General features: G+C 37.9%; 1 protein-coding gene across 4 annotated transcripts; it reads left to right on the top strand.

The window, feature by feature from the left end:
* The first annotated feature begins 451 nt into the window (after nucleotides 1-451).
* Uchl3 (ubiquitin C-terminal hydrolase L3) lies at nucleotides 452-43,636 on the top strand. Of its 4 annotated transcripts, XM_021646988.2 has the most exons (10): nucleotides 462-582; nucleotides 683-694; nucleotides 9,970-10,098; nucleotides 13,930-14,086; nucleotides 14,403-14,488; nucleotides 16,014-16,061; nucleotides 32,313-32,504; nucleotides 37,236-37,311; nucleotides 42,479-42,537; nucleotides 43,421-43,636. In XM_021646988.2, exons 1-10 carry the CDS (start codon nucleotides 541-543, stop codon nucleotides 43,502-43,504), a joined length of 885 nt encoding a protein of 294 aa, XP_021502663.1. In that variant the 5' UTR covers nucleotides 462-540; the 3' UTR covers nucleotides 43,505-43,636. The 4 variants fall into 4 exon arrangements, with proteins under 4 accessions (XP_021502664.1, XP_021502663.1, XP_060247522.1 ...); XM_021646989.2 differs by lacking the exon at nucleotides 32,313-32,504 and having other exon boundaries at nucleotides 452-582; XM_060391539.1 differs by lacking the exon at nucleotides 683-694 and having other exon boundaries at nucleotides 463-582.
* The last annotated feature ends 11,953 nt before the right edge of the window (nucleotides 43,637-55,589 follow it).

Raw genomic sequence — 55,589 nt, forward strand, 5'->3', positions numbered from 1 at the left:
TAACAGAGGAGGCCAACAAATCATTTCAGTCTCCTCACAAAGAAGCCGGAGGACCAAGGAGTTAACCTCCAGCTTGGCTGCCTTCTCTTGGCCAGCAAAGCCCGCCCACCCTCACAGAGTAGGAATCCGGGACGCGCACCCTAGAGCTTCTGCTGGGCATTGCAACAAGGTGACGGAGCCTGCAAGCACGCGGCCCAGGCCAGCGCGGGGCGCGTGCGTAGAACTCCGGTGCTCGCTTCACTCGGGCGAGCCCAAGTTGGAGAGGGGGGGCTCCCTGTTGGATCCTGGCTCTGTTTTCCTCGTGACATAGGACGTGGCTCCGGTTTATCACGGTTCGTCTGTCTCCAGTGTGGACACTTGTCTTCTTGGCTTCCCCGCCGCGGGGCGAGGCTCAGAGCCTCGGGAGTCGCGCGCTCCGTGTGCTGGTCCTCCCCGCGGGGCGGCGTTTGGCCGGGGCGGGCCGGAGCGCGCGGGGGCGGAAGCGGCGGCGGCGGCGGCAGCGGCGGCTGTCAGAGCTGGAGCGCGGCTGGCGGAGCAGTCATGGAGGGTCAACGCTGGCTGCCGCTGGAGGCCAATCCCGAGGTGAGCGCGGCCGGGGGCCGCAGCCGGGGGCCGAGCGAGCCGGGAGGCCGGCGCCAGCCCGCACGCGCGCGTCTCTAAACCCTCTTCTGTCTCGTTTCAGGTCACCAACCAGGTGAGTGCGGTGCTCGTCACCCCGGACCCCGGAGCCCTTTCCGCCTTCCCCGCCAGCCTTCCCCTCCCCGCTGGCCTTCAACCTCTGCATCCCCTCAAGGATTCAGGGATCTCATCGGGGAGGCCCCCTGTCTGCGGCTGCGGGCGGCTCCGCCCCTTTCGGGCCACCACCTGGCTCTGGGAGATGCCGGTGCGGCTTCCTCGGTCCCTCCGCCGGACCCCGGGTCACCTGTGCTGCCCGGGGCCTCAGGGTCTGAGGTTTGCTCGCCCCTCACCTGCCGTCCCCTCTCCTCTTCCCCCTTCATTTGTCTCCTTGCTGCTCTGTGGGTGCCATCATGATCCCTGCCCCTGTCCCTTCTAGGTGACTGAATTTGCCAACACCTCCTGACTCCCGGCATTGTAAACTTGCCCACCCAGTTTTGGTAATTCCATCCACCTCCCGTACAATGAAAACACCTTGCAGTAATCTTCTCTTGCCCATCAAGTAGCTTCTCTTCCCTGCCACGCCCCCTTTCTCTTCCAGTCTTTAAAAAGTGGACCTTGTCTTTGCCTTTTGTACCACACAAAGCCCGGTTTAATGGTTATCATGTCATTCTTGGCCACCTGATACTCTTAAAGTTTCTTTTTTAACATTGAGGATTGGGACTGGGGATGGCAAATGGGGATACCTTTCAGCCCTCGAATTAGGAGAAAAGGCTTATATATTATATATTTTTAAAATTTGCACCGGTATGTATTGTCTTAACCTATTTTTTTCTGCTTTCAACATTTAGTTCATCTATGACCGTGCCCTTAGTTTGTTATATAGTTTTCTTTCTTTTCTTTCTTCTTCCTTCCCGTCACCAAAAGATAAAGATTTATCATCTACCTTTAAAAATGCCCGGAATGTCAGCATTCGGGAGGCTGAAGATAGGATTTTGAGTTCCAGCCCAACCCTGACTGAGACGCTGTCTAAAACCTGCTCCCCACCTCCAGCTATTGTTTTTGTAAATGGTTTTTGATTTTCAAAGTTTTTTAGCAAATTGTACACAGGCTTTATGTTAGAGGTGACATTCTTTGTTTCTTAAAAATTTCTAATACCTTTATTTTGTGGGTGACGTACTTTTGGAGATCAGATGACAACTTTCTAGACTCAGTTCTTGCCTTCCTTCGGGTAGGTCCTCATATTTGGTGATGGCAAGAGCCTTTACTCACTGGCCTGACTCCCTGCATCGTATTTGGGTTGGTTATGTATTGTTGTTACTATCTCAACTCTTATCTTCTTAGTAAGGTGAACTGTGCAAAGTTTAAAACCCTTACCGGTTATGTTACTGTTCACTGCCCCTTTTCCTGAGGACAACTTTCTTTTGTTCTCACCCCTTTGAAATTTTCTCATCTCTTTTCCTAACCCATTTTATTTTCGTTGTCGAGAGTAAAAATCTTAAGTTCGAAGAAATCACAATTTGCATCTTCTGTGCATAGAAAGAAGTGTTTATTTTAGCTGCAATCCAGTTATGTTTTACACACTTACCTATAGCAACTTACCAATTATGTAAATAGCTTTTGTTCCATTTTATCATCCTAATTATTGTAGCTTTATAAGTCCTCAAATATGAATCCTACATTGTACCTTTTCAAAATGGTCTAAGCTTTTCTAATTACTTTCCCCCCTAGATAAATTTTAAAATCCTTGTCAGTTTCTACAAAAAGTTGATGGTGAATGTGTCAAGTGGATAGATGTATTTTGAGGAATGTGTCTTTATTACGTTGGATCTTGTAATCTCTGAAAGAGGTATATCCCATCATTTAATTAGGCCTTTTATTTCTTTCATAAGTGTTTGATAGTTTGAGCACATAGCTCCTGGAAAATTTTGTTACATACCTATAAATTTGATGATTTAGGGTGCTGCTTTAAATTTTTATTTTTGAGTTTTTTGCTGTGTATAGAAATATAATTTTAAAAATGCCCACATCCTACCCTTGCTAAATTCAAATATTTGTGTTGTGCCTCTCCCTTTTTTGAATGTTCTTCGGGGATTTTCTATATTGACAGTTGTGATCTTTGCAGTCAGATGCTTATTCCTAGTCTAAATACCTTTATTTTCTTTTCTTGTCATATTGCACTTGGTAATATCTTTTAAAAATGATTTAGCTATTATTTTATGTGCATGTATGTCTGTGTGGGGTGTCAGATCCACTGGAACTGGAGTTACAGACAGTTGTGAGCTGCCGTGTGGGTCCTAGGAATTGAACCTGGGTCCTCTGGAAGAACAGCCAATGCTCTTAACCGCTGAGCCATCTCTCTAGCCCCACACTTTGTAATATCTTAAATATGAATTTGAGGTGTCTTATTTCTGATCTTAGTTGGGGAAGCATGTACACTTTCATTCTAAAGTGTTATAGGTATTTTGTAGAGGTTTTTTTCTTGGGCTAAAGAAAGATAAAGATAAAGAAACACATATATGGCCAGTTTTATTTACACTGGTGTACAAACTAGGTAAACCATGAGAAGAAAAACGGTGGGCCCATGTCTCTTGCGAATATGGCTATAAAAGCCTTCAACAATAGATGTGTTTTAAAATCATAAGAACATAACGGAGAGCAACTTCTTATATTGAAGAGCTGATTTATCATTCAAAACCAATCAGTGTCATTAGCCTTATCAAATGATTAAAATAAACTTTAAAATGATACTGTTTATGGTTTTAAGGAAACAAAAAGTTTATATAACTGGACATTTATAAAGTCTGTGGTTCAGCTGATACAGAACCTAATTCCTGGATAACTTTGATAAATTATAAAATGCATTAATTAAATACTATTTTGAGGTCACCTTTTGCATTACCAACTGCTGGACAGGAACTAGCTATACTTTGGTGATTAGACTATTCTTGTTTTTCAATGCAGTGAGAAGGCAGAAAGTAAAACCAGGCAAATAAACCATTAGCCATTGTTAAAAGTGCAATGAAAAACTGGATCAGGTGCTGAGGTCAGAACCAAGTAGGCTGGATAGTGACAAGAGGCCTTTGTGAAGTGACTTAGACAGAGACAACTGTGTGCTGTCTTTGCTGTGCTGTGCCCTGGCTTGGTTAACTTTTTTTCCCCCTAGCTGTATATGGTAGCACACACTTACAGTTCTAGCACCTGGGAGACTGGCACATGAGAATCAAGAGTTTGAGACAACCTGCTCTACAGAGTGAGACTGCCTCAGTTTTCGTTTGTTGTTGTTATTAAATAATGTGTTTTTATATAGAGAATGGGCAAGCATGTTAGAAATAGAAATAGCTTTAACCAGAATTTTTATATTTCTTTAGTGTTCATGTTCTGTACCAGACTGAGGATAGAAAATGAGTAGACGTTTGATTAACTGACTTGGGATTGGAGAATTATCCCAGCAGGCCTTGAATGCCTTAGCCTGCATCATGTAGGTTATAGGCCCCACAGCTGGTCCTCCCTTGGTTTTTCTTGTTTCTTTCACCTAATGGGATCACAAGAAGAGCCTGATCTTGATTTCACTGTGTCACCATCTGGCAGTTACAGGTCTTATTAACTCTTAGTTTGAGCAAGTAGTGTTTTAAGCAGTGATGAAGCCTGGTGTTATGTAAGAATATTCTGCAGCCTGAAGGTTAGTGTTGACTGCTGGCATCATCTAGTAGCCGTGGGTCATATGTGTCATATGTATGTATATATATACACATTTGGTAAACAGTGTCAGCCACTTTAAAGATGTTTCATTATGCTACAGATAGGACTTAAAATCATTTAAAAAATAATTTAAGCTCTACTGTATTTACATATATATATTTAAATGGTAAAAGTAGCTGATGGAAAGCTGCAAATAACTGAACATTAAAAATTAAAACTTTTTAAAAGAAATATAGTTAATAATCTGGGTAACCATATCACCTGTGAGTATACTAGACTTGCCATGCAAATTTTTTTGTGATTTGGGTATGGTCTGTCTGTCTGTCTATCCATCCATCTATCCATCTACCCACCCACCCATCCATCCATTCATCCATCTCCATTTATCGATCCATTGATCGAATATATATATATTATATAATATATACTGATGAGATGTTATATATATTTATTATATGATATATGATGGTATATATTGTATATATTATTATATGATATATATTACACAATTATATATAACATGTTCGTGTTATATAAAATACATGTTACATATAACATATAATTATATAATATACATAATATATATGCCACCTTACTACACATACACACACACACACATATATATGGAGAGGGGGGGATAGAGTTATAACTTAGAAAAATTATGAGTTTTTAAATAGGGAACCTCCTTAAAATTATTCTTAGTTGTGATGTTATTGAGAAAGTAGTATTTTCTTGTTTCATACCTAAAGGAAACATGCATACCTTGACATAGTTTTACTATTTAATGTAAGTGCTTAAAGTTGGAGGCCATCTGCTAGATTATTACCAAATATAATGTAGTAATTTTCTTGTACAGGATTCTACTTTTGGAAACAAACAAACAAACAAACAAACAAACAGACCTTGATTCCCTGTCTCCTACAGCCTCTGCCACGCTTGTGTTTCCCTGCTCTGTAAACTTTCACCAAACAATCATCTGTCAAGACTGTTGCTACCCCTCATCCCCTTCATCTTTATTCTTAACTTGCTTCCCTTTCCCCATATCCTAGTAATAACTTTTATCAGTTTATTAGGGATCACTTCCCTGACACCTACGGCCACTCTTCTGTCATTATATCTCTTGGCCTTTTAGTGGCAGCCTGCTGCAGCCTTCTTGAAATATAATGCTTTTTTAATTCTTATTTTTCTGATAATTCTGATGTTTCTAATTCCCAATTACTTCATAGGTCATCCACCTTCTACCTTCTGAGGAGAGCCTCAGAACTGCCTCTGTGAGGTTAACCTTGATTGTCAACTTGGCAGGTCTATCTGTGATAAGGGACTTCAAGGATTAGGTTTATTTTGGTGGGGAGACCCCCCTAAAATGTGAGTACCATTCCATGACCTGCAGTTTAGGCCTGAATAAAAAGTGAAATGGTGAGTGAGGTGGTGCAGCAGGTAAACGTGCTTGCCATCAAGCCTGATGCTTTGAGACTGCTCCACGGGACCCACAGACAGAAGGAGAGCATCAACTTTCACAAACTCTCCTCCAGAGATTGCTGTGGCACGCGTGTGTGCATACACAGTACATATTTTAAAGTTTAGAGAAAAAGATGGCCTGCATTCTTCTGCTTCCTGCCGGTACCCAGAGTGAGCAGCTGCCTTATGCCCCTGCTGCCATGTCTTGCCCGCCACAAAGGACCGCAGCCTCAGACTGTGAGCCAAAAGTAAACCCTTCTTTCTCTAAGTCGTTTTTTGGTCATATGTTTGATCACAGCATCAAGAAAGGAGCTCCTTCTAGATTAGTACTCTTTTCCGCACACAGTTGCCTAATGATGCTTCTAGTTACGTTGCTTTTATACTACTTGTCATCACGCAGATGACCCCACTATCCCCCTAAGCTCTTCCTTCTCCTTCATAGTGACAATGTGTGTATTTAACTGCTTTGATAGTTCCACCTGGATACTTATAATACCTCAAACTTAATATAGCTGAAAAAGAAATGTGACTTTCCATCCTCATAGTTCTCTGAACCACTTTCCTCCTGTCTTCCAAAGGCACTGCCCTTTATCCTTTGCTCAGGTCGATGCTAGTGCTCCTGCCTTCCTGTGTCATCTTGGAGATGCTATTGGGTACGGCTTTTGATTCTCGAGGAAACCTGCACTGTGGCTCCTTTTGATAATTCTTCTTAGTCCATAATGAGCCTGCAGTGAAGTAACTGTCTTTTTTAACTTCTACATAAGATATTTTCAGTGATTCCCTATTCTGATGTTTAAGGAAATGTAATCTTGCCTTAGTTTTAGTCAGTCTGTTAAAATCATTTTGCTTGTTTCTAAGATAGAATTTCTTATTTAACTTCTTTCCCTGGGTCCATGCAGAGCAGTTACTGCTAGTGTGCTCTCACTGGCAGGGATATGAAGCAGTTGCTGGACAAGTGTAATTATGTCATAGCTCCAGTCATTAATGAACCAGTAACTAGCAGGAACAATGGCTGTCCTGAGTAGATCTTTGCACCAGAGACAGCTGTGTTGTCACTTGGGTGGAGCCTGCCTGCTGGTTCAGTCCCTAACCCCACTGCCCCCTGGTCAAGCTTGGGAAAAGACCAGAGAAAGCAGTTTTAGTTTAAAAGTGCTGGCCTTGCCCTGTTGATCTTCCTGCCTCAGCCTCCTCCTGAGTGCCGGGATCATACTTGGGTGCCACCGTGCCTGGATTTGAATGTGCGTTATCTGGTAGCGATTTTGTGGCTGGACCATACGGCATTTTAAGGGTGTGCCACCACGCCCATCTTTTTACATGGATTCTGGAGGATTGAAAAGTTCTCAAACTACATGGGAAGCACATGCTTTACCACCTGAGCTCCCCACTGTCCCGACTTTAGATTTTAAGACTGTGATTTTGAGTTTCCTCTTAGTTTTGCAAATTTAAGTAAAAACTGTGTTCTAGAGCTATAGATTTTTTTAACTTACCTACTAAACTTGACCATAGTAAAATACCACATTTTTAACAATTAAGAAAATAAAACTAAAAGGCTGGGTTTACACTATTGAACAAATTATAGTTGACCTGTTACAAAATACATCTTTAAGTTTTTTCAGGTATTTTAAATCAGCATTGGTGTTTGTTTTGTACAGAAAGAGGGCATTTTCATGATTACTTTTTTGTGTTGTTTTTGAGACAGGGTCTTGCTGTGTATCCATGTTGTCCTGGAACTCACTACATAGAACAGCTGGGCCTTGAACTCAGAGAGATCCTCCTGCCTCTGCCTTTGAAGTGCTGGGATTAATGGCGTCTGCCACCAGGCCCAGCTGTAACTACTCTTTAACTGTTTATTCCTTGTATTATGTGATGGCTTCCAATGAGTGACTCCTGGAAACCTGGAGCCAGAGAATATAACAAATATACTTATAATATATTAATTGAATTTTTATGGTATAACATTTAGTGATAGGATTAAAGAGTTAAGGTAAATTGTGACACTTGTTAAGGTTTAATAAAATTTTTTTACTACATAATTTATATAATTTTTACTATATAATTTATTTACTATAATTAATGAATTTAATCATTCATTGTGTTCTTACCTTGGTCTTATTCAGTCTCATTACACCTTTAGATCTTGAATCTTCTTGGTGCTTATTTTCATTAGCTTTGCTGACATAAAATATATTGAATAATCTTAGCAGTTTTGTCCAGGTTGCTTTCTTGCTACAGCGTGTCTCTGTTTTGTTGTACATACACGGAATTACTGGGTCATATGTGCCATTTTTGTGTAAGTTTATAATAACAGTATGGTTTTATGAGTATCAAAATTAACAAATATAAGTCCTCTGATCAGGGCTTACAGTTGGAAATGTTACTTGCTGGGGTACAGCCTGGTGTTTCCAGATTCTTGGAATCTTATTCAAAGCACTGAATAAGTGCACAGGGATTTGCAACGCAGCAGGAATATATTTTTATTTAAAGTGAAATGTTGGAATAGGTCGGGTGCACTGTTGAGGGTGACAGCGAGCCATATGATTGAAGCCCTTCAATGACCCTTGTTGTTTGTGATTTCCTTTTATAACTTAGAAAGAAGGCAAAGTTTGGTTACTAGGGCTGTAGCGTGGGTGGTTCTCTGTTTTGATTGACAGATATTAAGTTACATGATTATTTCTGTACTATACTTATCTCTTCCCATAATGCATCTGATTTTAACTATATCCATGCCCAATTATGCGTGGACATATAGTAAATAGAGCATTCTCCAGGGAAGTTCACTTTAAGTACACCGTGGGCTTTACTGCACGTGTACCCCAAATCAGTTCAGACTGGGCTTTTCTTTGTTTGGAGTTGGCTGTGTGTGCTAACAGGTTGCAGGGTATGTTGTTCAGATAAAGGGGTCTGTGCGTAGTACATGTAGGTAAGGGTCTCAGGCTGCCAACTTTACTATCAGAAGACGGCTGTGTGAATAGCCCACACATACCAAGTAGAGTAGTCCCAGGTTTGCTAACTCTCTATGCTTGCCTGCCTCAGAGATGTCAGTTCTATCATGGTAATATGCAGAATTGATTTAATGGGCATCAGATTGTAGATAAGGAGCTAAATGTCCCAATCTTCTTTAACTGGCAGAAAAAAGGAGTATACAGTGAGTGTTCATCATAAACAAGCTTAAGAAACATGGACATGTAGATGACAAGGTTATTGAAGCGTATTCATGTTAGTTCAAGCAATATAACTTGAGTGCCTGTGGTTTGGCCAGGTGTAGTCCTTAGCAAAAAGGACTGCAGTCCCAGGTGTAGCAATAGGAAAAAGATCAGTAAGAATTCCTTTCTGTAACACTGAGCTTAAAAAAAAAAAAATCCTATTTTGGTTTCTAGGTAGAATTGAGTATTGACTATTCTAGAACAGTGAATTTGGAGGAAGTGAAGAAGGGAAAGGGGGATATCTTCAAGTGTGCTTGTGAGCTCTACTAAACCCTGAAACGATGACAATAACACGGTGAAGGGTGGATGGTGAGGGGTCTTGCTTTCTGTAGTCCCAGGCCATGCAGCCTGGTGAAAGGCAGCTGCATTCATGTGTGCTTTTCCCAACAGAGAGTCTTATCTGCCTGTCTGTCTGTCTGTCTGTCTGTCTATTAAGTTTTTGCCTGCATGTGTTACTTTTTTGCTTATTGACAAAATGCTTAGCTATCTTGTCTTTAAACTCCAGTTGTTATTTTGGATATCAGGATAAACTGTTAATGTACCAAAATAGTAATTCATTGCCTAATTGATGCATTAAAGGCTGGAAATAAGTTCGTAAGGTGACTTGTATTTGGTGAAGTCCTGGCTAACATATTCAGTACCAAAATTATATTTTTTGAAACCAGATTTGTTTCATGTGTTATGAGTTTTACCTGTTTGTTAATGTGATATAAGTTGTTCTCTTCCTACCCTATTCATTGTAGTTTTGCTTTGCTGTGTTTTTTCGCCTCTCAGGCTATGGTATATTGTCAAATAAGGATTATATGTATTTATAGGTGCATTCTATGCCTTGATGGTATTACTTTCTGCATTCTCACTGAACATTAGTAATATTTGGTCACAGTCCTTTTTATATACTAGATTTATGGTAAAGGCATTGTTGATCATTTTTCTGTTAACACTCTGGGTTTTCCCTTACCAGTTAACGTTTTACTGCTTTTTCTTTTACTAGTTTCTCAAACAGTTAGGCCTGCATCCCAACTGGCAGTTTGTTGATGTGTACGGGATGGATCCTGAACTTCTTAGCATGGTACCAAGACCAGTGTGCGCAGTGTTACTCCTCTTCCCCATTACAGAAAAGGTAATTAGAAAGCAAGGTATGCAGTTTATGATAAATGCAGGGTTTTGATGTTGAATCAAAGAATACTTTTTTAAAACAAATAATGCCTTTGTGGCATCTAATCAGCAAACTAAGAAGTAAGGAAATCTTAATGTCTTACTAATATAAAAGATATTTAGGTTATAGATTGCCAATAAAGCTCTCTGTTGGTCTCTTACCTTCAGTGTTCTCTTAAAAGATACGGTTGGCTTGCCTCAGCCTTGTTTTCATGTAACATTTCATCACATTATCATGAATATTAGTTAAAATTTTAAGTAGAACCACCTTAAACATTTGGTATAAAACACAAATAAAGAATAATCAGGTTTTCAACTTATAAGGCATATAAGCTATTTCGATTACATTTATAAGAACAGGCCTTCTTTGTTTATTTTAAGGAAGTAGGGAAACCGATAGAATGGATTCTATTATTTCCAATACAGATTTGGGGAACATTGCTAAACTTAGATACAGTTTAATTGACAGAATGCATTGGATGTGGTAAATAGCTAATCTTAGGTCTGTTTTGAAATCCAGGTCTGCATTTCCGTGGAGGTGGAACGTTAAGTGCATTTTAAAACTTCTTGTGGCCTCATCCTCTGACTTTCTTTTTGAACTTAGAACAGTAGGGTGAACTCAGCCCTTGTGAAAATGGAGAAGTGCTGTGGCAGTGTGGGAGAATGAGATGCGAATGTTCTGACAGGAGCAGCTCTGGGGCCCATCGCTGCCTATGTCACCGAATGCAGCTGCCAAGTGGTAGAAATTCCTGAGTCACTGCTTAGCACCACGAATCAATTAGTTGTCCTAGAGAAAAAATAACATTGCCACTTTTCTACAAAACAAACTATTCAGTAAACTATTACCCCCATATTTGTAACAGTCATAGAAATTTAGTTAGGAATTTTTCTTCTTTCTTTGTTTCCTTCTTTCTTTCTTTTTCTGAAACAGGGTCTCAGTGTGTAGCCCTGGCTGACTTAGAATTCAATGTGTAGGCCAGACTAGCCTTAAACTCACAGAGATTCCCTGCCTCTGCCTCCAGAGTAGTGGGATAAAAGTGTATTCTATATACCTGGCCTCCTAGGAATCTCTTAAATCATCTAGTATTAGATCAAACAAATTTAGGGACGAGGCTTTGCTTAATATGAAATTTGTAGGAGTGTTAAGACAAAAATCTTAAAATTTACTGGCTTAGCCCAATGTTATTTTCACCTTTTTACATGACTAAATAAGCCAATAGGGATCTGTCTTCAGACTCTAAAAGTAAGGAGCTGTTAAGATAACAGAAAGAGAGAGAGAGAAAAGTCACTTGTTTACAGCTTGGACTTTTAAAAGTTTGTATTTTAGGCTTTTTGTTGTTGTTTCCAAATAGGTTCCAGTATGTAGTCCCAGGTTGGCCTCTATTTTGTAATCCTGACTTGGCCTTTTGATGCCCTGTGACAGGGTTACCAAGCATGACTCAAATGATGCCATTATAGGCATGTGTCAGCGTTCCTGACAGAGTTGGCCTTTCTTTGCTGACACAATATGAGCTCAAGATGCACTGACATCATGTGAGTCCAGATTAGCTGTTGTTTAGAGTTGGAAATTTCTAAAACTAGTGATTTTCAAGATTTGCATTTTTTTGGCAAAAAATAAATTAGATCATGATATATATGTATATATTATAGTATATATAAAAATAAATTAGGTATGTTATCTTCTTCCTTTAGTGAGTCATCAGCATTTTAAAAGAATATAATCCTAGTCAAAACCAGTGACTTATTGCTAGCAAGAAAGCAATTTTATCTGCCCACACCACAAAAAGAAAGCAGAAAACTGAAAACAAAAACCAAATAACCAGCCAGCAAACACCAACCTGTTCCACACACAATTTTAAAGTATTTATATTTATAAAAGTTATTTACATTAACACATGTGCACTGTATAAGTGGTACTTGTCCTTTTTCTGGTATCTTTTAATTTAGTAGATCCAATTTCAGCTCAAAAGTGATGTATTACAGATACTTAGAGCTCTTCTGGTATACAGTATGTTTAGTCTTGTGACTCTTAATTTAGAAATTTAACATGGAGCTGAAAATACTTAAGTTTACTAACACCAATGGAACTATCTTGGGTATTTTATTTCCTTATATAAAGTCAGTAATGTTGTTTCTCTGTGACATTTTTGTTTTTGTACTTGGTCATTTAGTGTCTTTCCCCTTTGCTTGGTAGTTGTTTGTTTGTTCTTATACCTTGTATCACTTTAGGCTTCTCCTTACTCTAACATTGACTCTTCAGAAGTTATCAGGTCCTTTTTGCTTTTCAGCATTAATGCTAAACAACAAAACTAAATGGTAGAACTATATCAGCACTTTAATGTTGAGACCTTTAAATACTGAACTTTTCTTATCAGTCATTTTACTTTATTTTATTTTTTAAATTTATTTATTTTATGTATATGAGTACTCTATCTGCATTTACACCTGCCAGAAGAGGGAATTAGTTCACATTATAAATGGTTGTGAGCCGCCATGTGGTTGCTGGGAATTGAACTCATGACCTTTGGAAGAGCAGACAGTGCTCTTAACCACTGAGGCATCTCTCCAGCCCCCTTATCAGTCATTTTAAATGAATGAATCAATATTGGCATATTCTGAAGATACTGCTTAACATTCATAGAATTATTTTTAAGCATAGATTTGTTCTTATAGGTACTTTTTTATTATCTTTTGATTTTTTTATAAGTGCTTTGCCTATATGCATGTGTGTGCAGTGCCCAAGGAAGAAGGCCTTCAAACCTCTGCAACTGGAGTTACAGCCACTTGTAAGCCACCATGTGGGCCTTGAAGTGCTCTTAACCCCTGAGCCATCTTTGCAGGCCCTAGACGCACCTTTTAAATTCTGGGTTTTCTATAGGTATCATTTGTAGTCTTCATTATGGGGATCAGAAGTTTTTCTGTAAAGGACCAAATGGTTAAAAAAAAATGGTTTTAGTATAGCCATCAAAGCACTATTCAACTTTTTAACTATAGACAAACAGCTACATCAGTATATCAATAACATTTTATTTAATGAAAACAGGAGTGGTCAGGTTTAGCTGTGGTCTGTCATTGGCTTACCTCTACTCTCTAGACTCTCAAAATTATAGAAGCTCAGTTAACAGAAAGACTCATATTTCTACTTCCCTTTCTCCTCACTTAGTTTGTAACAAAATATATAGATATACTGAACTTATTTTTTGTTGTATTCAGTGTGTGTGTGTTTGTATGTATGTGTTGCTAGAGATTGAGCCTATGCCTTCATACATGCTAGGCCAACACTACTATGGAATTATACTCCCATCCCTGTGTGTACATATAAAGATTATATTTTAGACAAAGCCGTTGTAAAAATAATTGTTTGTTAGAATTGCAAACATCAAAAGTGTTAACACAGATTACTGTATCTTGCCTAGTGTAGTTGTGTCAATGGCTACTTTTAACAGTGGTGTGTGAAGCTAAGTGCAGTGGAATATGCCTGCAATCCATGCTACTTGAAAGGTTGAGGCAGGAGAATTATTTGAGTTCAGGAGTTCCAGACCAACCTGAGAAATAGTGAGACCCTTGTCTTTCAAAAATAAGCAGTGACTAAAATAAGTAATTCAAGAATGCCCTTCTCATATCTTTCCCAGCAGTTGCTCTTTGCAGTCTTCTGTCAGCCTGGTAGATTATACCTTTAAATCTTTTCTTATGTTAATCTAAATCTCAGCGGTTCATACCCTTTCTTTTACAAACTTGAGTGTCTTTTTTAGTATGTGGTTTTTGCATATGGACTATTGACTTTTTGTCTTAATAGTATGAAGTGTTCAGAACAGAAGAGGAAGAAAAAATAAAATCTCAAGGACAAGATGTTACATCATCAGTATATTTTATGAAGCAGACTATCAGCAATGCCTGTGGGACGATTGGACTAATCCATGCCATTGCAAATAACAAAGACAAAATGCACTTTGGTAAATCATTTTCTCTTCCAGCTTTTCCCTTCAAATGTGCTAACTTCATTGAACAGTAGGGGGTACTCTAACTCTCGCTATGAAGTAGTGGTTATGGGACTGTGTATGCTTGAGATACTAATCCTTCCCGTTTTTTCATATTGTTGATGCATATGCTTAGCAAAAGAACATTTGACTTAATTATTTATCTCAAGAGTTTTAGATTCTTACCAGTTAAAAGATTTCAACCTAAAGAGATACTGTGCTACTTTTACTGTTAGGTTTTTTTTTTGTAATTAAACATAAATTTTTAATCTTTTTTTTTTGACGTTCTCAGAATCTGGATCAACATTGAAAAAATTCCTGGAGGAGTCTGTGTCAATGAGCCCTGAAGAAAGAGCCAAATACCTGGAGAATTATGATGTCAGTACCTTCTTTCTGTCCTGACCTCATCCATGGGCAGTTTTACGGGATTATAGGTTCTGCTTAATGGTTTGTCTTGAAAACATAGTTTGGGTAAACATCATTTGTCTTATCTATAAGAAGTTTTTTGTTATTTATTTATTTTTGTAGGTAACTGTACCTGAAATATCTATAATGTTGCTCAGTTGACAATTCTGTGTCCAGGACAAAATGAACAAACAAATACAGTTTGCAAATTAATAGCTAGACCCTCTAATAAAGTTTGAAATGAGCTGTTTTAAACATTTATTATTTTTAAAAATAATTTTTCTTTCAAAGGCCTTGTACCTTTTAATAATATCAATAGTGATAAGTTCTTTGAAATTAGAAGCAATATGATGTGCATTTATTATACTGTTTAGTGTTCCAAAATATTTTAGTTGCTTTAACTTTAAAAACAATCTGGAAATTTTATACAACATCCTTATTTTGCATAAAAGTATAATTAACATCCTACTGTTGTCAGTAATTCCACCAGTGAAAGATAGCTATCAATGATATTTTTACAGGGAACATGTATGTATATACACAATAATTTTTACATTTTGATCACACTGTAATACTGTTTTATAACTTGCTTTTTTCACTTATCACAAACGTATTAACATCAGTAAGTATATATTTAACATTATTATTCTAATGGCTGAGTAGCTTTCCATTGTATAGTATGTTTAACCAGTAAAATGCTGTTTGGAATCTAGGAGTTTTCCCTCTCTTTTTTACTACTAAAAATTATTGCAAATGTATAATACTGTGTCTGAGGTTTTAGAACCACTCTTAATTTCATATAATCAAGTACATTAAATATATCAACATATTAACTCCTCGAAGAAAAATTGCTGATCAGTTTGCATGTCTTTAAGGCTTTACTACTTATCACCAAATTGCTATACATAGCAACTATACTTTTACCCCTGATTTTCTATTATGCCCATTTCTCTGCATTTTTGATAATAGTGGGTATGATTGGAGCATTTTTACGTTTAGCTAACTAAATTCTTCAGCTTCTCATAAATGCATGCCTTTTGCACCACGTTTTTAAATTGCCAACTGAAATGCATGAAGCATAACTACAGCCAGAGCTGCAGGAGCATGCACCTTGGAGAGACAGATGGGCTAGGCTTCTTCAGTCTCTCTCTGTGAGATGCTCACTTTATTCCAGTCTCAAGCGAATAAAGTGGTAAGTGTTGCCTCTAGTGATTAAGGAAGTTAAATGACCCTCTACTTGCACTATACAACTTAGAAAAAAATGAGCTGGTCAGTTTTCTAATGCTTAAGAGATCTGTGGGTAGAAAGGACAGCAGTTCATTGCTTACCTAGATACAATTATGAAAGGTTAGTGCTAAACTGCTCCTAAAGTTCTTCCAGTTTCCTGCCTTATTACAGGATTCTCTATGGTAAAAACTGAGCTATGTTACTATTTCATCTAAAAGTTGGGATATCGTTGTTTTGTTTTATTTGTAAATAGTTTATATTCTTATTACAGGCTATTCGAGTTACTCATGAAACCAGTGCACATGAAGGTCAGACTGAGGTATTTCACATTTCTTTTAAAAACTGTTGCTGTGTATAAATTTGACCTTCTATTGTAGGACTGTGACTTTGGGAAAGTATTTGATATTTCCAAATATTCCAAAGTATTTTGGTTTTCCTTAAAATGTGCTTATGCAACAGCAGCAGCCATCAGTGATAGCATTTGCCAGGCTGCTCGGCTGCTGTATTAATGTCTGGCTTGCTGTGCTGACCCTCTCACAGGTTGCAGATACTGTGCTCTTTACCTGACAGGTGGCCTGCTTCTCCCCTCTCAGAGTCTGTGACTTCTCTACATCCACATAGTTAGCCTGTATGATCTCTGGGCATCATTGTCATACCTAGCTTTCAGAACAAATGGAATTGCTCAGTGACTTTGTTCTTGGTCACCATTATTTTCACCAACTTCATGCTGGTAGCGAGTTCTACAGGGTCATGTCTCTGCTTCTTCTGTTGCCTCCATTTACTGACTTCTTTCATCCATTCCTTCTCTCTGCCTTTCTCAAGCCCTTACTCTTGTGGGAACTTTGTCAGAAAATATTCAGTTAGAATGAATAGAATTTAATTAAAGCCAGTGTTTACAGCACCAGGAAATTGTACATTTTCTTCATATGCAACTTGAAATCATACCTTTCAGGGGGAAGATTATTTTGGAAGAAGAGAGCCAATGGAAGGGGTGGGGGCAAAAGAGGACAATGAGATAGAGTATGAGTTTTTAAAAAGTACATTATATGAAGTACTCTTATGGAAAAGTCATAAATTTGTTTATGTAATTAATGTATATTAATAAACAGGAAAAAGTCACATTTTCACATGTAGGATAATCTTGCCTATTGGCTTTGAAAATACTTGGAAAATGTTTATAATTATAAAACTGATTTTATGTTAATCTTAACTCTTTTTAAGGCTAAAATATGTTGATACTATAATATAGCCGTAATTATTCTTCTTTCAAACTGTATGACTGTGGGTGTGTGACTAATTGAAACACTAGATGTCTATGTAATTACCCCTCTAAGCTGCTCTCAGGTTCTTCGCTGAAAGTTGTGTATTGCTGGTTTGTACTCAGGTTGCAGTAGATGTGTGGAATGGGCAGCTTTGGCAGTGCTCCTGTTGTTGACAGTGTTCCTTGTGAGCCTCAGGAAGCTTGATTTGCAGTGTTGATTGCGTTAAAACTAGGGATGAGGATCAGCATAAGGTTATTTTAAGGTAGCAATTACTTATAACAAAACATAAAACAGTTCATACATAGTCACTTCCAAGAATATCTGTCATTGTGGTGTCGCCTTTTGTGTCCTTTCTGGAGTTTGATCCAAGTAATGGCTTTACAATCTGAATGATAGTCACATCTCTTTTTGTCCAGACTGAAACTTTATCATCCTTGGTGATCCTGAATGCCAGTTAGCCATCACAGGACTGACATTGTAAAATGTCATCGTTTAGACATTTTAGAATGCACTTGTTTTTGTTTGAGGTTATTATCTTCACCTTCTTTTCTCTCCCTTCATTTTCCTACAGTTTTAACTCCATTTTCTGAAATTAAATAAATTGGTGACTTAAACTTTTTGTTTTCTTTTTTTTATCATTTGTAATTTTTATTTAATTTCATTTTATGTACATTAGCGTGAAGGTTTCAGATTCTTTGAAATTGACATTACAGACAATTGTGAGCAGCCATGTGGGTACTAGGAATTGAACCCAGCTCCACTGGAAGAGGAGACAGTACTCTTAACCACTGAGCCATCTCCCCAGCCCCAACTTTTGTTTTCTTAATGCATTGGAGTGGAAGGACTGAAGCTTTTGCGGGGGAGGGTACAGTTTCAAGACAGGGTTTCTCTATGTTGCTTTGGCTGTCCTGGACTCACTTTATAGACCAGGCTGGCCTTGAACTCTTAGAGATCTGCCTGCCTCTGCCTCCCTGAGCACTGGGATTAAAGGCATGTGCTATCATGCCTGGCTTATGGAGGTCATTTTCAAGCCTTACTCTCAGGAGAATTCTTCTGCTTTATGATATTTCACAGTTGCAAATCACTGTTGGAGCTATATAGTTTATGTGCATTATAGCTCTAAGACTTATTGGGATGAAAAAAGTTGTTTGGGGGCCATTCCTCACACTTCTGCGTTAATTTCAGCCTAACCTGCCTGCCTTCAAGCTTGTCCTAGCCCTCGCTGCTTTTGCTATTTCTATTAATCTTTTATTCTGTTATTTGTTATTATAATTTCTATTTCTGAAAATACTCATCTTCTCAGTATCTGCATTTCTGACTTCTAGTTAACCTTCAGAATCAGCCTCAGTGTGATCCTCTACATAAAGTGCTTTGTAACCTGGATGTATTTTACCTGTGCTGTGAACTTTTTCAAGTGACTTCAGTGTTTCACATTTGTTTATTTTCAAATTATTTAGCTGTTTAAAAATGTATATTTCTAAGCCAAAAATGGTAGTATAAGCTTAAAATTTTATCACCTAGAAGACTAAGGCAGAAGGATCAGCAGTTTGAGGTAACCTAGTTTACATTGTGAGTTCCAGGCGCACCTAGGCTGTTTAGTGAACCCTGTTTAAACAAGCAGTAATGGACATTTTCCTACATTTTAACAGTTCTAGAATCAGGATCGGTTTAAACTGTTGTCATAATTTACTTGCTATTGTTTCTACCTTAGTGATATATAAAATGCCTTCTATAAATAGATAGTGCCTTAGCTTGTGAGATAGGGAATTTTATTCTTGTTTCAGCTTTTAGGCCGAGGATTAATGATTGTTTATTTGCACATTTCAAATTGTTTAGAACGGGTCTTTACACATAGGCTCATTACATATTTACTCTTCTCAGTATTAGGTTAGAAATGTCTTTAGTAGTATGGAAACTTTTTCTCACAGGCTAGGGGTATGACTCAACAGTTAACAGCACTTAATGCACTTCTAGAAGGGTTCTCCAAGCACCTGTATCAACTAGCTCACAGCTGATGCCCTCTTCTGGCCGCTGTGGGTATCTAAGTGCATATGGTACAGATAGACAGCATGTAGGAGAGGCAGAAGCAGTAGAATTTCTGAGAAGTCTGACCCAGCCTGTTCTGTATAGCAAGCTCCAGATTTGCTAGGGATACACAGTAAAACACTGTCTTTAAAATAATACCAAAAGACAAAAACTTAGGTTTTTTGGAGTTCTACAGTAAATATTATAACCAGGGCACAGTAGACTTTTTTATATGAGTTCAGTTCCTTGTTTTGGGGGTTTGGTTTGCACATTACAAGAAGATCTTACTGCTAGCCCCAAGTAATTATTTGTTGATGACTTCTTGTCACTGAAAGAAAAAGGACCACACTGCATATTTCAAATCCATTGAATAACCAGCTGAAACCTCTACCAGGAACAGTTTCTTCTGTTCATCCTATTATAGAATCATTTGCTACCCTTGGGTTTAAAAGTCTGATTATCTCTAGTCCTGCTTATATTCTATAAAACTGTTTTTGTTAGTTCCTACAGAAGACCTAGGTCTTTTCCACCCAAATTAGTTTTCTTGGTCTGCCACAAAAAAAAAAAAAAAATTGAGTGGCTTAAACAAGAGAAACTTTTCCCTCACAGTTTTGAATGCTAGAACTCCAAGATAAAGGTGCTCTGTCAGGCATCTCTCCCTGGCTTGCTGATAGCATTTGTGTGCATTTTGGGAATGTAAGGAGGTGTAGGGAGTGATAAGAGAAGGAGAAAGCAAGAGAGAATGACAAGGGATATTGTTTTTTTTCCTTATAAGGACCATCTTATTCCATCCTGTCTATTTTAGTTTACTTTCATTGCTGTGATAAAGACACTGATCAAAAGTGACTAAGGAGAAAAGGATTTATTTTACCTTATAGCTTAAAGTCAGTCATGAAGAGGAGTAAGACAGGGACTAAAGCAGAGACTTTGAACACGTCTTACTAGTTTGTTCCCTGTGGCTTGCTCAGTCTGCTTTCTTATACACCCCAGTACCACCTTCCCAGTGACAGCACCCCCCATGGTAGACTGGGCCTCCCACATTAGTCAGTAATTAAGAATATACTGTACAGCTTTGATTGACTACAGGCTCAGTAGATAGAGGCATTTTTTTCAATTGAATTTTCTCTTTCCAGATACTTCTAGCTTGTGGCAAGTTGGCAAAAAAAAAAAAAAAAAAAAATTAACAAGGACAATATCAATTAATAGAGATTTGGTAATAGAACTTCAGTTTTAGTATGATGTTCAGCCTAATACCATGTTTGGACTTGTCATAATTTAGTAAACACAGGAGCCTTCTGGTATACCTCTTACTGTTGCATAGGTGGCGTGGCTCCTTCAGATCTCACCTGAAAAGCTGTTTCTTAGGGAGGCCTTCTTTCATCATCTACCTTTCTTATTTTCTATAATGTCTTTTTCTTCCTGGTCTTTTAAAATAGTTTGTGGCAAGCTTTTTCTTCTTTTGGTTATTTTTTTTCATTCTGCTCACCTACTAAAATGTGGGTCCTATGAGAATATGCACCTGGTTTGCCAAGTATGCTTTACATTTCCAATGTAAGCCTAGCGAAATAGGCTTCAGTAAAAAGTAACAATATACAGGTTGGAACATAGGATGGAGGTTTTCATATTGAGCCCTCTGCTTATTAGTGTGGGTAAGATATTTTCATTGTGTAAACTAAAGTGAATCCTACCTCCCTTACCAGATTACTGCGAGGATTGCTGAGTAAATCTCAAAAGTTGTGTTAGAATAGTGCCTGGCATCTAGCAGGCAATCAGTGACTATGGATGGTGATGTGATTTTACTAGACACTGAGAAAAATTAATCTGAATGGCAATGAGAATGGAGCCAAATCAAAGAAAGCTTGGATTTCATAGGCACTGTAGGGGTACTAGAGATGCTATATGTAGTGTTTGTCAAATTGGCTTTATGAATTGAGTTTAGATCATGCAATTGTATGTACTTTGTAGTGGATATAGTGTTTTTGATCTATGAAAAGTATTGAGCTTATGTGTAGAAGTATAAAGATCATGAGAAGTATCTTTATCTCTTGTGTTTGGATAGAAGCTTGTAAACTCTTAGGGGAGAATCATGGGGAGGCAAAAATAAACTCTAGGGTCACTTAGGTGTTAAAGGGGTAGCCAGACTGAGGAAGAGGAACCAGCCATTACTAGCACGAGCTGAAATCAGTCACAGGCAACGGTGGCATCATTTGTATGCTCAGAACATTTTTATGAGAATGGAGGAGCAGGGGAGACTATTATATTCTGAGACTTGCAAACTAAGTGAGAAAATCCATTAAGTTGAGCCACTAATATTCAGTGGTCTGTTCAGAGGCTTGTCTGTGGTCTGTTGCCACAGTGGAATTGTTACATAGATGTTTTTCATTATCTCACCATTATTGTCTGTTAGACATTGGCTAATTCAGAAATATGGACAATAGTCCCACTTCACTTAGCTTTGTTTACTCACTGAAAGGCACTGCTTTTGTTTTTAAAACTAAACTTAAAAAGATACAAGTCATTAAGTTTTCAGTAGAGGAGTCTCTTTATCCTTTGATTTTTTTTTTCACTTGCTACATCACCATTTTGTATTCTATTCTAGATAGTAAGAATAAAATTGTTGTCAGGTTGATTTCCCTTTACATAAAGTAAATTAATTAACTAATTAATGAAAAAAAGCCAATGATAGAGAAGTGATTCAGATTATGTGCTGTTGACTTCTATAGGAGCTTTAGGAATTACAGGTATTATCTCCCTTTACAGATGAAGCAGCAGCCGCACAGGGAGGTTCAGCTACTGTCCCCAAGGCTTAGCCAGAACTTGAACTCGGGCAGTCTCGCTGCGTGGTCCACTTCTAGTCCTGGCAGTCAAGTGCTGGGATCACAGGTGTGTGCCCCCATGCCCGGCCACACAACCCAATAGAGAGGTCATAGACTGATGATGGTGTAGCCACTTTAGACTTTACACCAAAGTGATGGTCTTCCTCTCTTGCGTGGGAAATGTACTGAGTGACAGATAGTAAATTGATAGCTCTTTAGTTGCACTTGAATTTCATCTCCTTAATGATTTTGTTAATTCTTTTGTCTTTAAAATGCCTTATTAGAAAAATTACTGAGATTAAGTTAAGCGAAGTTTCTGTCAACAAGTGTTGTTTTACATATGTGCTATAGCAATCTGAGGCCCAGTGCTGACTGTGGTTAAACATCCTAAGAGTTACTAACGTATATGAAATGACTATAATCGATATAAGCATATTTACCTAATTTAAAAAGGACTATAAGTATCTAATCTAAGTCCTTTCAGGATGTTGGCAGCTGATTCAAAGATGAAAGAGTCTGGGCATCTTCCAGATTACCTGGCAGATTAAAAGATTTTGTTCAGACACTATGACTCTGATAGCACTAGCATTTTTAATTGCTGATGAATAGTCTGCAGTGTAATATTGGCAAAAAAAAAAAAAATCTACAAGTCATGAAGGCAAGAAAGAAAAACCCAAGTGTTCTTTGCCTGCAGACTCTACTTTCACATTATTTTCAAGGGACCTCTGTAAATTATAGTAATAATTTTTTAACTTAGAAAAAGTATATGATTTTATTCTTTTAAGTAAACATACCAAAATTGCAAGTATACCAAAAAATACATTTAGCATTTAGTAATATAGTTAACCAGTCCTTTAGCATAATCTAAACAGTTGAGAAAGGCCTCTTTTAGTATGAATATTTTCTTATTTAAAATTCTTTTAGAAATAATTTTTACATACTTTCCAGTGAATCATAATTTACTTTCTAGTTCCTTAATTTTGATGTTTAGCTTTTTAGTTTTTTTAAATGAAAATAGACTTTATTAAATATAATTTCTTACCCAAATGTTCATTGCAGATTCTCTCAAAGAGGTTTTTTTTTAGGTGTGATTACTGGGTTAAAGGGATAGATATTCTTAAAGTTTTCAGACCGAAGGGTAATTGTCTTTCTTTCACTTGTTCAACTAAACAAGTGATTTGAGCATGTTCGCTGCTAAAGGCAGTGTGTTATAAACAGGAATAACAGTTTTTTTCTTCAGAGGTCTTTTATTTAGTCACTAATGACTTTGAGCATAGCCAATATTAATATTAAATTCCTAAATGTTCCCCTTTTTAATTGATTTTTTGACAGTTTCATACATGTAAATAGCATATTTTAATACGAATACTGAATTCTATTTTTAAACTTTTTTCTTGTTTGACAGAGGGAAATGTTTCCTTGCTAATGACTCTTCAAAGTTCTTTAGTAAGTTTGTGAAATGAATTTAAGTCACAAAATAATTCAAATTTAGTGAAATATATATGATGAAATATGTAATCTGCTCTGGCTGATATTGTTGACTCTTATAAGCAAATCTACTTAATTGCTGGATAAGGTTCTGATTTTAAGTATATAGTCACAGACAGGTGTATATGGTTAAGGACAGACCATTCACAGTGTGTCAGTATTTCTGGTGGATAAATTAGCCCAGGAACACTCATAGATTTAAAAAAAAAATTCCTTGTGTAAAATGTTTATTTAACTTTTTTTATTCATTATTCATTTTATATGTTCTTTGAATAGAATGGTTTAGTATTTGCATACAATAGATGCATAGCCTCTTGTGTTCTTAAAATCATCTGTAGATTACTTATGGTAGATATTAGATGTTGGGGAATAATAAGAAAACTTTATATTGCACACATGTATAAATATATAATTGTAGTTTCAGTCTTTGATTAGTTAAATCAACAGATGGAGAGTTCATAGAAACATAGCCAAGTGTGTGTGAGGCAGAGAGACACACAGAGAGAGAGACCCTTATTAGACTAGTTGACTCTTGACTTAGCCAGGGTCTACTGTCAGTATAGGAAGCAAGTTTAAAGTTGTGCCTTTATTAATTGTATAGATATAATTTAGTGGCTTCATTGCTAACTGAAGTGAAGATGCTTACATTTTAAAAACATCTTCTTTCCTTTATTGTGTGTGCACCTGTATGCATGTGACTGAATCCCTAGGTGTGTGTTTGGAGGTCAGAGGACAGCTTTCTGGAGTCAGTTCTTTCCTCCCACCCTGTGAGTCCCAGGAATCTGACTTGGGTCATTAGGCTTATAGGCAAGAGAGTGTGCCCCTTGGGTCATCTTGCTAGCCCTGAAATATAGCAGGCATCATTCCACTCAGCCAGAAGCAATTCCCGCATCCCTAAGGCGAAGGGCTCACTATCCTTTGTAAGTCTTCTCTGAGGACTTTTTTACGTTCTTCCCTTCACTATGAAGGAAAGGGCTATTAGGAAGAAATATATTTATGTATATATACAGATATACACACATACATATATACATATTTATAGATAATCAGGAATATATATACATACATTAACATATATATATATATATATATATATATACACATACATATGTATTCCTGATTATCATTGGAGAGGCAAATGGAAACAGCAAAATGTAGCTAAGTTATATAAGTTCAATTTTTGTCAAAAGTTTGTAATTATAGAGGGTGGAGAGCCAGCCCAGCAGTATACTGAGTTTGGTTCCCAGCACCCATGTCAGGTGGCTCATGACTCCTGGCAACTGCAGCGTACCTGAAACCCTCATCTGGCCTCCTTGAGTACCTACCTACACTCAAGGAATTATTTATGCACGTGCGTGCGCGCGCGCACACACACACACATTTATGCACGTGCGTGCGAGCACACACACACACACACACACACGCGCACGCATAAATAAAAGTAAAATATGTTCTTTTAAAGTTGGGAACCAATTTTCTGCTCATTTTAAAATTTTGCTTTACTTTTCCACAACCTGTTTTCCTTATTTTGACAAGAGTTAGAGTAAAGTTTTTGGAGGCAAATTCATTTTACTTGGATTTTCTAACTAAGAAACACTGCTATCCCAGCCTAGCTTCTCATGCTTTTCTCATGGTCTCTCTTCTTTCATTGTTTCTTCTTCAGGGTATTCCCTGAATGAAGGCTTTGCCGTTTTCTCACCTCTCTTCTACCTCTCTCGCTTCCTCTTCCAGTTTCCAAGTTTTGGAATGGGAATGCTAAGCTATTCCTTGAAGGGAAACTTCCGTATCGAAGTCAGCAATTCCCCCTTTCAGATCTAACTAAATGTGATTCTAACACTGCCTTAGCTATAAAAACAGAACAGACATGTGTGGAGATGGTAAGGTTTTACTGTTCTTTGTGTTCTAACTTTACAGATCAGAGAGCAGTGTTAGAACAAAAGAATTTTGTACTCACTGAAAAACTTATTTGGGACTACTCTCAAATTATATGAAAATAAGTTCTGAGACTTAGCTTAGTAAGCTTGACAACAGTAAGTTCAAACTTCATGTGACATTTAAAATTACAAACTGAAGTAAAAACACAGTTGTTTAAAACTGCTTGGGAGAGTGTCGGGAGCATCTGTAGGCTGTGGGCATCTGCTGTGAAGAAACCAAATAACCCAATTAAAAAATGGGGTACAGAGCTAAGCAGAGAATTCACAACAGAGGAATATCGAATGGTGGAGAAACGCTTAAGGAAATGCTCAACATCCTTAGTCATCAGAGAAATGCAAATTAAAATGACTCTGAGATTCCATCTTACACTTATCAGAATGGCTAAGGTAAAAAACTCAAGTGATAGCTTATGCTGGCGAGGATATGGAGAAAGGGGAACCCTCCTCCATTGCTGGTGGAAGTGCAAAGTGGTACAGCCACTTTGGAAATCAATTGGCACTTTTTCAAAAAATTGGAAATAGTGCTACCTCAAAACCCAGCTATACCACTCCTGGGTATATACCCAAAAGATATTCCATCATACAACAAGGAAATTTCTTCAACTGTGTTCAGAGCAGCTTTATTCATAATAGCCAGAATCTGGAAACCTAGATGTCCCTCAACAAAAGAATGGAAATGTTGAATTATAATCCACTGTTGCAATGAGGCTTTCTATAACAAAAGCAAAACCAAACAGTCAACCTCTGGATGAATTAGACTCATTCCGCTACATTAAGGTCCTGATGGACCATGCCTGAATATAAATACTATTTATCTCTGTCTCTATGATACTATACAAATGTCTGACTTTAAACCAAAAATAGCAAGTAGCACATCAACATTTTGTCAGGAAACAAAGCCATCAACAGAATTAAACATATATACAATGCAGATGTTGAAACTATCAAAGAATGTGTTACAGCATTAAAGGTTCAAGTAAACAAGATGGAAAAAATGTATCAACAGACGGAGATTGTTAGTAGAGTTGAAAACTGTGAGAAAGAATTAAATGAAGATGCTAGCATAAATCGGGGCCAGAGGTGAAGAACGCCTAACAACTGTCCAGTAGAGATAGAAAAGCCAAGGGAAAAAAAAAATCATTGCACATAGGCCGAGAGATAGATCAGTAGGTAAATGTACTTGCTATGCAAGTCTGAGCACCACAAAAGCCACAGAAAAGCCAGACAGACATGTATCCTGAGTGGCTAATCCCAGTACTCCTATGGTGATATGGGAGGCAGGCACAGGAGGCTCTCCTGAAGCTCATGGGCCAACTAACCTGGAACATGGACCAGGAAAATAATGAAAAACTCTAGCTCAGACAAGTGGGAAGTGTGGACCAAGGTTGTCAGTCCTTTACACATATACCATGGCACACGTGTGCCTCAATTCATGCACGTATTTTTTGAAAGGCTTGGAAAACTTCATAGCAAATCAATAAAAGCTACTTAAGTAATTTCATGTACAAAAAGAAATAAAAATGTGTTAGACAAGAAAAGACAGAAGAATACATAGGAGCTGTGGGCAATCGCAAATGGCTAGTCCATGGAAATGGAATCCCAGAAGAAAAGAGGTGGAAAGAGGAGAGTAGGGAAGTGTGCCCTTTAGGTATAAAGTATTGGAAGAATTGATGGTTAACTGTTTTTCCAGAGATAATTGAAGACATCAACCATCTTCAAGAATGTCAGAGACACTAGGTAGAATAAAAATTCTGGTCATTAAACCCCCTCCCAAATATTAAATATTCATACTTGTAAAAACAAAAGATACTAAAAAAAATTGCTCAAGCTACTCAGAAAACCCAGAAGAAACAGACATATTAGATAAGCAAGGAATTATAGCAGATTTCTCATCAGAAACTATGCAAGTTAGAACACAAGATACTTTTTTAAGAATACTGAATAAATTCGGTGGAAAAAGTGTTTTTAAATGGAGAAATAAAGCCTCTATAACTAATAAAAATGAAAACTCATTCCCAGTTTATTTCCACTCTAAGAAATATTAAGGAATTTCTCCACGCAGAAAGAGTGTGATAGCAGGAAGAGATCTGGACCTATGCAGAAACTGGGAAGTACTGGAGTTGGGGCAAGTGAAGGTAAACAAAAGATTTTTTTAAAGATTTATTTATTTGTTTGTTTTTTCGAGACAGGGTTTCTCTGTTTTGCCTTGGCTGTCCTGGACTTGCTTCGTAGACCAGGCTGGCCTTGAACTCACAGTGATCTGCCTGCCTCTGCCTCCTAGAGTGCTGGGGTTATAGGTGTACCACCATGCCTGGCTTTTTTTTTTTTTTTTCCTCTCTCCTATTTTTTTTTAATTTATTTTTAAATGTGTGCATACAGGTGCCCACACAGACCAAGGCATTAGGTCCCACTGGAGCTAGAATTTCAGGTGGGTGCTGAGAGTTGAACAAGAGCACCTAGCTGCTCTTAACTCCAGAGCCATCTTTCCAGGCCCGTGTTTTCTTAGCTTTAGTGGCACTAAAAGGTAATTGTGTGGCTGAGCATTGTGCCACTCACCAGAATCCCTGTACTAGGGAGCCTGAGACAGGAGGGTCTCAATTTTGAGGCCAACTTTGCCTTCATAGTGAGACCTTATCTCCAAAAACAAAGATGAAGCCTGAATTGTTTAAATAAACAGTAACTGTAGTACAAAGAATGGGAGGAAATATTTTGATAATATTGCTGTGAGGTTCTAATATGTATCAAGTTGTGTGCTATTAGTTGAAGAACACTGCAGCTAGGCAGTGGTGCTGCACGCCTTTAATTTCTTGAGTGTGAGGCCAGCCTGGTCTACAGATCAAATTCCTGGATGGTCAGGGCTTCTCAGAGAAACCAGGTATAAACATACCTATAGTAAAGATGAAAAGAATCACAAAAATAATTTTTAAAGACGTAAAGGAAAAAAGAATAAATGGAGAAAACAAAATTAACAATTAGATTATAATTTAACCTTAGGGGAAAATGAGATGCAGTTAATAAAATGTAAGTCATTTAAATGTATATAAGTTGGAAGAAAGATTCTCAACTTATTTAAAAAATATGACTCAACTATAGGATGTCTACTTGAGAGTCATTTTAAATAAAATGTAACAGAAAGATGACAATTAAAATACAGTAAAGGGGGCTGGAGAGATGATGGCCCAGTGGTTGAGAGTGCTTACTGTTTTTCAAGGACCCAAGTTTGGCTCTCAGCACCTACCTCTACCTCCTGCTTCAGGGTATTTTTTTTTAACTTGTATGTATCTTTTTTATTTTAGATTGTTTTTTATTAATTACACTTTATTCACTTTGTATCCCCCCATAAGCCCCTTCCTCCTCCCCTCCCGATCTCACTTTCCCTCCCCCTTCTTCACACATGCCCTTCCCCAAGTCCACTGATAGGGGAGGTCTTCCTCTCCTTCCTTCCTTCCTTAGTCTGTCAGATCTCATCAGGAGTGGCTGCATTGTCATCTGTGGCCTAGTAAGGCTGCTCCCCCCTCAGGGGAAGGTGATCAAAGAGCAGGCCAATCAGTTCATGTCAGAGACAGTCCCTCTTCCCATTACTATGTAACCCACGTGGACACTGAACTGCCATGGGCTACATCTGTGCAGGGGTTCTAGGTTATCTTCATGCATGGTACTTGGTTGGAGCATGAGTCTCTGGGAAGACCCCTGTGTTCAAATTTCTGGTTCTGTTGCTCTGCTTCAGGGTATTTTGTACTGTCTCCTGGCATCTGTGGGAAACTGCACACGTGCCCTGTACACTTGCATACAGATACACACATAAAGTTTTAATAAGTGGGTCTGGAAAGGTGGCTCGGTGGTTAAGAGTGCTTATTGTTCAGAGGATCTGACACCTCCAGTTTCTTCAAGCACTCACTTGCATATACCAAAACAAACACACAATTTAAAATAATTTTTAAAATTTTAGGAAATGTTAACATGTCATAAAGACAAAGACTGCTGGAAATGTTCGAGATTAAATGACTTTTAAAAACCATGATGAATTAATTATGAATTCTACATTAATCCCTAACCTGTTCCATTTCTGACCCTCCTTCGAGACACTGGTAATGCCCCAGTCTAGGGAAGTCATCATATTGATGCCAGATTTAGTGTGGACACACTATCAGCTTAGACCCCAAAGGCCCAGAACTTCTGAACTCACGTCATCCTCCTGCGTCAGCCTCCCTTACTGGGATTACAGGTGTGCGCCATTGTACCCACCCTCCTACCTTGGAAGAACCAACAAGATGAGCATATAGGTTGGACATTAGACAAAAATATTGTGCTAGTATAAAAGCTTGGGTGACAATTGTACTGCTGTTACTCTGAGAGTATTCCCTGATTCTATACTTTGTTGACTTTCTGTATCTATCATATCTGCATCTGTAAAGTCAATCAACTGTGGGTTAAAAATATCCTTTAGAAATATGTGTCTCTGGACTGAAGAGATGGCTAAGGTTTAGGAGACAATACTATTCCAGAGAGGTAGTTTCCAGAACCCATTTCAGGCAACGCTCAACCAAGGGTAACTCCAGTTCCAAGGGATCTGATGCCCTCTTCTGGTCCCCAAAGGTACCTGCACTCAATGTGTGTGTATTGGTGTGTGCCTGTACGAAGTATCTACAGACATTTTGTCATTCTCTTAATGATACAGTACAATAACTTTTCATGGCTTAATATATAGAATATATTCTAAGAAGTGTTTTAAGAAGTGGTTGAGGTGACTTTGCATATATGGTAAGATGCATACAGGTTATTTGGAAATACTATAACAAGATTTTATATAAGAGATATGAGTATCCACAGATTTTTTTTTTTTTGCTACTATAATTTCTGGAGCCAGTCCTTCATGGATATAAAAAGATATTTGTGTGTATGGGTGAAAATGTTGGATTCCATAGCAATAAATGGGTTTTATTTACCTTCAGATGGTCTCAGAAAGAAAAGTTATGAAGGAAGACAGTTTAAATACAAATGGTAATATATAGGGGGCATTACAGACATAGCTGGATATTTCTGGTACTATTTGTGTTTTTGTAACTTCATAAATTTGAAATTACTAAAACATAAGTTAAAAAACAAAACAGAAGAATGAGGCTGTTAATACCTCAAGGTGTGCTTACAGTAACCAACTTAGAGGAATGAGAGCGTCTGCCTCCAGGACAGAGTGCTGGTTTGCCCACTGCCTGCTGCAGAACAGTGGCTTCCTCCAGCTTGACATTCCTCTCCAGCTGTGCGGCTTATTACATACGCAGCATCTTTCTGGGTCTTCCTTCTTGTCCTTGTGTAATTGCACATAACTGTCAATCTTCCTTGTGCTATGAGTAATCAACTTACATCTAACATAGAAATCGCATGTCTTTTGCCAGCACCCATCGAAAAATAGCAATTATTAGATTGAAAGGTAAAAATCAAATTCCAGACCTAGTCTTCAACATGTTCTACTTTTTCCAGTGTGTTTTTTTTTTTTTTCCTCTGAATTTTTGGTCCAGAATACCCCTTTTCACGTCATCTCTCCCAGCCTGCCATCATTATTTCAGTGTGTAACTCTGGTATGGTACTGTGTCCTTCCCCAGATTCTTAGAAAATAGTTTCTCTCCACAGCTCTTTAGTCTTTACTTTCATCCCACTCTTGACTCTGATCTCCCCCTTTCCGTAATTTGCCATTTTTCCTTCTTCCCCTTGCCTCTCATTTGAACGAGCTCAGATCGACTGTACCAGGCTGTGAGAGCAAGCACTATTATATTCACCTTTCTTGCCTATAGAGACAAGCTTAGGATTTCTTTATATATTTCTGATGGGTGATTAATAGAGGGAGATGACAGTATTGTTTTAGGCTAGTGTATAACTTATGTAAAGCAAGAGTACCAACAAGGACCATAGGCTTTTAAGAGTTTTGGAGATCATTTCAAGCTAAAGTTACTTCCCTAGTGTATGGCTGGTAAAAAGAATTATCACCAAAGAACTGGTGATTCTACTTTCATTTCTTCTTACTGTACTTAGAGGGATGATGGCATTGTTGGGCTAGAAATAAATTTCATATACTGGTGGTATCTGTTGAAGGTGATGGTTATAAGATGATCTGGATTACCACTGACCAGTTAGTTTTACATCCTTTATATTTTGTGGGACAGCAGCACTTGGAAAGTTATTCCCCATTTTACATTCTAACCTAATATAATAAAGGCTGGTACCAAAAACTTTCTCTTGGCCACATAGGCTCTATGTTGGTGACTAAGACCATTGAACACTAGAATCTCATCTCTTGGGTGTAGCTCTAGTCATCCAGTGTGCTGCCAGCATGACCTTGGTTCTGTCACTTCACCCTGTGTACTCTGCTTCCTTTGATCTGTAAAATGTGATTATACCATTGGCTACTGGGAGATTAAATGAGCTGATAGATACAAAGCACTTCAAAGAGTACCTGACGTAAGATAAGTGGTACACATTTTATGTAATGCTGCTGTTTACTCAAAAAGGACAATAGGGTCTGAAGCCTTCCTTGTAACTTGTCAGCTAATAGCAAGGACAGTTGATTCAGCTCATCACCTTGTTTATGATTTTAAGCATTTACTCCCCTCTTATTAGAGGTTATACTCTAAATAATTGTTTTTACCAATGCCTATGATGAGAACGGTTTTCTTTCTACTTTTGTTCTTAATGTGTCTTGTCTGTGTTGCATGGTTTTTGTGTGTTACAGTTTTAAAGCCAGATATATGTATATATGTAGTGATAGTATTTTAGTGGCTTTTAAATCTTTAGTTTCATGAGTCTGTGCAGTGGAAATGAGGATATGTAAAATTTCACATGTGCACTTAAGACCTTACGAAATATAACCTTGTACTTGGTTATAAATTCCCACTTTACCTTAACCAACATTCATATATGATCTTTTACTAGAATACAACTATTGAAAGTACTAGACCATATGAATACAAGTATGACCATACGTTGCTTTTAAGGATAAATGATCACCCAGTAACGTGGTCTAAGTAAAATATTCTCTCTTTTAATTATGTAGTCCTCCTCGCCATCCTCATCACAGCCTCATTCTAGCCACTGCAGAACGAAGGCCTCATCATTGTGTCACCATGCATCCCTGCCCTGGGTCAAACGTAACCATGTAGGCCCTGCAAAGGCTACCAGTCCATCTCTCCGTCTTCGTCGCTGGCGACCCTTCTTACGCCTGCCATCTTTGGGTCTCCATTCTGTTGTAAGTGTAGTCAATCTTCCATCTCTTCTCCCAGTGACAAGGGCAGTCTTTTTGTTTGTGTGTTTGCTTTTCTTTAAACGTCTCCAAGTCTTTAAAGTGCTTTTCTCTTGGTTCACTCAGCCATTAGCTTTTTCTAGCCCAGTAAGATTGCAAGCATACCTCCATGCTCTGCAGTCTAGCTTGACTTTTGCCTGTGCTTGGTGAACATCCATCTTTCCACTCCATATCCTGTGAATGTGAGGGTAGCTGCCTGCTGTTGAGTACTGAGTGGCCTTTGTGGTAATACTAAGTTGTTGTGAATTGTTAAAGTAAGTGTGTTTCCTTACCCTCCAACTTTCTGACTTCGCTTAGATAACTTAGATCAGCAAATACTATGTACCCTCTAAGTTCTTTACCCTCTATTTCTTTATCGTTATTTTTCATATTTCTGAGCATGACTAGTCTCTTGCCATGCTCTGGATCGCTTTACTTACTCTATCCTCAATCTAAATTCTTCATGGTGTAGTGTGTTGCATCTAAGCTATTTTATTCCTTCATGTGGCTCAGGTACTGGTTTAATCTTGATCTGATCTTTCCTGCCAGTTCAGTTTCTAAAGATCTTTTCTGATTAGGAGATGGAGACTTGCTTCTTGCATGCTAACCTAGGTGTCCTGTGAATTTTATTATTTCTCTTGTAAACTAAAATTAGCAGCCAACTATTATAATATGCATGTACATACTACCTTAAATATCCAAATTGATAGAATTCCATTAGTTCTCATACATTAAAATAAACTGCAGAATTAAGCAACCATTCTTTGAAACTACTGAAGGCAGTGGCTGTGGTTTGACAGAGGCCTTCTAAACATGAAGTATCTGAAAGCTTTGGTTTGTGATATACATTCTTAGAAACTTGTTATTTCTATAAATCAGTTTGGCATTTGGAGCAAAAGGAAGTCTAATTATGCACACATTTTAACATTTAAAAGCAGTTAAATGTCAAGCACCCTTCCTTCCCCCTCATTTACCTTTTAAAGCTGCCTTCAAACTATCAAGTCAACAAATTTCTTTAAGCATTTGATTCCACTAAATATAAGTATGGTCATCACATAGCTTCTGTTTGTGCTGAATATCAACAGACTGCTTGTCATTGCTCTCTCCCTCTCTTTCCCTCCCACTCTTTCCTTTCCCTTCTCTTCTCCCTCTTTCTCTCCTCACCAGATTACAGAATTCATTTGCCATTTTTATTCATTCATCCATTTGATATTTATGCTTCTTTGCTGTGCTATGTACTGTTTGGCCCACTGAGAGATACATGGTGAATTAGATGAACAAAGTGCAATTTAATTTTGCACATGCTGACCAGAGGACAATTCATTTAATTCTAAGATGAATAATTTATGGATTTAAAAATTCTAAATATGAATGAGCATGTCATAAACTTTGACATTTCCGGTTTTATGTTTCCATGTATTGTTGTTTGTGTTGCTGCATATTAATTCCATTGCCTTATTGCTTTGTAAAATAGCATTGTGCTTAAGAGCGTGGACTGGAGCTGCATTGCATGTCCAGGGGCCATCGCTTATTAGCCATTCAAATGTATTAATTACTTAGGTCTTTCTACCTCTGTGTTCTTGAGTGTAAGATGCATATGAGCATGTAAACCTACTTGCCTGGATTTGTGTGATTAATTGGTCAATACAAATATAGCATTCCATCAGTGCCTAGTATAAATTAAATGCTCCATAAACCTTTTTCTAACGTGAAACTTATATTTAGTAGTTAATTAATGCACTTATTGATAATAATAAAAATAATTGGTTTACACCACTTTTTAATTCACTGGCATTAAGGGGAAGGCTTCTAAATTGGGAATTTAAAAGATAGAAAAATGTACGGAAAACCTACCAATGTATAGCTTCATATTTGCTATAGTGGTTTGTTAACTGTTTTGGCCAGGCAAACATGCTGGAACTCGCTGCTTGCTTGTCCTTAGGTTTCCTGGAATCTGTTGAGCAATTCAATGATTGCAGATTTAGACTCTCAGACTAATGACGTTGGTCAAAGGATAAAGCTCATCAGAAATAATGAGGTCTTGAAGAAAGTTGAAACATTTACCTTTTTTGAAGAGTTGGAAGGATTTCGTACTGCTTTAGAAGGGTTTTGCTTTTGGTTTTAAGAAAGGATCTTGCTGTGTAGCTCTGACATCAGGCTCTTGATTGTTCAGCCTCATCCTATCATGTGCTGAGATGTATAGGCATGTGCCAGCACACCTGGCTTGAGATTTTTAATTTAATTTCCATTTTCAATTAAAAGGAACATTGGCACATAATCTTGATACATTAGATTTGATAGTTACTTATATTTTTGATGATGCATTAGTATTATGACAGTATATAAGGTTCATTTAGTGCTTAACAGTTCACAGACATTTTCACAATCTCATTTGAACCTCAGGGGGGTGAGGCTGGAGAAACAGCTCAGTGGTGAAGAACACAGATTGCTCTTTCAAAGGACCCGGGTTCAATTTCCAGCACCCATGGTGGTTCATAACCTTCTGTACCTCCAAGATATTCCATGCCCATGGTGCACAGACGTGCATGAAGGAAAAACACCCATACACCTGAAAGAAAACATTAAAAATAAATAAACAAAACAAATAAACAAAAACTCAGAACACCAGATGTAGTGGAACACAGCTATTAGCTTAATACTCATTTAAGCCTCAAAACAATAAGAAACCCAGAGCTCTAAGGGACTGGGTACACATTCACCTTTCCAACTCCAGTTAAATTTTCTTAACTTTTAGTGACATTGCACCTTGCTGGCCAATATGAAAAATGGAAGCTATATGATGTTTAGTTCTTAAGGGAAGTTGTTCAAGTAATTAATTTAGGAAAACTGTAACTCAGAGCCTTCAGATACTTGATATTCCTTAAACATTATCTTATTGTCAGTAAAATAAGATTCCTAGCTAAGAAATTCTTTGTAGTAATTTGTTTCTTTGTTTTAATGAATTTATAATGATTTGCCTTGAAAAACTAGATTCTCTTTTGTTCACTGATAAAATGGTACAAGATTGAGTAATCATGAAAATCTTTTTGGTAGGGAAGTAAAGAAATTTGTTATCACCAAGTTTATTTATTTATTTAACTTAAAAAAAGATTTATTTATTTATTTATTATTTATGCAATGTTCTGCCTACACGCCGGAAGAGGGACTAAGTCTCACTGTAGATGGTTACAAGCCACCATGTGATTGCTGGGAATTGAACTCAGGACCTTTGGAAGAACAGCCAGTATTCTTAACCTCTGAGCCATCTCTCTGGCCCTATCACCAACTTTAATTATTTGAAGATTTATTAGATTCAAGAAGGATTAGGTTTTTCTCCAAACATGAGACATATTTGAGCCTCTATATGAGACATAACTCTACAAAACTGTCAAATTAGTGGCCTAGATAGTCTCAAAACTTAATGACAGATTCTATCACTAGAGGGGTCTGCAGTTAAAGATGAGAACAGTAATGCAATGATAAAGCTATATAACTTTGATTCCTGCCAACTGTGGAATTCTTTAGTTCTGGACTGAAATTGTTGGGAGTTAGTTTGTTATATCAGATTATGAAAACTTTCTTTCATTCATAACTCAAAGGAAATAATATTAGAAGAATAAGATTAAATGAGTCATTATGTCAGTAAATACTTGGAAACATTCTATATGCCTTACAACTTAAAAAAGTAGTGAATAAAAACTAGTGGTTATTCTGTAACTTTAATTTCTGCATCAAAAAATTTACATTAAATTATTGAGAAATATATAATTATTTGATGGTGAAAATAACAACTTTTGAGTTAAGATACTGTGTTACATAAAAACATATTAGATATTACGAGACATAATTTGATTTAAGCTACTTGTAAATTTTTGCTTCAAACAATTGAAGTTCCATATGTGTTTAGTTGTGATTTCAATGTGTTTAGATTTGGTAAATAGCTAACATATTTAATATATATCATGAAATACCAGTTTGTATATTTACTTTACCTAAGTTATTGAAATCTTTAAGAAATGTGAATATTGCTTGTGTGAATTGAATTTGATTAAGGAAATATAAATATAGTTTAAATAGCAAGTTGGTCATTGAGAGTTAAAAGAAGAAAGAAATAGAGGTTACAGTTTATTGTGTCTTAATTTTTTTTCTACAGTTATAGTCACCAGACTAGCTATTCATGTATAAGCTGTTCGAATCTAGAATGATTGTTTACACTGCATTGTTCAAAACATGAGCTCTTTAAGATCAAGCAACAGACAGCTTACTCTCTAGTGTTCTAGAATTTAACTTCAAAAGAGTGCCAACATTAATAATTATGAAAAATGTTTTAACATTCATATTTTGAAGTTTAAAAACTGCACATCTGAGCTCAGTCATGCAATTTGTTGAGCAATGAACATTGTGTGTTTGCTGTGTACATGTACAGTATCTTAAGCTGGTCACTGAGATTTCCAAGTTAAACAAGGTGTTCAGTTTCCAGAACTGACGAAACTAAAAGATGTGACTTCCTTGTTGGTGGTGAGCATGGTGTCACAGACACACAGATGGCCGCTCTGTGCTCATATCAGTAATTGGCCTTGAATTTCATTGGATACACGTTGTCTTCTGTCATTTGTTGTTACTTATGTATATTTATTTGTACTTGATTGATTTGTTTAACTACTAATGTAGATAATATATTTTTCCCTCCTATTCCAGGCACCAAGTATAGATGAGAAAGTAGATCTTCATTTTATTGCATTAGTTCATGTAGATGGGCATCTCTATGAATTAGGTAAGAACTATTTTAATTCATCCTGGGGAGAGTAATGACCAGGCTTTTCTCGACGGGACTGTTCTCATTTTGTTTCCTGAAACTGAAAGCTCAAAAATTGGGTTGGCAGAATAATGGTTTTTCTTTTTTAGTTTTTTTTTTTAAAGAAAAAAAGTGTTTTTTGATGTTTTAGCATCTTATAATTCAGGAATTTTATATACCTTCTTTGCATTTTGGCAAAGAAGAAAATAAAAACCATTACAGGAAACAGCTATGAAGAGCTTTGGCAATCTTTGATAAGCTGTTGAATTAGTTGTCATATCTGAATGAACTTTGTTTACATTTGAACTATGTATATTCAATAAGGAGTACACTCCTTTTCAGCCTTTTGTACTACACTGTATGTTGTCTGATTTCTTAAAACTTCTCAGGGGCCTATGTTAGTCTGGTAATGGCACAATGATTAAATACTGAATACCTGAGCTTTCTTACAAATAATTGAGCTGTTACTGAAGAAGATGCATATAATTTTAACTTGCTTATTTAGGTAGAAAAAAAAATGTCCCCAGTATTGAAAACAAACAAAGGTTCCCAGCATTGAAAAGAAAAGAAAGTCTAAATAAAAGAAACAAAAGTCTTCTAGCAATCCTGCATCTGTAGTCTTCTCCTGCTTCTCTGTTTGCTCTGTATCCATTAGCTGTCACTTTTGTTTTTCTTAGCTTATTTAAAAACAACTATGTTCTAAAATAGCTCAGGTTGTGACTGTAAATATAATCTATGGAACTTAGATAAATGTTGTATAGGAAACATTGCAATAAAATCATACACTTTATTAAAAAGAAAAGGGTACATTCTGCAGTAGTGTAGTGATTTGTGTCAGAATTAAACTAAACCAGAAAGAAGTCATTGTTATCCGTGTAAACTGATTTGCAGAACACGTTAGAAAGTGTGCATTATTGACTGATTAGGTTGCAAAGTCTGCATGGAGATGACACGCAATAGTCACTATAGACCCTGTGAGTCTGGTTTACTTCTGAAAACAGAATTTTTACTCTGAAGCTTTAATAAACTGATGGAAGGGGAAATAAGGAGAATTCTGGGATTTGCCATACACATTCTGTTGACTTCAGGAAAGTCAACTTCTTCCCTAGCATATGCTAGGCTCTGGGTTCCTTCCCTTACATGCAAGGAAGAAAAACAAAGTGAAACAAACAAACAAAAAAACAAAGTGAAATAAAAAGAAGGAGATTTGGGAAAAAAAAACCAGAGAAATACTATATATATATATATATATATATATATATATATATATATATAGTATATAATCAGAGATTATTAAAGTGATGTTGGTATTGAAAAAGGAGAGAATTTACAGAGAAGACAGTGACATATAAGAGATGTTTGGGAAACAACGGTGAGACAGAAGGATTTGTCTTAGAAATTCAATAGGAGTAGGGTGTCCTAGAGAGAAGGTTTAGCAGTTAAGAGGACTGGCTGTCTTCCAGAGAGTCCCGAGTCCAATTTCCATCACGCACATGGTGGCTCAGACTGATCTGTAACTCCCATTCCAGGGCATTTGACACCCTCTTCCGGCTTCCCTAGGCACCAGGCATGCATTTGGTGCACTGACATAGTTGTAAGCAAAACACTCATATGTAAAACAAAGTAGCAGTTAAAAGAAAATAAAACAATCCCTCACATTGGTTGGTCAAATTGTTCTCTGAGCCTTGAGTCTAATAGGGCAGTTGGAAGGGAAGAAAGACATGCCTCAAAGCTAAGCTCAGGCTGGAGAGCTGGCTGAGAGGTTAAGAGTACAGGATTCTTGCAGAGGAATTTAGTTCAGCAGCTCCATCAGGCAGCGCATAGCCTCCTGTGACTCCAGCTCTAGGAGTGGGCAACCTGGATATGTATATTCAGACCTGTGTATGAAATCTTATGTGTATATATATAATTTGAAGCCTGTTGAGATTAGAGTTTTTAAAGTGAGTGTGAAGAAATTCAGAGATGTAAAGAAAGCCAGTCTTGGAAGTGTTGCAGGAGAATTGGGATAGCTGCAAAGCAAAGAAATATGCACAGTTATTGATTCCTTCAGCATAAACTGGCTGTTACCCCAGTGTGAATGACAGTAATGATCCCCATAAATTCAAAGGAATGTTGAGCAAGCTGAGTAATTCATACTGAATATGTGAATTAAAACTAGAGATGATAAGAATACTCTTTTTTTAAGAAAAGAGCAATGTAAAAAAAAAAAAAGTCACTGTATTTATCCATTCTTGGGATTGCACCTAGGGCCTCATATATGCTAGGCAAGCAGTCTGCCGCTGAGCTCTACCTCCATCCTGTGTAATCTTATCTTTAAGGCCATCCGATTGTAGGCATGATGCAAGTAGTTCCTGTAGGACAGTTTCTTAACCGAGAATGGTGGCATGGTTAATTATTTACGCCTTACTAAGTTGTGAGGTTAACTGTTGAAAAGGACCAAGTTATTTCTGGCTTTAAATGATCTTTTCTTTGGGGCTTCAGCAAGTTCCTACTATATGTAGAAGGAAGAACTGCACATTTAAATGAGTCATTCCTTCCAGATAGGTTCAGTGGTGAATTCCAAGTAGACAGAATAAGCTGACTTTTAAAAAGGTAACTAATGAATTATTGCCTGTTAAAAGTAAACTTGAGAAACTGGTAGTTTGGAATAATTTGGATACTTACAGAAACTAGAATAGAATAGAGAGCTTCCATTTACTTTCTTCTAGGTTTGTGAGACCCTGTTAGTATTTCTGAAACATTTGAAAATAAGCTACTGCCATATCGTTTAATAGCTCTATATGTAATTTTGAAACAGAGGCAGGTGCTTTTCTGTATAAGTGCCATATGGAAGCAGCATTGATGCAATATTACCAAAGGATCTGGTTCAGATTATGCCTGTTATAACAGTGATGTCATTTAGAGGGTCTGAAGTCAACCCAGGATCAGGTGCTGGATTTAGTTGACCCTGTTCTCTCTGTGTCTCCCTGAATCCCTAAGTTCTTCAACCCTTTACTGTCATCGTGTCCTTGACATTTATTTCTAAGAGGATAGGACCATTACTTTTTTGAGGTTTTCCTCCATCTGAGTTGTTTGCTATTTCATCTTGGTTTATGCATTTGGGGCGAGAACATTACAGCATTGATGCTACATGCTTTCCTAGTGTATTGTGTCAGAAGGCTGCTTGCCGATTCCTATCATTTTTGGTGATGTTAACTTTTGTCACTTGGTTTAATTAGTATCTGTCTGGATTTTCTACTATAATGCTAGTTAATAATTATTCTGTGTTTGTTAATAAGCAATAAATAGGTATTATTTCAGGAGATCCTTTGAGACTATATAAATATATGATTTTTACCCCTCCCCCTCTAAATAGGGCCTAACTATATAGCCCTGGCTTCCTCAAACCCACAGAGATGAGACTGTCTCTACCTTCCCAATGTTGAGATTAAAGGTGTGTCTCATTGTGTCTAGCTGGTGGTTACCATTCTTAACAGATTCATAAAAACAGAGCCAAGACCCTGTGTGGTGCAGGTGATCCTAGCTGCTATGGAGGCTGAGGTAGGAGGATGAAGTCTTTGAGTCTTCACCTGGGCTCCACAGTGAACCCAGGGCCAGTCTGATCAGTGTAGCACGTCTCCGCCTCGAGTTAAATGTAAAGAGAATGGGGTAGAGCTTGGCGGGAGAGGTGTTTTCTAGCCGGTGTGTGTGCTTGGTCCAGGCCCTAGCACCTCACAACATGGGTAACAAAGTCCAGCAGAAGACTGACTCTCTAGCCGCTGAGCTGTCTTCACTCTAGACAGCTGTTAGAGTGGAGTGTATATAATTTCATTTTGTTTATTTCTTTGACATCTCAAGACCAGTGTCTAATATTTACTCTTAATAAGGTTGATTGAAATTCTACATTATTTTAAACTGCTCCACATGAAGGAAATTATTCAGGAGAGTTTACTGCTTTAGAGAGTCTAATAAGATGTCAGAATATAAATTGTACGATCCAGGGAAATAATATGCATTAATTTTATTACTCAGTTAAGAAGGAGAAACTTACATTGTTTTGCCTTCACATAAAAATTAAAACATAGAACAACATAACTGTGGGGGTGGGGAGACCATAATGAATATTATTTGTTCTTACAGCAGTAGGGCAGAGAGGCCACAGAGGATTGAGCATCTCTCATAAAAGGGCATTTTATTATTGTATTTCTTTTCTGTTTGTTTTTTAAACAAGCTCTCGCTATGTAAGAGGTGATAGATTTGGATACGGATCAGTTCACCTTCATTAGCCTTGGCTTTTATCATTGTGGAATTTTTCATAATACTAGCTTATTGAAGATGATTATGAATAAATATTTGTATAAATATTTTAGAGTTCTATGTCATTTGAATTGTACTTCCGTTATAGTGCACAGTTAAGCCACAACAGTATGGCTTTTCACTGATAAAATCGTGTCATTTTTGTATAAGATCTTCTGATTTAGCTTTAAAAATGAAAAAAGTATCTCCAAGAGTAAAAATGATCGCAGGTTGGTAGTGTTGCATGCCTTTAATCTCAGCACTAAGGAGGCAGAGGCGGTTGAATCTCTTGAGTTCATGGCCAACCTGGTCTACAGAATGAGTTCCAGGATGGCCAGGGCTATGCAGAGAAACCCTGTGTCAAAAAACAAAACTAAAACAAAAAAAAAAGAAAGAAAGAAAAAGATTTATTATGAGCCAATTGGGCATTCTCTTTTATAGGGACCTGCACATAAAGCAGAACACGTACTTGAAGTAGACGTACCCTAGACAAAATGTGTCCTGTGAATACCAGAGACCCATCAAGCAGTGACCAAGAAGAGCATCACTGATACATTAAGGAAAGAAAGTGTCGCTGTCTAAAGTGCTTATTTAAATGAAGAATCCCAAAAACTGAGGCCTCTGCTTGGGATTGGTGTTAATCCAAATGCATAATTATTTTAAATGTAAATGGTATAAATATACTAATTCTGTATATTCAGGGGAAACTAAAGCCATAGTTGAAAATTACATATTTAAAAATTCTTGTTTTAAGATATATTTCTTAAACTATGTAACTTCCCTTGATTCACTATAAGAGAAGAAGTGCAAGGTAAGATACATTCTCTTGTAAGAACAAGAAAGGATTTACCTATTTGTCTACTTTTCACAGATGGACGGAAACCATTTCCAATTAACCATGGGAAAACTAGTGATGAGACGTTGTTAGAGGTAACAAAAATAACTGGCCCATTTTAACCTTTACTGACCTTGTCATCTTTAAACCCTCTGTGGATATTTCTTGGCACTTGATCTTTTTAGAAAATCCCCAGACAAAATGTTGAATTAGTGTTAAAACTCTGCAAGGAAGAGGCTTTCCTCCAGAGCTCTGTGTGAAGAAGGCTAAATTTTAAAGGCAAAAGACTTGCTCATTATGGGTCGTATTTCATTGATTCCAATATACCATCAGTGGTGACGTGAACCTAGTTTTAGAGATCTTTTAGTGGGAATAAATTGTGTAGCTTACTGTCAAGGAATTATGTGATTTCCTGTTAAACATTTTTTAGATTTAGTTTCCTTTTGAGCTGGTCTGCTATGCAGCAGTGGCTGACCTGGAGCTGTCTGTGTGGACCAGGCTGGTCTTGAACTTTCAGAGTTCTTCCCCCAGAGGCTGTCACTACACCTTTTGGGTTAAAAGGTCTTGAAAACCACCTTCGGGAAGAGTATTCATCAGCTGTGTTTCATAGCAGATTAATAATCACAACTACTTGGAACAATTAGAAAAGAGGAATTGAAATTACTTTTCTGGCTACAAGAGTGAGTTTAAGATTAGCCAGAGCAACTTAGTGAGATTCTGAAAAGGGGGGAGGGGCAGGACTTGAGTATGCTTGCCAAGACCTTGAATTTGATCCCCTGTCCTGGAAGCAGTTAGGGGAATGTGATGACAGTGTCTACTATATTTCATGCTAATAAGCATATTAGTTTGCCACCTGTTTATTCTTTGACATTTTAGTTTTTGTTTCATATCAGAAAAAGAAGTCTTCAGTATAAAATTAATGTGAATTAGAAAAGTCCAGAATTTATAAACTGAAAAGTTCTCCTTTCCCTCCCATAGGATGCCATAGAAGTCTGCAAGAAGTTCATGGAACGTGACCCTGATGAGTTAAGGTTTAATGCAATCGCTCTGTCAGCAGCGTAGCATTTCGACAGCAACACCAAATACTGTATTATTTGCCACAAAAGTTAAATTTCTGATGCCATAACTAACTCAATTTTTAATATTTTCATTAACGTGACTGATTAAACTTTATGTGAATAAACTTTGACTTTACCTGTGTTTTGTGTTGTTTTTGCTACAGCTTAAAACTCAGTTCTCTTTCTTTTTCCTGAAGCGGAATCATCTTGTGATAGGACTTACGAAGGCCTCTGACTCCTTGGATGTTTCAAGAAGATCATGTATTAGGACAGCAGGCATACTGTTCATCCCCAGGGTGAATGTGCATTATGTTTTATGTTTCCTAATTTAGCTAGAAAACGGTTGTTGAACATTTACTTGCAACAAGATGGTAACTAGTCTAGACACAGGAGTATTAGTAGCTGTGAATCCTGTTGACAAATGCTAGGGTCATGGGGTTCATGTTTTTTTTTTTGTTGTTGTTTTTTTTTCATATATACTAGAAGAGGGAGCCAGATTTCATTATAGATGGTTGTGAGCCACCCTGTGGTTGCTGGGAATTGAACTCAGGACCTCTGAAGGAGCAGCCATTAACCGCTGAGACATCTCTCCAGCCTGGGGTTCATGTTTTTGTGATCAGAGATATGAAACAAACACATAAAGAACACACAGAGCAGTGATAGAGCTTGGAGAGTAACTGAGTAACTTAGACAAAGAAGGCTTCAGTGAGAAGTTGATCAAAGCTGAGTCCTGAGTGACAGAAAATGATAAAGTGTAGATTAGCAGGAACAGAAAATAATGAATGCAGCATCTCTTATGCTAGGTTCTGAAAGAGGGTCATATGACCTGCACATAGGACATGAGGAAAGTGCAGGAAGTGGAGTCAGAGAAGGAAGGCCATTGGGATTTATTGCCTGTGTGATGTTAAGAGGCACAGGTTAAGCAGAAGAGTGAGGATCTATAACTTTGAGAGATCATTCTGACACCTATGGATGGCTATTTGAGACAGAGGAGCTTCAGAACGCACTTGTAAGTCCACAGTGGCAGTTAAGGGAGGCATGTGGGTGTGTGGGGGGAGGTGTGCTCTGAGGAAGGAAGTTTTGAAAGACAATTATAAGGTTCTGAAAAGGTGGAAGAGCATTTATAGGGTTGGATTAAGGCTCAGGGTTACTGAAATGTAATGTTTTAGATAGTTGTCGGGAAGAGGTTACTTGGGTACATTTATGAAAACTCGTTGGATTTCACTTTTAAAATGTGTATCTCACAGTATGTGCATTTCATCTCAGACACAACAAAAGCAGATTTGGCTTGGACTGAGTATAATAGAAAGGCAAGCTTGTTCTACGTGAAATTTTGGACCGGTGATATGCTGTAATTTAAAGATGATTAGTGAATTACTATTTGTTCCTGAGGCAGTTATGTGGCAAAAGTGTCTTTTAGCGAGCGCATCGTCGTGGTGGCTTGCAGAATGAATATGATCTTTATTATTAATGTCTAGTTGTATCGGTTCCTAGAAACTGATAAATGATGCACTTCAGACTCAGCCCCACAACCTGCATTTTAAACTAGGTCTCCAAGTAGTTCATACGAATATTTGGGGAAGAAGTAGATTAGGAAAAAACAAGATGTATAATCAGGAAGCTACTTTGGAGGATATTTAAGGTCCCAGTTTTCTATCATTGTCAAGAGGGCCTAGATAAGCTGCTAACAGTTGGGATAAAACAATCTGAAATACATTCTATACTGTGACTGCCTTCATTCATGGTGCCTTTGCCAGCCTGTAATAAGAGCCAAGCGCTCTGTTCTAGTAACATTTGTGTGTACCTGTGATGGAGTCCAGTGTGACCGCATTTCTCCCACTACATGTAACTTCTCACTTCTAAAGTAATGGGACAGAATCCAGAACCATTCTTCCTCCATGTTTACCATGAAGAACAGTAGGGGGAAAACTAATTGGTTTACATGTTGCTTTTTATTTATTTATTTTAATGTATAAGGGCCAAAACAGGCTATTTGCTAACCATGTTCACTCGTGGTAAACTGGATGGAACTTTCAGCTTTCAGTGCAAACTCATCTGTTTGAGGATAGATTTGCCTTTTTAAAAGTGTCTGTTTATGTGACATTTAGCATAAATGAATCATTTTGGCGTGGTCTGTTGGGGCTTACTGCAGGAGGAGCTCAATCTAAACAGTAGCCTATAATATTCAACAAGTTCTTAGGAGCCAACTTGACATTTTATTCTCACTGCTTTTTTCTAATTACTTGCCACATCGTCTTGCTCTGTGCTCTTCAATACTGTGCTTAGTCACTTTCTCACAATGTGGTATTTGTAAGAAGATTAATCATTTACTGTAGAAATCTGAAGAGACTTAAGACTGAGCAACCTATGGCTCATTTGTGACCGTGTTGTGAATCACAGTGATTCACAACTTTCAACTCTGGAAAGTTGGTACTGATGTAGGGACTAAATGTATTTTCGTAAAGGGCTGTGGGAGTTGACTAAACATCTTTTTTATGTAATCATATTTTAATTTCAACAGTAAAAATATAAAACAATGAGCATATATCTGTCAGGTCACAAAGTTTTGATTTATTTTACGATTTATTGATTGTATATCCCAATTAAAGCCCCTCCCTCAACTACTCCCAGTCCCACCTTCCTTCCCTTTTTTCCCTAACCCTTCCCTAGTCCGCTGAAAAGGGGAGTTCTCCTCCTCTGCCATCTGCCCATAGCTTATCAAGTCTCATCAGGACTGCCTGGCAAGACCACAACCTTACATCCAATAGAGGGGTAATATCCAGAATATATGTAGAACTCAAGAAATTCAACATCAACAAACCAAATAACTCAGAGCTAGCAGAGAATTCTCAACAGAGGAATATCGAATGGTGGAAAAACAGAAATGCTCAACATCCTTAGTCATCACAGAAATGCAAATCAAAACAACTCTTGAGATTCCATCTTAGACCCATCAGAATGGCTAAGATCAAGAATTCAAGTGACAACACATGTTGGAAAGAGTGTGGAGAAAGGGGAACCCTCCTCCATTGCTGATGGGAATGCAAACTTGTATAACCACTTTGGAAATCAATCTGGCACCTTCTCAGAAAATTGGGAAAAGCGCTACCTCAAGATCCAGCTATACCACTCCTGGGCATATACCCAAAAGATGTCCCATCATTCAATAAGGACATTTGCTCAACTATGTTCATAGCAGCTTTATTTGTAATAGCCAGAATCTGGAAACAGCCTAGATGTCCCTCAACAGAGGAATGGGTATAGAAATTGTGGCACATTTATACATTGGAATACTACTCAGCAATTAAAAACAAGGAAATCATGAAATGTGCATGCAAATGGATGGAACTAAAAAAGATCATACTGAGTGTGGTAACCCAGAAGCAGAAAGGCATGCTTATAAGCAGATATTAGCTGTATAATATAGGATAGCCATACTGAAATCTACAGACGTAAAGAAGCTAAACAACAAGGAGGACCTTAGGGAGGATGCTAAAATCTCATCCGGAATGGCAAACAGGATAGACACTAGATACGTAGAAGAGAGAAAACAGGATGGGTGACTAAACATCTTTTATCACCTGTAATTGTTTGCTTTGAACTCCCAATACTACAAGAAAAAAATATTTGAAACACACAGAGATGGTTTAGTGAACACCATAGTTAATCTGTTAATCTTTCCATGTTTGTGACTAAAACAGAAGTTCCACATATTTCATGGCAAATCAAACTTTAATGATGCCTTTCAAAAGTTATAATATTATAACATTATAATTATAATATTAAGTAAATTTTTATTTCATTTTAGATTTGTATACAGTGATTATTAGGTAAGTCTTATCATTGGCCGTGTTTAATATACAATTCACTCTTTGTGACAAGAATAAATTTTAAAGATATTTTTATCTGCTAATGCTTATCTGCTTTCATAGCTTCCAATATAAACCATCTGCAACCTGACCATTCCTCTACCAATGTTTGTAAAAATTAAGGAGAAACACATTTCCAGGACTTATAGAACCCTTACTTGTAGAAATATCTTGCATAGATATGTCTGCATATATGTACAGTCTTGTGTTCCCATACATTCGTATGCTAATACATAACGTGTACAACCAGTCCTCTATATGTAAGTTTCAAAGGTATCCTCCGACCCAACCAACTGTAAATGGAAGCATTTGGAAACATTAACACAATTACACAAACCTTTATCATTGCCCTTAGCCAATATAACAGCTATGTTGGCATATTTGCATTGTATTAGTATTCCTACCTAATACCTATTCCTGATCTGGAGATTGCTTCAGGTGTGCAGGGGAGTGTATATAGAGATGATACGAACATACTGTGTCAATTTTGGATGTGGGTGTTCTGGAGTTGATGTCAGGTGGGATTGAAAGGAGTCAGAACCAGTCCACAGATGAGGATGCTTATATGCTCTCACTTTCACAGATGTTCACACCTGGAAGAAGGCCAATAACTTAGGTTTAAATTCTCCTGGACTGATGCGAAAGAAAGCACCTGAAAACTGTGTTATCACTGTAAGATGTTTTGAGAGCTTGTTTAGAGGGATTTTTATACACTCAGATTTTGATGTTTTATCTTTTTAAGATTCTCTGGTAGGATAGCAAACATTAGTGGGACCTGCAGAAGAATGGGAGGAAGGATTGTAGGAGCCAGAGGGTCAAGGACACCAGAAGAAAATCCACAGAATCAACTGACCTGGACTCATGGGGGTTCACAGAGACTGAACCGCCAACAGGGAGCCTGTATACGTCTGACCTGAGACCTTTGTACGTATGTTATGGTTGTGTAACAAGGTCTTCTGGTGGGACTTCTAACAGTGAGAGTAGGGCCTGTCTAACTCTGTTGCCTGCTCTTGGGACCCTTTTCTTCCTACTGGGTTGTCTTGTCCAGCTTTAACAGAAGAGGTCCCTAGTCTTACTGCAACTTGATATGCCATGTTTGTTTGATAACCGTGGGAGGCCTGTTGTGTCTGAAGAGAAACAAAGGAGGAGTGGATGGGAACAAAGGGGAGGGGAGGTTAGGAAGGGGGACAAGAAGGAAGGGAGGGAAGAGAAACTGCAGTCATTCTGGATGTTAAAAAAAAAGAAAAGATTCTCTGGGGAAGGAGAGATGGCTGGGAGGTTAAGAGCTCTATCTGCTCTTCCAGAGGCCCTGAGTTAAATTCCCAGCAACCACATGGTGGCTCACAACCATCTATACTGGGATCTGATGCCATCTTCTGGCACGCAGATAGAGCACTCATATGCATAAAAAAAATGAATCTTAAAAAAAAATCTCTGGTAAGGTTGTATTATATTTTCATTAAATTACTATCAGAATCCAAGTATGGAATATGTATGCTATATTCAAATAGCAGAAAGTAGGTCATTATTTCCTTCCTTTTTGATATAAAATTTGACCTCCTTAAAGTACGTAAATACTGCAATATAAAAAACTGAACACTGAGCAGGGCACTTGTGGAGGCAGAGGCTAGTGATCTTTGTGAGTTTGAGGCCACCCTGGTCTACAAAGCAAGTTCCAGGACAGCCAGGGCTACACAAAGAAACCTTGTCTCAAAAATCTAAAACAAACAAACAAACAAACAAACAAACAAACCCACATTGTTAAGGCACTGGGGGCAATGCCAGTGGGCCATAGCTATTTTGACTTCATTTCTTACATATTCTGACTTGCTTTTCTTATAAAAGTTATTCTAAACCTGTGTCTTTTGGCAATTCTGAACCTGTTATTTATATCTGCGTGTTAGATAAAGGTCCTCAGCGTGAAACTTCCACAGCCCACAACCACATACCCTAAGGCAGCTCACCAAGACAGTGAAGGCAGGCTGTTATCCGAGGTTCCTCGTCTAATGGACAATGTGTTTGGGAACCCCTCACTGCATACAGCCTATGCTGGAAACTGTTATTATATGAACTAAAATTACAGAAAAAGTTAAAGATTTTCAGATATACAAAATACACGTAGTTTGAATGTGAAATGTCCTTCATGATCTTAGATATTGGGACACTTGGTCCTCAGTTGATGGTATTGTCTTGGAAGGTTGTGTAGCCTTTAAAAGTTGGAGGCTTGCTGGGAGGAGTCAATGGGGTTGGCCCATGAGGCTTGACAACCCAGGTTGACATCTTGTCTTATCTAGGTGGCTTCCTGACTAGGGATATGATATGACCTGCTACCTCACACACTTGTGGCTCTTCATTCCCAATCATAATGAGCTATATCCCTCTCAACTGTAAGCCAAAATAAGCCCTTCAATGCTTAAGTGGCTTCTAGTCAGGTGACAGTAATGACAAAAGTCCTCCAGTAGGTGTGAGGGTAAATTATTTAAAATAGAATTCCAAGTGGTCAAAAGCAAGTCCCATGTGATATGCATTTGCCTAAGAGATGAAAGTAAATTTTTGAAGCTTGGATATGAAGGATTTGAAGCACATAAAAAATGTTGTAAGATCAACTTTGTTATTGTCTTGTTTTGTTTGTAATGGATTTTACCCAAGCAAAAAATAATCTCTCAGAGGTGTACCCTCCATTTCTGGATTGCGGTTCATTCCAGATGTAGCCAACCAAGAATGCCATGACATATGGCAAGCACCACTGAGCTATTGTGTTTAGTGTCTCTTCTTGTGTCTCTCTTGCTTGTAAAAATACCAGGATCCAGTCATGGGGACGCCACACTAAGGATTTTAATTTCAGTCACCTCGTAAAGGCTACACATCTGGGCAGTATATTTAGATTTCACTTTACACCTCACAGTGGAGCCTTGGGGGCAGGCTGCGGCACCGAAACTATATCCAAGCCACAGCACCCCCTATGTGGCTGCATTGTGGGAACTGCTTCATTCTAAATCTTCTGACATTTATAAACAGGATTCCAGTCCTCTCAGTGCTTGGCTGATGGCAGATATTGAAGTTATGGCACAAAATGGGACTATAAAAAGAGCTTCTAGCATCTTCAGCAATGATCTAAAATCACCAGATCATAAGCAGAACTCAACCTCATTTTCCTTTTCTTTCCTCACCCCAGTCTCCTTTATGTGTTGGGTGAGGAGGCACTCATGTACCAAAGGTCAGAAGACAACTTGTGGAAAGTTGTTGTCTCCTTCCAATATGTGGGCCCGGGGGACTTTAGGCTTGCTAGAAAGGCCTTTTACACACTGAGCTATCTCATCAGACCAGGGCTCAGATTTTCAGTGAGAGACCTTGTCTCATTTTTGGCACCAAGTAGTGTAGGTACCACTAAGCATACCTTAAGCAAAAACACTTTCATGCAGATTGTGTAAGAGAATTATAAATGAAGTACATAAAGGCTGGCTTTTATTTGGCATTTCTCGTTATTCCCCTCACACATACAACAATAGGCTGCATTGAAAGCAGTTTCAAAGTTTATCTTCTGAATCATCAGATTTACCTTCTATGAGAGAATTTAATAAGGGGATGGAATGAACAGATCACCTTTCATTCCTGTGCATAAAGGAGCCCAGCACACTTCTTCTGGTTCTTAGAAATGATTTAACCTAAAAAAAAATCTCAAACAGCTGGAGTTAGCAGACATGCAATTTAGCAAGGATGATTGGAATTTTGATCTTTCCTGTAATAATCCTATACCAAGCACACTGTTCATTTGGAAACATTCTTATCCGAAACCTTTACTTTTGTAGGCCAAGAATGTTAATATATGTAGTAAGTTTATAGGATTGAAATCACCCTGAGACATTATTTTAATGTTTTAAGTTATTGATGCTTTATTTATTCATTCATTCATTCATTCATTCATCCATTCATTCATTCACATTACATCCTTGTTGTAGCCCCATCCCTCCTCCTCTCCCCCTCCCCTTTTCTTAAAAAAAAAAAAAGGGGGGGGAGCGCCCTTTCCCATCCAGACCAGGTCATCAAGTTGCATATTGATGTTTCTTTATGGATATTTAAATTTGGATGGATTTCCAGATGGCGTTATACTTGCCTGACAAGGTCAAGTTAGTTAACCCATGGGTGTAGGGTAAACTTTTTTTAATTTTTAGTATGAGTGCTTTGAGACAATTATAATATGTGATAGTCCTGCTTTTTACAGGTGGAATTCTACTGAGAATGACACTGTGAGCCCAGGAAGTGTGGAAGGCACTGACCAAGGTCTGTGTCTCCGTAGATCGCCCGTATCTTCATAACAGGAAATCTGAGAACACTGCTTTACATACATTGTTGTGTACTCTACTGGGCTTTTCTCTTTTTTTTTATATTAATTTTTTATTTTTAAATAATTTTATACATTCACTTGTATCCCAGCTGTAGCCCACTTCCTCTTTCCCTCCCAGTCCTCCCCTCCCTCCCTCCTCTGTTCCCTGCCCCCTTCTGAGTCCACTGAGAGGGGTGTCCTCCTCTCCTTCCCTCTGGCCCTAGTTTATCAGGTACATTCAGGATGGTTGCAATGTCCTTATCTGTGGACCAGCAAGGCTGCTCCTCCTTGGGGGGGGGGAGGGGAAGCTCATGCGTTCATGTCAGAAACAGTTCCTGTCTCCCTTACTAGGGAACCCACTTGGATACTGAGCTACCATGGGCTATGTCTGAGCAGGGGTTGTAGGTTATATCCATGCATGGTCCCTGGTTGGATAAACGGTCTCATAGAAGACTCCTATGCTCAGATATATTTGGACCTTGTGGGACTCCCTGTCCCCTCTAGGATATACTAATTCCTCCTTCCTTCATATGATTCCCTACACTCTGCCGAAGGCTTGGTTATGGGTCTCAGCATCTGCTTTGATACACTGCTAGGTAGAGTCTTTCAGGTGCCTTCTGTGGTAGGCTATTGTCCTGTTACTTGCTTTCTCCTATTTCCAGTGTCCATCCCCTTTGTCTTTCTAGATGAGGATTGATCATCTTACCCCTGGACCTCTTCCTTGTTTATCTTCTTTAGTTGTACATATTTTAGTATGTTTCTCCTATCTTATAGGTCTATATAAGTGTGTATACCATGTGTGTCTTTCTGCTTTTGGGATACCTCACTCAGGATGATTTTTTCTAGATCCCACCATTTGCCTGCAAAATTCATGATTTCCTTGTTTTTAATTGCTGAATACTATTCCATTGTGTAAAAGTACCACAATTTCTGTATCCATTCCTTCATTAATGGACATCTGGGTTATTACCAGGTTCTGGCTATTACGAATAAGGCTACTACAAACATGGTTGAGCAAATGTCCTTGTTGTTACTTGAACATCTTTTGGATATATGCCTAAGAGTAGTATAGCTGGATCTTGAGGTAGCACTATTCTTAATTGTCTGAAAGCACCAGATTGATTTCCAAAATGGTTGTACCAGTTTACATTCCCACCAGCAATTGAGGAGGGTTCCCCTTCCTCTAAAACCTCTCCAGCATGTGTTGTCACTTGAGTTTTTAACCTTTGCCATTCTGATGGGTGTAAGGTGAAATCTCAGGGTCATTTTGATTTGCATCTCTCTGATGGCTAGGGATGTTGAACTTCTCCTTATGTGTTTTTCTGCCATTCTTCTACAGAGAATTCTCTGTTTAGCTCCATACCCCATTTTTTAATTGGGTTACTTGTATTATTGCCTTTTAACTTCTTTAGTTCTTTATATATTTATTTGGCTTTTCTTTAGGAGCTCTTGTATATAGAAAAGAAGTTAATAGGAAGTTAAGAACTAAATTCTGCAACCAAAATACAATCATGTCAACTCTGCGTCCATCCTTAGCTTGGATTTTGATTGTCAGTAACCACAAGGTTGCAGAGTTTGAATCTTCTCTTATCGGTTTGTAACTGCTCTTTGTCCCTGGCACAGGGAGATGACAGTGTGAGGCATGCTGTGGTTTCTCTGGTGCCAGTCCTGGTAGAACGGCATGTGCAAATGTTATCCAAGCCACTCCAAGCCTTGGGAGTCTAGCTTTGTGTAGCATTTATTGTGCTTGATTTTCCCTCAAAAACTTTTTCTCGTTTCTTCTCTAAATCTTATAATTATCTGTAAGTACATGTTTAAATTAAAATACTCCTAACTCTAATCATGCTTTTAAGAACCCTAAGAAGTGTAAGCCTAGAGCTCCTTTCAAGGGATCAAACGAAAAATGATGCTTAGGGCGGGGATTGCTCTGGTTTACAGCCTCTATCCTAACCCGGTATTAAATCCATTCAATACAGCGGTAAGCAGAGACAACACTGCTATCTGACTTTGAGTGATTTATCTACACATAAGAAGAGACTTTCCTTCCATCCTGTTAGCTGAAAATACTTTGAAAAGTTAGCACCTCACAGACTTCTTTCTAGGTACTAGTGCTTTACCGCTAAACTATTTCATTGGCACCAATAATTACTATAAATTATTTTTCTGAAAGTTGGGTGTGGTAGCACAGGCCCCTTTTTAGGCCCACCTACTTAAAAGGCTGATGTAAAATGACCTGCATAATGAGTTCCCAGCTGGTCTGGACCACACAGACCTGATCTCAAAAGAAAAATAAAAAGGCACAATGGTGATACAGTTTGAAGAATGTTTAAACCACTTAAAAAAATGCTGTGAGGGAGTGGGGAAACAACTTCCTATGTAAGTGTGAGGACCTGAGTTTGATCCTTGGCACTCATATAAAAATCGGGGCATAGTGTGCATGCCTGTAACCCCAGTGTGCGTGCATGTGTGTGTGTGTGTGTGTGTGTGTGTGTGTGTGTGTGTGTAGACAGAGGTTCCCTAGGTTTTATTGATCAATCAGTCTAACTAAATCCTCCTCCTCCAGGGCCAGTGAGAAACCCTGACTCAACAGTAAGGTAAAGAGTAACAGAGGAGGATGTCTGATGTTGACCTTTGGCCCTCCACATACACATGCTCATAGATACACAGGCACACCCCAACTCTACCATACACACAAAACACAAGAGAAAGCACAAACAAAACTTACGAAATTAGTCTTTCATTATAATCTTTACAAATTATTCTTCCTCTACCTCCTTCCTTCCTTTCTTCTTTCATTCTTTCCTTTCTTTCTCTCTTCCTTCTTTCTTTTTTCTTTCTTTCTTTTTTGTTTCTTTCCTTTCCCTTATTTCATTTTTTTTTCTTTTTCCTTTCTTTTTTCTTTTGATATCGTACATGTAGTTTAGGTTTGACTCTAACTCAGTCCTTCTTTGACCCCCTAAGGGCTGTGCTGGAACTATGAATTGTACCACGACCTGGCCTTTGTCTATTGACCACTCATCTTCTTAGAGAATCTCCAAACATTTTCAAGAGTGTATGTCTCTATTCATCTTGGTTCGATCGTTTGCTTCTGTTAGTTTCTCAGTTTTGATTTCAGTCTCCCCATCTGTGACAGGCAGTGACCCTTCCCAGGGCTGCTTTGTCTCATGTTAGACATTAGTCACTCCTTAAGGTACTACTACATAAAAGCTAATGTACACCCCATACCAAAAGTTTCTACAGCTGAGAATTAGTATTAGATTAAAATGTATTTCACCTTGCTTCTTTACAAGAGATATTTTATAAATGTTTCACAGAGCCTATTTTAAACATTTTTTTAGAAAACATTCTACTTCCTACCTACTGGAATTGGTTTTACTCTGGGATTCATTAGATGCAGTTAGAAGGCTCCATAAAGGAGTATATCCTACAGAGTTTGAGCTATGGTGGCAATGGTAGAGACGGCAAATATCTATTGCTGCAGAGTGAAATGCTTGTTGGAATTCTAGCATCAACTTAAATTTGTTAAATATAACATAACTTTAAGCTTTCCCCCTTAATTCTTCTGAGTATATTGAACATGCCCAGAAAACTATTATTCATGTTGTAAAGATCTGGCAGAAGACATTGTGTACGTGTGTGCATGTATGTGTATATATCTCTGTGCGTATGCACACACATGTGCTCTGTAACTTTGATCTATATCAAAGTCTTAGACAGGAATTTCTCCCCAGGTAATTATTTCACTAACAGAAATAAAGTAATAGATAGGTAGGTAGATAGATAGATAGATAGATAGATAGATAGATAGATGTTTTCTCTGTTTACAGGAAGCCCATGTTCTGTGTGTGTGTGTGTGTGTGTGTGTGTGTTTTGTTTTATTTTGTTTTAACTTCAGT

The sequence above is a fragment of the Meriones unguiculatus genome, chromosome 9, assembly GCF_030254825.1.
Source record: "Meriones unguiculatus strain TT.TT164.6M chromosome 9, Bangor_MerUng_6.1, whole genome shotgun sequence".
In the NCBI taxonomy this organism is placed as follows: Eukaryota; Metazoa; Chordata; class Mammalia; order Rodentia; family Muridae; genus Meriones; species Meriones unguiculatus.

Bases quoted from the DNA above. Each gene is read 5' to 3' on its own strand.
- Uchl3 (XM_021646988.2), top strand. From the start codon at position 541: ATGGAGGGTCAACGCTGGCTGCCGCTGGAGGCCAATCCCGAG. The intron at 14,087-14,402 runs GTAAATCATTTT...TGACGTTCTCAG, and splicing joins CAAAGACAAAATGCACTTTG to AATCTGGATCAACATTGAAA. The intron at 42,538-43,420 runs GTAACAAAAATA...TCCCTCCCATAG, and splicing joins GTGATGAGACGTTGTTAGAG to GATGCCATAGAAGTCTGCAA.